Source organism: Heteronotia binoei, chromosome 21 (assembly GCF_032191835.1).
Source record: "Heteronotia binoei isolate CCM8104 ecotype False Entrance Well chromosome 21, APGP_CSIRO_Hbin_v1, whole genome shotgun sequence".
Taxonomy (NCBI): Eukaryota; Metazoa; Chordata; class Lepidosauria; order Squamata; family Gekkonidae; genus Heteronotia; species Heteronotia binoei.
Window position 1 is genome coordinate 62,235,584 of NC_083243.1, and position 72,089 is coordinate 62,307,672.

The 72,089-nt window shown below is 41.3% G+C and overlaps 1 protein-coding gene across 2 annotated transcripts; it reads right to left on the reverse strand.

The window, feature by feature from the left end:
• Window positions 1-1,449: 1,449 nt before the first annotated feature.
• G2E3 (G2/M-phase specific E3 ubiquitin protein ligase) lies at window positions 1,450-41,790 on the reverse strand. 2 transcript variants are annotated; one of them, XM_060262043.1, is made up of 18 exons: window positions 41,633-41,790; window positions 38,595-38,756; window positions 37,074-37,169; window positions 36,038-36,090; window positions 35,018-35,115; window positions 33,997-34,098; window positions 33,199-33,323; window positions 31,191-31,353; window positions 27,471-27,577; window positions 26,674-26,790; window positions 24,171-24,295; window positions 23,943-24,075; window positions 12,829-12,957; window positions 11,898-12,208; window positions 4,276-4,457; window positions 3,815-3,987; window positions 2,925-3,124; window positions 1,450-1,976 (listed from the first exon to the last, which is right to left on the reverse strand). In XM_060262043.1, exons 4-18 carry the CDS (start codon window positions 36,069-36,071, stop codon window positions 1,726-1,728), a joined length of 2,250 nt encoding a protein of 749 aa, XP_060118026.1. In that variant the 5' UTR covers window positions 36,072-36,090; window positions 37,074-37,169; window positions 38,595-38,756; window positions 41,633-41,790; the 3' UTR covers window positions 1,450-1,725. The 2 variants fall into 2 exon arrangements, with proteins under 2 accessions (XP_060118026.1, XP_060118027.1); XM_060262044.1 differs by lacking the exons at window positions 37,074-37,169; window positions 38,595-38,756; window positions 41,633-41,790 and adding an exon at window positions 36,401-36,605.
• Window positions 41,791-72,089: the final 30,299 nt, after the last annotated feature.

A 72,089-nucleotide genomic window follows, 5' to 3' on the forward strand; every position in this document is an offset into this window, starting at 1 on the left:
TAGATGGCACTAACTGATGTTTGTGAACACTTTGCAAGGGCAGCAACTAACCAGTGCTTGCACCACAGTGGTCAGATCTTTTCTGTCCAGGAGAGGCCACAGCTGGCTAACCAGCTGAAGTTGGTAACAGGCACTTCTGGCCACAGCTGTAACCTGTTTATCTAGGAGTAGGCCCAGGTGCAAGAACACTCCAGACTACAGACCTGTTCCTTTAACAGGAGTGCAACCACATCCAGAATGGGAGATACCTTAAATCCCAGGCCAGTCCTTCCACTCACCAGTAGCACTTCCATCTTTTCAGGATTCATAGCAGCCACATATGTAGGCAGGTGCTGCAATTTTGCCCCCTTCTCTCACTTCAATGCAGCATCCTGACCAATATGGCTATTAGTTCACTTGGGTGCTGCAAACCTAGGTTTGGAAGATATTGCTGGAAAGAGGGAACATGAACATGACAAAGAACTCCATGCACTACCACATGCTACTGATCGATTGCTGGATGCAACACATTATCTAATACCTGAGACGTAGCAAACCAAGTACTAGATTACAGCAGACTATGGTTTAATACTGCTTATGGCGTATCTATAAACGTAGATAAATTATTCTAGATAAATTTTTTTTTTTAAATGTGAAGTGCATAAAGTTTCAAATAAGTCTGAGTATATAATGAATCTTTAAACTGGATACTTTTGTACATATAGACAAGTGCAAACTTAATGCTGTTCTGTGCCCTCTCTTTAGGTTTACTGGAAGTAGGATATTATTCCCATTATGGATAAAACAGAATGCATTTAGTATAGATTATGTACTATTTGAACTGGAACCTGGAAACTTCTGAATTGTATCTTTTTGGAACTTAAATTCTTTATATAACAATATATTTTTCTAACTTCTTTTAACACATTACCATTAGTATTCCAAAAGGAAAGGCTTTAGAATGACTGTAGAACGGAAACATAGTTGGTATATCTCACCATAACTACATAAGATATTGTAAAATTCTGTTGTTCATTAAAAAAAACCCCCTTCCCTAAAGTGTTTAGCTTCCACATAAAATGAAGTATTAGAAATACTCATGCGGCTTTTCATTTGGAAAAATGAAAGCACACCACATCATCAATTCAATGTCACAAAAAACTGGCTTTCTGGATATTAAAGTTTACAAACAAACTAGAGAAGGATTCCTGGATATATTTGTCAGCAGTTTTGGTTTCCAACTGTTTGTGATATAAATGGAAAATACTTGTCCCAGCAGATGCCCAGAGAACAGGACAGGGTAGAGCATCTACTTGGCATGCAAAAGGTCCCAGGTTCAATCCCTGGCATATCGAGGATCAGGTAGTAGGTGTTACTGAAGATCTCTGCTTCAGACCAGTTAGTTTCTGTCAGAGTAGACAATACTGACTTTGGTAGACTAATGGCCTGACTCAGTATAAGGCAGCTTCATGTGTTCAGATAATTATATTACGAAGTCATCACTTGTTGGTTTATGTTAAAAAGTAGCAGACTAAGAACAAAATTTCCAAGGTTTTTTTAGAAAATACAAATCAAGCAAGCAGTGTTTTAAAATTTTGTTTGCTTACCACTTTGAAACCAAGTTCAAAATGCAAAGAATGAAATCAATCCATTTCCACGGTCAAGTTGTAAACTTGTAAGTATGAATAAATGCAAGTAATCCAAAAGCAGCCAGCAGTTGTCTTGCATTCTTCCATCGTTCAATTTTCAGCATCTACTGCGGAGACTTACTGTTTCTAATCTTACAGTACTTCTGATGGTGAAATCCAGGATTCTTTTGAACTTCTCATAAGACTTTGTTACTGGAAGCTCTAAACAGTTAAGATCTCTGTTTCCAACAGGGTATTTTATGTCCACGAACTTAACTGTGGGCTCAGGTTCAAACCCAATGGCTGGAATACAGCAGGTGCCAGTTGCAAACACCAGTATGTCTTCCAGAGTTACTGCTGATTCACCATCTAGACCAAAATGTCAGAAAGTGTTTAACAGCTGCATATAGTGTATACAAAGATTTTACCTTATACTTTAAATAAAATTCAAACACATGTATATGTGGCCAAGACCACATGAATGAGGGAATTACCCTCCCTTTAAATTCCCTTATTTATTTGTTATTTTATTTTATCATATTTATATCCCGCCCTCTCCTGGCAGGCTCAGGGTGGTTAACAACAATTTAAACCACATAAAACATTAAAAACAAGTTACACAATAAAAGCAATCGTACAATTTATAATCAATAAGTCCAAGATGTGCGTTTCTGATTTCTTTGATGTTCTTAATTAAGTTATAATGATTGTGTGGGAGTAATAGCTACCTTCCTTCAGCTGTTAAAAGCAAGTTTGAATAATTCAGTTTTACAGCCCCTGCGGAACTGTGGCAAGTCCCACAGGGCCCTAATGTTTTCAGGGAGGGCATTCCACAGAGCAGGGGCTATTACTGAAAATGCTCTGGTGATGGACAGTTGAGCCTCTTTTGGTTTGGGGATCTTAAGGAAGTTTTGAGACTCTGAATGGAGTGCTCTCTGGGGCACATATGGGGAGAGGCGGTCCCGAAGGTAGGCAGGTCCCAGGCCATATAGGGCTTTAAAGGTTATAACCAGCACCTTGAAGCGAATTCAGAATACCAAAGGAAACCAGTGCAATGTTTCCAGCACAAGCTGAATGTGCACCGTACAGGCAGGTCCATTAACAACCTGGCTGTTGCATTTTGCACCAGTTGGGGTCTCTGGATTTAAGTCAAGGGCAGCCCCATGTAAAGGGGGTTACAGTAGTCAATTCTCAAAGTGATCGTCGCATGGATCACTGTTGCCAAGTCATCGTGCTCTAGGTATGGGGCCAAATGCCTTATCCATCTAAGATGGAAAAATGTGGATTTGGCAGTGGCTGCCACCTTCTGCTGCTTACCTTCTGTCTCTTGTAAATAACCCATCCAGAATTCAAGACTTCTGGCTTGGTATGCACCTGGTAAATAGTGGATTGTAAAGAGGTCACCAAGAAGTTTTGCAGACAGTTTATCAGGTTTGTGACACAGTATGCTACATAATGCATCAGGATTCATCTGCATTTTTTCCCAAACACCAAGAGTTCTCAAACCTTGTTTAAAACTAAAGGGAGGAGGGAGAGAGAGAAACATAAACAGAAAACGTGAACAAGCAGTACTATGAATGTTTAAAAAAGTAAAACATATCTTCTTCAGACTGTCAGGTTAATATTTTCTGCATATTAAATTTTCTAGTAAAGCTAGAATTCACTTTCCCCCTGTATTTTGCTTGCACTACTATTTTCTTCAGACACATTCCCATTTTTATATACTAAATGATTGAGGAAGAACATTCCCTCTGGGGCAGAAACCAATTTGTGTTTTGAGTCAATCTTCTTAGAGTAACAATTTTCCAGGAATTACTTTTAGAACAGAACCGCTCCTTTAGGCTACCTTTTCTGTACTGTTAACACTATCTCAGCCAAGGTTATATGTAAGGGCTTATTTGACATCTTATTTATTCAAAGCAGTTTCAGCTATCCCTTCAACTTTTTGGGATTAATTATAATATATTGTTTCACTAATGGGTTGTAACTGAATATTTTATATTTTGCTTTTATTAAAAAAATTAAAAAGGGAAAGCAAACCACATGACAATGAATTCATAAAACATGGGATACACTATAAAACATTTGAAACTGCACACGCAGAAAATTAAAGTCACAAAAAGTGGTGATATTGTTCTAGACTACAAACTGAAAAAGATGTATTTATTATTTAGCTAAAACAACCTGGATTCTACATGTAAACAAACCTTTCAAAAGGAGCAAGTGTTCTCTTGATGACATGGTAATCCAGTATCTCATTCACCAACATATCCTTATCACACAGAGCTGTTATATGCTTCACAAATCCAATAGAGCTGAGATATACATTACAATCTCTTATTGCCGACTCTAAATCATTCACATTCCTTGCAGATTTTATCTAATAGTAGGAAATAACATATTAACTAGTTAATTTACTGAATGAATCAGTGCATCCATTTCAAACTGATGGATGTATACTTCTACTAATTTTTATCTTTTAACTCAAGTTGTATACTTGGTCATCTTTGGCTCACCTACGTCTATACACAATGTTATTCTGTCAGTACATTCTTGAGTAGAAAACCAACAGCTTCAACACCCAGCTTTTCTTCAAAACAAAGATGCTAATCCAAAGGCTACCAGTTAATTCTTCTCTATAGAAGTATACAAATGAGTAACAGCTTACTTTCATTATTGTCTGCAAAACACCCATGTCAGCAACATCTTCCACTGTTGGTTTCACATTCTCCGTGCCATAAACAAGGCAATTAAACAAGGTCTTGGAAAAGAAACCAGGAGGTGGGCCTCCATGAACCAGAGAAACAGCAATCATTCTTCCAGCTTCATAGTACAAGTCATCTTTAAGAGCTGAAAGTACAAATATAAAAAGAATTATTGTACTGACTGCCTACAAAAGTGATCCAAACATACAGGAAGTCCTCCTGGAGCAGACCAAACCACCAAGCCTAGCATAGGACATGAGGACAACAGTTTTCCTGAAGCCCTCCCCCAGCACAAGGGATATTCAGAGGAATGTTACTTCTTAACAGAAGTTTCATTTTCCTATCATGATCAGTGATAGACTGAAGACAGGGTCTCCAACAGGCACCATGTGAGCTCTCATAAGCTCATGAGCTACCAGTAGCTTGGCCACTGCTACAAGTACCTCATCCATCCCCTAGAAGACCCAGGAAAAAATCATGAGAAGATCAGTTCTAAGCCTTTGAAAGAAATATGCTATTTTGCTCTGTATTGCTAAACTGATAGAAGGATTTCTGTTGCCATTTCTAATCCACGTTACGTTCCTAGAGGAGAACAAAACATGGTAACATGGCTATGGGGGGATATTTTCATTACTCAGAAGTAACTCTTGTTAAAGAAAAAGTTGATAATCCTTGTCTTAAAGCCACATGAATTATTGTCACATCTTGTAGCAATGAATTACGAAAGACGCTAGCCTCTTCAGGTTCCATTTTATACTGCCGTGTTTCATGCACTTCCCTTTTCCTGGCAAACCTGTTCCTAAAACCAGAAAATTCCCTGGAGTGGCTTCTGAAATAACCAACTACACATAGTCAAGAGATGAAGCCAATCAATATCCAGTAGGTATAAGAACTTGGATAATTGTATAGGGTTCTCAGGATCTCAGCCATCATTTACCAATGAACATTTTCATTAAACATCTTCACCCCACCCCAGAAACATTTATTTGTTTCTGACCACCAACTTGAAGTAGTGTGAAGAACTTGCTTCAGTTCTGTATTTCCTTAATAAATGGTTACATTGCTTTAAAATGGAGATTACTGCTTCACAAGCAGTGATATATATATATTCTACAAGGGTTCCACAAGTAGTAATATATGTCCCAGAAGGGCCTTAAACACAACTCAACAAAAACCTCCCCCTTTCACCTGGTGCTTTCAAGCAATTACTAATGACTAGAAGGACAAACTTATTTTCTCTGCTGTCCATAAATTAGACAAAGCAGGTACAAATTACAAAGATCAGACCAATTCAATATCTTAACTGGAATGTATATACCCTCTCTGACATACAGAGCCACTCCACCTCTGACCCTTCCTTCCCTATCCTTCCAATATAATTTATATCCAGGAATCACTGTATTCCACTTTTTATCCTCATCCCACCAGCTTTCTGAAATGCCCAGAGTGTCTATGTTCTTGTACATATTGGAGTGGTATTCAGAGCCAACAGTAAAAGGCAATACGTTAACACGATTAACAAATGTTTTCGCTTGGTAGCCAGACCAGAATATATGGCACCTTAAAAATCAAACTTGTGACATGGAACTGGTATATTTTACTGCACCAGTAACAATTCCTTTGCACAGAATTAACAGATGCTGTTCTGGGTAAATACCGTTAAAGACAGACTTGTTAAGCACATAGAAGAACAAGTTTTGCTCAAGAAGAATCAGCATGGTTTCTATAAAAACAAAGCCCTTTCTCACCAACCTCTTAGAATTCTTTGCATGACAAGCATGTTAAACAGTATGACACATCTTAGAAATAGTATACTTGGACAAAAAAAAATGTTTGACAAGGTGCCTCACCAAGAAAGTTGATTTGATTCTGAACTTCTGAGTAAACTTAATAGTCATGGGATAAGAGGGATGGGATAATCATCATGGGATATGAGGATTTGTCTTTCATAAACTGGTAACTGGTGAAGAGGAGGAAATAGGGAGAAGGAATAAATGGACAGTTGTCACACAGCACAGAGAAGTAAGTGGTAGGTTTTCCTAGGGATCTATATTGGGAATATATGTAATCAACAAAATAACACAGAAGGACCATAAATGAATTATGACCTAAACTTTGTGTCTGAGCAGAAGGGTGAATGATATGATAAGGGATTATGAAAGAACCAAAAAGTACCTAGAAAGGCTGAAGAGGAAGTAGTGGTTACCATCTTAGCTGACACCCCTTGTGGTGGACCAGTCCTGTGTCTGCTAGCTGGCCCTGGCCCTGCCTTTCCTGGTATGCTGACCTGAAAGGGCCACTCCTTCTCTCCCTGATATAAATTAATTAATTAAATAAATAATACTTGCCCTAACTGGATGTCATGCAGGGCAGGCACTACTTTACTTGGACTGTTGCAAGCCTGACCATACCTTCTTCAGACGGTTTCCATACTCACTCGCTGAGGGTTTCCTGCCCAAAATCTCTAATATAAATTGCAGTTCCCGCCCAGGAGCTGGTTTACCCTCCTGCAGCCTTCTGGGAGACTAGCCTGAAAGACTTCCTCTCTAGGCCTCCTCAGAATTGCTGGTTCCAGACAGGAGGAGAGGAGGAAGGAGGAAGAGACTAGGGCCCAAAGTCTGTCTCCAGTTAAATACAGGCCTAAAATGGCATTTCTCCATAACCCTTTACTGCTCTCGAGGCATTTTGCCTCTTCCCTTCCTGCCTGCGAAGTAGCCAGCAGTCTGAACCAGGATTTATTATTGCCATCTGATTTTAAAACGTTTTTAAGTATTGTTTTATTGGTATGTTTTCTTATGGATTTGTACATCTCCCAGAGCCCTGCAGTAACAGGGATTAGGTGATTCATAAATATAATAAATAAACACATAGGTGTTTTCTTCAGACTTCTCTAGAGAGAACTCCAAAATTAAGGAACATCAGTTAGTGTGCGCAAGCCACAGACTAAGAAGACAAAACTGCAGAAGGGAGAAGGCAGAGTCAGTATCCCAGATGATATGAGATGGAGTCAACAAGGATGGCCAGATAAATCTATTATGAGTCTGCAATGAGTGACAAAGTTGGAAGCTTGCCGGTTGACTAGTCTCATACGGACACTGCTAAGATGCCAATTCCTGGAAGAAGGAAAGGATGAAGGACTATTTAAGAAAGAAACCATGACTGAATCAAATTGAAGAGAAAAATCATTCAGCAACCTCACACCAGCATGATATAATAAATACTGTGCACACTCTTGCTGACTTCTGTGTTTGCAACTATTTATACTGGATTGCCAACCAACATTGACTCATGGGTATGAGAATGTAATTAAAAAACCCTTCTGCTATTTGTTAAAATTTTATTTCCAGTTCCAATAAAATTGCATTAAATAGTGGGTGAACATAAATCACACATCTTTTGTTCCATTCTCACCTCCTAGAAGGTCCCTAGCTTGTTCTATAGTGTTATTTAATTTATTCATGAATGATCTGCAACAGGGTAAACAGTGAAACAAAGTTTGTCAATTACACCAAGTTGTGAAAACACAAGAAAACTGTGGGAAGCTCAGACTGGACTGGGTGAATAGTCAATAAAAAGACAAATGAAATTCAGTGGAATAAATACATTGATAGCATCAACGTTGGCAGAGACAGGCCACGAAAAAGACCGAAAGGCCTTTTTACTGCCACTCCCAAGTAAGTTAAATTCATGTTAGAGCTTGAGAATAAAAATGCAAATATAATAATGCATTTATTAAAGTAGCTGTATCCTATCTTTCCTTGAGGTTCAAGGCAGCAATTCAGAACTAATAGATACCCCCCCTTCCCAAAATATGCTTGAAGATCCCATTTAAGACTGGGGTGAATAAAATTGCCTTGCAGCACCTTTTTAACACTGGCATTATTCTCACCTCCAGAGGGAGTCCATTTCAAAGAGTGAGAGCTATAATGGAAAAAGAACTGGCTGTGGTTGATGCCAGACAGGCTATCTTGTGTGGAAGAACAGCCAGTAGGTAGCAGCCTGAAGACCCTAATGGGGCACAGGGATATATGGGAGGACACAATCCTTTAGATATGCAGGTCTTAGGCAGTGAAAAATTTAAAATTCATAACCAGCATGTGACAACCACCAAGCTTCCACTATGTGTTTAAAAGTTTTTCTCTATCTGGGCAGAGAACAGGCTGGGAAGGAGAAGTCCATCAATGGCTTTCCAGGTTAACCTTCTTACAAATGCCAATGGAGCTAACAGGAGAGACATCAGGATGGCCCAGTTCAGCTCCCCCTCCCGCCCCCCTCAACAGGGAATAGAGGTTTGGTATGCTAGAGAGTCTCCAGGAAAGAGATTCCTGGAGATTGCAAGGAAGTGCTTCTCTGTCCTGGGCTGGGGGAAGGTAGAAGATAAAACTCCAGAGAGTAAGGAGGAAGATCTCTTTCTTTGGGATGCTCAGATGATGAGAGAACACAAGACCCTTAACTCTTGAGGCAGCAATACTGACCATGTGCTTGTCTGGGAGAAAGCTTCAAGGCAAGGGAAATTATGTAGAGAACTAGAACAGCTAAGCTAAACAGCCTGTCCTATTCTATGATCAGATAGGGCATGTTCAAGTTGGCTTTTAATATCTTACCGGGAGGCGACCACTATTCCACCATCCCACAGCATTAATACCTGAACCCATCCCAGCATTAATATAGAGCCCCAAGCATATCTAACAACATTATATATAATGCTAAATAAGAAAAATGACGCCATCTTGGATCCTAGGGACTGTAACTGAAACTGTAATTGTATGAAATGATTTTATTGTGATTCTATTTTTATTCTATGTTGTTTTAACTGCTGTTAGCTGCCCCAAGCCCCTCAGGGGAGGGCAGGATATAAATACAATAAATAAATAAAAATGTATAGAAAGGGACAGAGAATTTGTGTTTTTTAGCAATTTCTTTTGTTTTCCTTGCTCAGATCTGGTGCTGTGCTAAAAATATGCTTGTAAACATTTAATTTTTAATGATGCTGGCAGTGATACCACATAGACCTCAGTTGTTTCGAGCATACTATTTGAAAAGGAGTTCTGGAGGGTTGGCAAGTAGCTATTCCTCTAAGTGCATCCAAGGCATTAAACTGTTCCCGTGGTAGCCAGACACTGAGCAGCAGGAGACACAGAGGCAAGACCTCAGGAGAGCTGGGAGTCCTGCCCCCATCCAAGCAGGAAATTCCTTAAAAAGGAACATCTGCCCTATAGGGGCATCTAGAGTTTTTTAGTTTGAAAAAAAAAGTTGACCAAATTGACATGATAAAGTTCTACAAAATTATGCATGGTGTAGAAAAAGTGGACAGACATTTCCACTTCATCCATAATACTTCAACTGTGTGCTACCTTATGAAACTGATCAGCAGCAGATTCCAAAGAAACAAATGGAAGCTGTATTACACTCACTGCCATGAGACATGACTGTCTTAGATGAATTTAAGGGGTTGGGGCAGATTTAATGGACAATAGGTCTATCATTGGCTATTAGATATCTCAGCTGGATGTGGCCTCCAGATCAGGGGCCCAGCATCTTCTGGTGATCCCCAACCCCAGGGATGTCCAACTTGCCTCAACTAGGGCCAGGGTCTTTTTGGATCTGGCCCCTGCCTGGTAGAAAGAGTCTCTATTAGTGATCAGGGCACTGTGGGATCTATTACAGTTCCTCAGGGCCTGTAAAATGGAGCTCTTCTTCCAGATCTTTAGTTGAGGCAGCAGGCATCTCCTTGTTATTAGGCCCCCCTCTAGGCCCCTGATGATCAACTATAATTGTATCTGTTGAGGCATAAACTACTGTTGCTGAATTTTTGGATGTTTTCATTGTGGGAATTTTAATATGCTGTGCTTTTATTGTTGAAGATAAATTATGGAACCCACCCTGAGCCTGCTTGCAAGAAGGGTGGGATACAAATTCAATAAAACAAAATAAAGACATCCCATTTCTCAGCCTGATTTCCCAAGGATGCTGATGCTGTACAGATTAATTAGAATAACCTTATGTGCAAAAAGTCCTGAACTCACTGGAAGAAGAGTGGAATACAAATTGTAGAAGCAAAACTTTTCCTACTTACAGTAAAGCTTTATTAGGCACTTAATTAGCCAGAATGCTCAGTTAACTGGCACTGCCCAGAAGGCAAACACCTCCCCCTCAGCCACCATACCTGAGTCCTCAGGCATGCACCAGCCAGTTTGATGCCTCTAGCTGTTCTTAGGCTTTGTATAGCTAACATTGCCAGCTGACATCCTCGAGCGCCTCCTTCCCTCAAGGTGCTGGGAGCCAGGTTTGATAACAGAGATCCTGGGCAGCTGGCCTGCTTATGTCCTGGCTGGTGGAGGGAGAGCTTTGCAAGGCATGAAGGATTCTGCCATAGAATTTCCAGTGAGGTGGGGTTTTGTTGCTGCAGATTCTTCTGGATAGGGCACAGATCACTTACATTGAGCTGTACCTTGGATGGTGGTTATTGCCATATGGAACAGTCAAAGGGTGGACAGATATATTAAGAAAGCTGAACCTTCTCAGCTTAAAGAGCCTGCCTTAGAACAAGACCAGCTCCAGCATGTATAATGATTTATGAGCAATGTTATTAATTGAATTGTTGTGATTTTGATCTTATAGATGCTGTAGTGATTAGTGTTTTGAATATTTACTAAATTTTCTATGAAATTATTATTATTGCTGCTGTTTTTTGAATTTTTGTTTAAGTATTTACCATTTATTGTATTCCGTGATTTTCCACAGTCATTTATTTACCTGTTTGCTATTAACTTTTACTGTGGTCCTCTTGTTTTTCTAGTCACAGCTTGCTTTGCCAGGCTTTCTCAGTTGCACAGGAGCTACAGAGCAAAACCTCTATTTTCTTCATTGGCTAAGGCTCCTCCCTTGGGAAAGGGAGAGCTTGCTTTGCCAGGCTCTCCCAATTGCACATAAGAACTACTGAACCAAGCCTCTCTTCCTTCTATTGGCTGAGGCTCCTCCCCCTCCTGGTGCCCTGGGGAAGGAAGGAAAGAGCCAAAGCTTCCTTTGCCCAGTTCCCTGAATTGCACAGGAGAGATAAAAAAAAGCACCTTTAAGACCAATGGGTGTTAATGTCTTAAGCATGTTTTATTTTAAGTTTTTTAAACTCTTTGTGTTTGTCTGTGTCTTTTATAAAGTTTATATCTCCATTACCTGGCATTACATTTTATGACACACATGGCCTGTCCCAACAAGCTCATATTTATGTTGGATCCGGCCCTCATAACGAAAGAGTTTGACACCTCTGCACTAGAGGGGTTACTGGCCCTCTTGGCGGGTAATTCCAAAACCGACTAGTTGATAGCACTGCAGAATCATAGATGCCTCAGAGGAGCAATATGGATCAGGAATCATGGCTCAGAAGGGCCATTTCATCACATATAATTAAAATATTACAGATTACAAACAATTCAATAATATCCCAGTCTAAAATATGTCTGTGGCTCAGACCCCATGAAATACCCTGGCAAACAAATAAGCCTTGCAGTGTCTCCTGAAAATATCCAACATCTTATTACAGTATTATTTTTGTTTCAAATATATATTTCAAATGTTATAGATTTACCTTGAGCATCAAAAGATAAGTTCTTTGAAGAACCGCCTTCAAAGAGTGATGAGTTCTGAAGGTGAAGCATCAATGACTGAAAAAAATCTTCCTTAGATGAAAGACAGATATTTGTCTCTACTTTCCACCTGCTGTTTATATAATTTACTTCAATAGTATTGGCAGGATTGAAGCTTCGCTTTCGAAAACCCTTTAAGGCACTATCCCAGATATTTTGCTTACTGATATTTAATGTGATTGGTTTGGTATTTATCTGTGATCTCAATTCCCTTAGAAGATTGCAGGCTTCTCTTTTTTGTGTTCCAAGTTGCCTAAAACAATGTAAAATAAGTTCTTTGATTAGTGCAGTAACTATTTTGAACACATGAAGCAAGCATTCTGAATCCAAATACTCAATGCTGTATACCCTTTGTGCTTGAAGAAATCTGTGCTTAGAAAGTAGTCAACAGCTCAGTAAAATTTTACATCTCTTGTGAAGTCACAGTTGCTGTTAAAATATTAAATCTCTCAGTATGTATAGTAACTTGACAATCACATAGTTACCCCCCATCCCATACACAAGCTGATGGAAACTTTTTATCTATGGTCTGTCAAAAGTATTTAGTATCATGAGATATAAGAAGTCAGGAAAATATGCATCACCATAAAACGACGACTAGGGATCTAAATAAAGGAATTAAGATGTGAGTCCAATGTCACTCCCATCCCCTCTTGCAGAATGGAAAACTGCTTTAGAACTAAGGTGAACACATTCAAGAGTAGTGTGTGATAAAATACGGAGCCAGATGTTCACAGCAAAAAAAACAAACACAAAACCCCACTCAACTAATGTAAATCAAGCAGCTTTTTGAATCCCTACCATCCCCCCGCCATTAAACCCAATCATTCATTTAAAAAATAGTTTTTCACTGAATACTTGATATTTATTTACAGTTTTCCTAGTGACAGATTCCTCACTGAAGGACTGATCAAAGAAGTTGGGGACATCAGTCTGTTAGAAGAGGGAAGATCCAGCGGAGAACAATGAGTCAAACCACTGTGGCACATCCTCTTTGGAGACCTGAATGGAAAAACAAGTTAGATGTTTCTACATATGAACTGCATAAATTCAAATTGCTCCTTCTCCTAGAGCAAGGAGCACTTCTCCAATTGAAACCAATAAATCCCCAGGTTAACAGAGAGCAGAGATATCAATCGCATTTGTTACAAGGGCCAGATCTGACATAAATGTTGCTTTACTGGGCCAAGCCATGTGTGCCATAAAATGTAATAACAGATACTGGAGATATTTTACCATTGATGCACACCCCTCCTCAGCACCTAACACCACTTTGGCCAAAATGCCCAAGAAGTTTTGCATGGTACAGAGAGCTATGTCCTGACCATCAAGGTGCAACCACCAGACTCTCATGGCTCTTTGAAGACCGCTACATTTCAGAAGCTTTTGATGAGCTGGAGCATGAAGTGCTGCATTCTGTTGCTGCAAGTGCAGCAGCCAAAAACAGGTAGTCAAGTGATATCAACTAGGGAAACCCAACAAGCCCTGCCTTAATGAAACTGCTACAGTCAGTGGGCTTCTTTGGAGAGGGGAGGGGGGTGAGGCAGTCACACAATCCCACACCTCCCTGTGTCAAAGTCTCAAATTCAGCAATAAGCTTGAACTGCAAGGGGAACTGCAAACTCCCAGCACAAGCAATTTTCAAGCACTGCCACTCTCCAAAGATGCAAGTTCCACTTTTAATTGCCTTTTGCAGACTTTTATTACCTGCCAGCTCTATGACATTATTTAACCACTCAAATATTTCTCCTCATGTGCAAGTACACAGATGAACATCCAGCGCCTGCCTCTGGTTTGAGCAAACCCAGCAGACTTTTCTGAATGCCTGCTCCTGTCTCTGACCTTTGCATCAAACCCCTTCTGTTCAGACTGTTAAAGAGGGCAGCAATTTGTGTGCAGGAAACCCAGGGAGCGTGTGTGTTATGGCTTCACTGCTTATTTAATTCTCCCCACACTGCCAAGGGAGGGAGGCAGGAGGGGGAGTCGCATGCATTTGGGTTAGCAGGCTCCAACTCATCTGATTTAGTGGGCCTGCTCCGCCCCTGACCCTCAGTATTCTGCACATGTAGCACCCCTTACATAAGTACTGGGCTTTTCTCTCTACTCCAGGATGCTCCATACAGCACCTCCAGCCCAGCCAGTCACTCTGTTCACACGCTTACATAAGTGGGCACATTTGGCTTGCCGGCCAGCAACTTTCCACAGATGCCTGTGCCCACAGGAGCCTTCACTGGGCTGCCTGCAAGTGGAAAGCTGCTTAGCTGAGCTTGGGGAGGTAGAGTCAGAGATCCTTCCTGCTGCACATGAACAGCCAGCCACCTTTCAAGCAGCCTGGGTGGCAGACACAGGAGCTCAAGGTGCTCTGACCAGAGGAGACAGCAGCAGGCCATGTGTCCCAGCCTGGCACTTCAGCTTAGGGCAGCAGGTAGGTCCCAAGTGGACTGGCTGTACAAAGTTCTGGGCCAAACCAGCCTTCCTCATCCCTTATGGCTGCCAGCTCACTAGGCTGGGCAATTCCTTGAGATCTGGAGGAAGACTCTGGGGAGGGCTTGCATTTGGGAAAGGGAAGGATCTCAACATGGGGGTATAATAACTTTATTTAGGCCCTTCTGGTCCATATTTGGACTATTTTCCTCCCAGTTGCTCATGGGCGAGTTCGGGCCTACAGGCTGTATGTTTGGCTTGTCTGAGATAGCATATACTCATGAATACCTAAGGATCTCAAATGTGAAACTGTTGATCTACTAATTGCTAAAACTTGCCTTTATATCAGAGCACTACAAAGCAGCAAATAGTACACTAATTTTTAAAGATTGGTCCAAGATATTAAAAGCCAGTTAGCCTAACACCTGTTCCAGATAAATCAGTAGAAACTGTTCCAGAGAGAATTATTAAGCAAATAGAAGAACAAAACCTACAAAGGGAGAATCTACATGACTACTGCAAAGAGAAATCCTGCCTCACCAAATTTTTGAAGTTAAGCTTGTAGATAAATGTGATTTCAGACATTATCTGCTCTGACTCTAAAAGGCTCTGGACAAACCTGGTCATCCTTTAAGGATTAAAAAGTGGTGAAACAGTAAAGAATATGAATGAAGGGACAGTTCTAGTAGTGAAGGGAAGGGAGCAGAGGGGTTCCACAAGATTAGTACTGGAATGATGCTATTTAAATGACCTGGAATTGAGGGTGAGCAATGCAGTGGTCATGTTGGCAGATGATATAAAATTATTCAGGAAGGTAAAAACAAAGGCTGATTGTGAAGATCTCCAGGATAATCTGTTGAAATTGAGTAAGTGGAATACATGACAAAAGAAGTTGAATGTGTAAAGTGATGCAACACCCCCCCCCCCCCCCCATGTTTAAATCTATGATGATGGGGCCTGAACTGGTTGAGACAAATATTTTTGGATTGTAATGAATAGGTCAATGAAAACATCAAGCCAGTGTGTGAAAAAGGCAAAATTCATGCTGGGGATTATTATAAAAGGAACTGAAAAAAGAAAAAACTTTAATGCCTCGATATAGGTAAATGTTGTGGTATTCTTCAACTGGAATAGAGCATACAGCTCTGGTTGCTCTTTCTCAAAAAGGATAGCGTAGAGTTGGAAAAACCATGTAAGAATGCAACCAAGATGGCTGCATGTTCCTGTAAGTACAGGGTGAAGAGTCTGAGAATTTTCAGTTTAGAAAAGAGATGACTAAAGGTGAACACAATACAGGTTTATAAATTTATACATGGGGATAGAAAGAATGAAGAGATAAAAAGTCTCTTCACTCTCCCAAAATACTAGAACTTGGAGTCATGCATGAAGTTGATGGGCAATAGGTTCAGGACAAACAAAAGAAAATACTGCTTTACTCTGCAACTAATTAAACTGCAGAATTTACTGCCAGAGGATGTAGTGGTGGCCAGTAGTAAAATGGCTTTAAGGGGGATTAGAAAGATTCATGCAGGACGAGTCCATTAGTGGCGGTACTATTGCTCAGAGGCAAAAACATGGGAAGGCCTTGGCTTCTATGCCCTGTTTTTGGCTCTCCAGGGTAGTTGGTTGCTGTGTTAAATTGGATAATGGCCTAGATATAGCACTGATCTTATCAAGCAGGGCTCTTTTTATATCTCCAACAGTGCCATCAGATATTTCCATACAAACATCATATACTATGAATAAAAGATTTTTAAAAGAGTGTGTGTGTGTTCATGAATGGGCCTCAACTGATATTAGCAGTGACTTGGATGTGCATTCTTTTGCAAATCTACCTGGTTGATCCTGGTTATTGGCCATTTCTCACCTTTACTCATTCATTTCCTGTGATCCCAGTAACATATACTATTTTTGTTTTGTTCCTGTGGTTTATAATATGTAGAACAGAAGAGGTATCACCTGGCCTTTAAAATTCATCATATCACTATTGCATTAAGTTTCTAAGAGGTTGCTTCTGAAACAACTCTTTTTTAAAAAATAAGTTATTCATCTCCACTCCTTCGTTGAAGACAAAAAGGAAACTTTATGTGATTTATTAAAATTTTGATTAATTCTACCAATAATTGTCAAACACCCTAATCCAAGGGTGTTTGTGTTGTGGGGCTGCAGAACACAAAATTACAAAACCCTGGCATTGTGATCCGTCACACACCAGTCTGGTAACATGTCACCAGCTCCTTACTCTCCCAACAGTCAGAAGCCAAAAGGCAAGCTTCTAACCTTCCAGGGACTAAGCAAGGAAGTCAACCCTGCAAGGTTGGACACTTATGAGTTACAAACACTTACAATTAACCTGGTAGGCAAGCACTTGGCCTAGGAACTGGAATTAGGACTGAAGCCACTTGAACACAAAAGACCACAAATATAATTAAAATAGATTTATTTAAAGTGTGTAAGATTATTTCAAAAGAGAATAAGCAATGAGGAATCAAAAACAATAAAGCTAATTATAACAGACTAACTACACAGCATGACATTGATTCAAAACAAAAATACAAGTTGCACGATGTTACCATTCCAAATTGCTGAGCAAGCAAAGTCCAACTTTCTCCAGTTTGTATGGGCAGAGTTTCTGATGCATATCAAGCAGGTTTCAAAAACCACATCCAAAATCAAGGAGCAAGAAGCTACTCATGCCTTGCCAGTTGCTAACTGAAAAGGCTAATGCTTAAGATCAAAGGACCCAACATGGTTTGGACCTGTATTCCAATCAGATTATGTCAGTGTTAGTATGATTTGTTAGTAAACATATGACCTAAGGATGAAAGGAGGGGCTATCTGCAGGCTAGTCCGACCATTTTCCACAGGTAAAATGATGTCTAATTGAACATAATGCAGCTAATTGGTTACAATGACGTCCTGGTTTTGGAAGGGAGAAATAGAAGCTTTCGTCCGTGCCCCTGGCTGGCATCTAGTCATGAGGTCAGCTTTGCTGAATCGTCCCAGCAAGTTATTTTCTCACTTAAACTTTTCAACTCAATTTGTGGCCTAGAGTTAGAACCAAGCCTGAACCAATTTTTGAAAAAATAAGAAACTAGGCAAGGGTCTCAGTCCCTCGACAATAATGCCTCAAAACATATTTTGGCTGTGTTCAGTAAACATAATCTGGGGGGGAAATTAACAGCACAATCCAGAGGGGGGGGGCGGAAAGTCTTTTGGAAGCAGACGAGCCGCTAAGTGGGCACAGGAAGGGTTTGCGCCGACATATGACCAGCACTACCACACTGGAGGGGAGTTATGTGGGCGGGGGGTCGCCCGAGCACCACTCTGCACGAGGACAGCGGCGCCTGAGGGCTGCGTCTGAGCGTGGGCGGAAGTAAGGTGGAGCGCTGTGTTCAGGTAGAGGAGGGAGTGGAGTTGGGGGTGTGGCCAGGCTTAGGCAGCTTCCTGAGCAGTTTGGCCCATGACACCCCTCCCCCCGAGAGCTGCAACATTACGCCTGCAAAAATAGCAGCGTGTCCCATAGGCACTCATTGAAACCAAAAACAAAGGTAGTCTCCACCGCTGCAGAAGCTCGCAAACCCCTTAAGGGCTGGCGTGATTGCCTCGTCAATCCCCTTGTACCTCAGGCTGACAAGTCCTCTCCCTAGCACCCAATCGCGGCCTCCCCCCTCCTAGAAATCCTTCCGCTCTGGCCTCACACAACTCAGTTGTTAGGGAGAAGAGCGCATCGTGGGAAGTTCTGCTAGCGAGCTCCTGACCATACAGACTTAGAGTGAGGGACAGGCAGCCATGCTGGTGATGGGTTTTCACTGCGCGGTTGCTCTGACAGTATCTTTGACTTGCGAGTAAGAGAGAGAGGTCTCTCCCCTGGGGCTAACTGCTCTTGTTTCCAGGTCTCCACAGGTTCTGGGCTCCCGAAGGCTCTGCATGCTAGGACTGTCACCCATGGCTAAGTTGCACAGTCCCCCCCCCCAGTCTCCCCCTCCCCTCGCTCTCGACCGCTTGGTGTGTGAGCGTTTCTGGCACTTGAACCAGGCAATGGGCTCCAGCAGGGGGTATTTGCTGACCCCACTCCCCTGTGCTGCCGCCTGCTCCCTTCCCTTGGTCTGCCCTCTGTTGCGTTCCCAACCCCTGGCAGGGCATGGTGTGTGTGTGTGGCAGCTGCCCCGTTGCGGAGAGGTGGGTCAGAGACTGCTCCTTTAAGAGAGCGCCCGGCTGGCTTCCGGGCTACGTCGCCTTGATCTCAGCAGGGTCCGCGGGTTCTCCCGCTTGCGGCCCCCTGAATCAGGCAGGCGGAGGAGTGCCACGGATGTGACACCCCCAAAAAGGCCCTGAAGGGGTCTCTTTTGGTATGGGGCTTTTATAGCAAGACGGGCGCAATGGCAATTGTTCCTGTTCTCTCTGTATGCCCCGCAGTTCTCCCTGTCATGATCGCCATTACAGCAGCAAGAAGTGAACGCCCCGATCGCTTGCTTCTTTTCTCTTCAATAAGCTTTTGATCTATCACTTCTCTATCTCAAGCATGACAATTCTACATTGCAAGTAAGCGGGCTTTCAATTGCCAATGGTTAATGGGTCGTTTTGCATTTCAATAAATGGGCAGTTCAAAGGAAAAGAAAGAGGTCGATACCTCTAATTCCCCTGTGAATGAGGCCTCAAAAAGCTAAAGAACATCTCTAAGTACTGGAAACAATTTGACTTAACCTGAATATGGATACCTAAATCGACCCGGATTATAATTGTATATTTGTTAAAGAGATTATTATTCGGCTGCAATACGGTCTGAACAAAATGAGATACTTGTTAGAGGGATTTCTCCTTGTCGTATGATTGAAATTCATACGCTAACATTCAAAACTTCAGTTGGAGGAGATTGGGAAGGATGGACTATTTGGGACTCTGAGCTACTTTTCAATCTGGATTAATGGACTGAGTTTGCTGACAGAGAAAAATGGCTTTGCTAAGTGAAATTTTTCACAAAAAAGATATTTTAATCAGTTTGAATTCTCTGAGGCAAGATCTTGGTTTATTGACAGAGTTGGTTAAGAAACAAATGGGAGCTTTTGCGCTGAAAGCTAGCGAAATCTCAAATCTACATGAGCAGAGTGCTAAAGAGAACCCAGTGATGTCTGTGGAACTGAAATGGGAGAGCAACTCATTGGGAAAAGAACAAAAGAAAATCAAAATGGAACCCTATGACGTAATTAAAAAAGAAGACCGGAGATGGAGACTGACTGAAGTTATGTCGAGAGGAACAAAGGCTGTGGAATTTTTCCCACTTTCTTTGAGCGGGATGACTGCATTAAGAAGGTGTATTTTAACCAGAAAATCATGATGTGGAAATCTTTCAGAAAGAAGAGCCTCTTGAACCAGATCCCTCTCTTTGGATAGTTGGATATGGACTTTGTAAGAAAATCTGATATGTGATATTAGAAGGCTAAGTGAGATTCTTTTTTCTTTTTTGGGGGGCTATAATAAGTTGTCTTGTCTAAAACAATATGGATATAAAAGCTAAAGGACTAAAAAGTCTTTGAAAATAATTTTATGTAAAAATAGTTAATCTAGATCAATTTTTAAGAAGGCAGACAGCATAATTATTTGATAAATTGGTGAACTTGTCTTTAACAGATGATATTAGCTTTTAATGTTTGTTATCGATATGGGTAATCCTACAAATTAATCTATAACTGTTAAGAAGGTAGACATCATAATCATTTTGTAAATTAGTAGATCTCCTTTTAATATGTTTGAAGAAATTGTCTATAATAAGATAGATAAATTATTGTGCTCTATTTCTAGCTCGTTAAGGATAAAGATATTGGTCTCAGACTGTATTAAGGAGAGAGAAAAAGTGAATATTAGTTGTAAATCAGGAGATAGATTTCTTTTTAGCAAGTAGGGTTTCTTGAAATGTCTTTATCTTTGTGGGTAGTTGGGTATGGAACTCTCAATAAAAACAGGCATGTGATTTTTATTTTTGGGTTATAAGAAGTTGTTTTTTCTAGACCAATAGGGTTATAAGAGTTGGATTAATTGTTAAAAAGGCAGACAGCACAGTTATGTAAATTGGCAGATTTGTTTTTAGTATGCCTCCCAGAAGAAACTGTTTATATTGAGATAGACAAAATACTATGTTGTATTTTTCTTTTAGCTTCTTAAGGATAAAGATATGAATTTTTTGTGTTTATGTTAATGAGGATATGTTAAACTAAGAAACTCGTCTGTGTTTTCAACATGGTTAAGCCAAATCAGCCAGTTTTATGTTGAGATTGCTCTGACTTGTTTATACTTATTTGGGTTGAAGAATTGTTTAGACTTGTATTGCAAATAATAGTTTAGTAAAAATGTTTTATAATGAAAGATAGATGGTAAAATATATGGAGAACTCTATACTTGCAGGCAGAATGAATTGGATATTTTATTTGGAGGTAGAATTGTAACTGATATATTTGTACTTTTCTTTTTTCCCCCTGCTTTTCCCATTCTGTAAATGCCCTTCCCCCCTTTTATGTATCTATGCTTATGCTTCTTTTTGTAGTTAAAAACAATAAAATTATAAAAACTCAAGAGAGTGCCCAGCTGAAATGCAGCCTGCGCTTCCAGCCGCCCCTGCAGGTGCTTTTGATCTCTGTCTTCGTTTTACAAGTGGGACTCCTCCGCCCCCCCCACTCCCTCAGCTGTTTCTGCCCGCTGCTCTGGATGGAGCCCCGCCCATGGCGAGACTGCCCAGTGCGTGCCAGGGAGACTGTTGCACTGTTCCGGAAAAATAAAGTCTGAGCTGTGCCTTCTGTTCTCTCTCCTGCTTGGCATCTGCTGCATGTTCCCTGGGCAACCCCCCCTCCCCGTCAGTACCTCTCCGAGGGAATGCCTGGGAGGGTGGTCAGACTTGGGGGTTTTTTTGGGGGGGGGAGGGAGAATGGTCTATGAGCCGCCACGCTACCCCCTCGTGGCTGGACAGGGGAGGGGGAGTGTCACCCCTCAGCCTGCCTGCGCTGACAGCCCACCCGACCCCACAGGGCTGTTGTGTGCAAGGCACTAATGGGAGGTTGATGAAGTGGACTTAGAGTTCTGCGGCTGATGCACTCGCACTCTGAGTTCTGCGGCCCCCGGGGGAGGTGTTCCGTGCACATGGCAGGGGGCTTCAGGGCAACACAGGAGGTCTCTGGGTGGGGGGTGTATCTGGGGCTGGGCTGCTCACTCCCAGACACACATTCCAGCCGCTGTCTATGACAGTGAACTCTTGCACTTGGTACTTCCTTCTTGTCTGCCATTGGCAGAATCTCTGACAGCGAGAGGGTGTGAAGGCATTGACGGCTTCTCCGTGGTCCTGTGCGGGCCTGTCTCGCCCCCACCCCCACCTCGCCACCAAGCCAGGCTTCTCGTGTGTGCACATGCCCAGCCTCACTCCTGTTCCCTCCGCATGTTGATCTGCCTTCGATGGTCTGCCCATCATTGGCTCCATTCTTTGTTTGGGGGCGGGTTGGGGATGGCTATCAGCCTCTCTGGGGCCGCCTCTCCCCATCCCTCACTGTCATGCGCCAGGACTGGCCAATGGAGGGGGTGGGCTAGCCCTCCTTGCTGGCTGCCTCCGCCTCCCTTGTGTGCCTACGTCAGCGGCGTTGCCATGGCAACCATCTCCCTCATGGCAAGCTACGTCTCTCCCCTCCCCACGCTCCAGCGTGCTGAAGTCGTCAGGAAGTCTACTAGCGGCGCGGCAGCTACACCACGGCCAGCCGCCACTTGTCTGGATTGGGCTGCCTGGAAAATACAGTGTACATTAGATTATGAAATACCAAATGATTTAAAAACCTTTGGAGCATTTAACCCATATGCTCATAAAAATACAGTTATTAATCCCTTTACTCCTGCTAAAATGGTTTTAGCAAAAGGCTGGGGAAAAACTAAGCATTTGAATATACTCTTGGCTATAAGGTGTGAAAGACAGCAGTGTTATTAAAATTTATGGAATTATTCAAGTGAGAGATGGGTTAGCTATGAAGGCCTATTTTTCAAAATGTGGGAGATCTTTATGGTTTTGAAGAAGCAGCTATTGACTTTTATAACTGCATAACAGTGCTGTAATTATGTGTTAAATTCTTACTGATCTTTTAAAAGGTAAAGGTAGTCCCCTGTGCAAGCACCAGTCGTTTCAGACTCTGGGGTGACATCGCATCATGACATTTTCACGGCAGACTTTTTACGAGGTGATCTGCCATTGCCTTCCCAGTCATCTACACTTTACCCCCAGCAAGCTGGGTACTCATTTTACCAATCTCGAAAGGATGGAAGGCTGAGTCAACCCTGAGCTGGCTACCTGAACCCAGCTTCTGCCGGGATCAAACTCAGGTCAAGAGCAGAGTTTGAACTGTAGTACTGCAGCTTTACAACTAATTTACCACTAATTTTTTTCTAGGATGATGATTGTAATAATAAGTTATAGTATTATAATCATAACAGCAAAACAATTGCCATGTGACATTCATTGCTAAATAATGAGGGTTTCTGGGCTAGATATTCCTTTGGGTAGGGGAGGGAGAGCAGTTTACCTGCCCTACCCAAAGGAATGCAGAGACCAAACTCTACCTATGTCTGGCAGAACACTCCCCCCTCCCTTTACCAATAGAGCCATCCTACACAACAGGCAGAGAAGTAGGCCAACTGCCAGGGAGCTCTCCAGCAGAACTGGCTCCCAACAACACAGGGCAGACTGAAGGGGAAGGAGGCACCAAATATTCTAGTGCCGCCCAGAGGCATCATATTGGCCTGCCAGTGTCCCATGGCCTCAAAAATGCAGCAGTATAATTACTCAGGGGGATGAATTTATCCTCTGGGACAACATTCTGGACAATCAAGTACCAGAAACAAATGCCTAAAAATCTGAACTTAATGGTAACTGAAATTAATATTAACATATTACATGCAAATACATTTTGCTTTCTAATGCTAATAAACTACTAAGCCACTCAGCAAAGTCTAGTTCTTTTTTTTTTTTTTTACAGTGTATTTCTTACTGCTTGTGATGTTCCCAAGTTAGGAAACAGCTTGGTGGGCATGTGGAGGTGCTTTATAGGATAATGTGCACAAAGTTCACCTTGCAATCATTAGATTTATATTTATTAAAATATTTCTTTCATCTCTCCTTTATTCAAGGTGGCAAATTAAAAAAAAAATCCAACCTCCACAATAGCCGCAAACGCAAGAACACACACTAACACAATTAAAAATCCAGGCACAATCCATGTACAATTTTGAACGTCAATCCAACTAATAGCGAACAAAATACCTTGATGCCTGAGAAACCTGTTGGGAAAAAACACTGCCTTCAATTTCTTTTGGAAAGAAAGATGCATGCAAGCTTTACAAATCTCCCCAACAAGTCCATTCCAAAGAACTGAAATGACAGGTGAAATCTAGTTGAGGAGATTCAAATTACAGACATGACAGGCTATATAGTTACTGGATGATCCAAGAACAAGTTTCAAATGATTTTATTTCTAGGAACGCAACTATTATTTGCCTATATGTTCCCTAGCAGTTGCAAGACAAAGAAAACTACATGCCTGACTAGGAAGCCAAGATGGGATCCAGGTGACTGTCTTGGGTATTTTGGTGATGGTTCTTCAAGCAAACTATCCCCTATGTCTGTCTTTTCTGACATAGCCAAGGAACGTTTTCGCCATTTCTGGCAGCTACCTATATAATGATATGAAAGCATCATGTTACTTTTCCAGCAATCTTTCTAAATATTTCAATTAATCCAAGTACATGGGAAAATAAATATTTCATACCATTTGATGTAGCAAGGATGCTTCTACATTCTATGCATTCCCAGTTTTGCTCCCATGTTAATGAAGAACATGCCAAATGGGTTCCACTGGAACCACAACACTGACAGCGTTTTATTTCCCATTTACTGAAAGAAAGTAAATTAAAATTAAGACAGTTAACCATAGCAAAACAACTTCAGTATATCTCATTAACTTTACAAAGTTGCTGAGACATTAACATATTGCAGTTTATACTCCCCTTTTTAGCCAGTTTGGTGTAGTGGTTAAGTGTGCGGACTCTTATCTGGGAGAACCGGGTTTGATTCCCCACTCCTCCACTTGCACCTGCTAGCATGGCCTTGGGTCAGCCATAGCCCTGGCAGAGGTTGTCCTTGAAAGGGCAGCTGCTGTGAGAGCCCTCTCCAGCCCCACCCACCTCACAGGGTGTCTGTTGTGGGGGAGGAAGGTAAAGGAGATTGTGAGCCGCTCTGAGATTCTACGGAGTGGAGGGCGGGATATAAATCCAATATCGTCATCTTCTTCTTCTTTTTGCAAGTGTGAGGGCTTTTTCCAGACGTGCTTGGAAGAAAACTCTCACACACAAAAATGTAAACTGAAGTCAACCAATGGAAGTTTGCGTTGACTTGTATAGTTCAGACTAGCCCAGTCTTGTCAGATCTTGGAAGCTAAAAGGAGTTAGGCCTGGCTAGTACCTGGATGGAAGGTCACTGAGGAAATCTAGGGTTGCTAATCAGAGGCAGGCAATGTCAAATCACCTCTGAAAACTTTTGGGGTCTTCCTGCCAGGAGGGACAGACTCCTGACATCTCAACTTGAGGCTCCTCCTCTGGCCTGGTTAATACAGGGACCAAATTGCTTCTTTGCAACTCCCACCTTGAGGGTTGGCAACAGGTGCCTTCACCACTTCACTCTCAATCTGGGGCCCCCTCTGGCAAATGAATAGCATGTCCAAACAGTAGGAGAACTATGTGGCTCAGAGAACATTGCCAGAATCAAAAGGTAATATTTATTGAAAAGGAAAAGTCTGTATTTACATTCTTAGCCCAGCCAAATCAGCAAAATGGAAACAAAATAATAATAAACATATTCTTCCTTTCCTGGAACTCCACAAGGGCAGTGATAACAAACATATTCCTCCTTTCCCTCCTGTAACACATACTCTAGCTCATGGGTGGCCAAACTGCAGCTTGGGAGCCACCTGTGGCTCTTTTACACATACTGTGTGGTTCTTGAAGCCCCCACCGCACCACTGGCCAGCTTGGAGAAGGCATTTGTCTCTTTAGCCAGAGATGGTGGCTTGGAGGAGAATGCATTTAAAGTTGCCTTCTTTCCACCTCTCCCTCCCCACCCATCTATTTGCCTGCCTGCTCTAGCATCTGATGTTTATTCTACGTGGCTCTTATGTTAAGCAAGTTTGGGCACCCTTCCCTAGCTCGTTGTTGTGAGTAGGCAGAGCAGGCATAATAAGTCTTAGAAAGTTGCAAGTTTGGTCTGCAGCTCTTCATATCACCAGAGAGAACTGCTGCTTCCCCACAGGCTGCCTGGTCTCTCAAAATGGCCACCATGTGGCACAGTCCAGTCACACGTCTGCTGTCCTAGGGTTCAGCACTCTTCACCCCTTTCTCCCTTGGTGGAGAGTATCTCTAAACTCTCCTTCCCATCCAGGAACTGGTCACCTTTTCCCTAGAGCACTCAGAGAAGAAAAGCCCCAAACACACCTGGAATTTCCTGTTTTCATCCTGCCTCTTCCCTCCCCTGTGGTTAAGAAGGGGAGGGAGAGAGAGTTCACTGCCCTTGTAAGCTGACTCCCTCCCACAGGGGAAAAATAAGCCCCCTTTAAATAGTGAGTTCCATACAAGGAAGGCATTTTGTCACAGTAGGGATAGAAGATTAGTAATGTGGTTGCTCTCCCCCTCCCGAGTTTAGACATGAAGCTTTCATGATCAGTATCTTAAAAGTAAAATCCACACTGGAAAATTAAATTTAGTTCACCAAATTTATACTATTCTTTCAGCAATAAATGTCTAATAGTTTATCCTCATATTCGCCCGATTTTCAGCCAAAAATGAACATCCAGAGCTGCTACAGCACTTAAAATACCTTTTAAAGTGCTGTACAAAATGATGCATAGGTGTTGGGGTGGGGAGCCCTCAGAAAGATTTGGGCTCAGGATGCTTAACTGTTCCCCCCTCTTCTAATGGCTAGAGCAATGGCAGTTAATAGCTGAATGGAGGAATGGGCTCAGCAGAAATTTAATAGAGACATCATGAAAGGATGTTTACAAAGTCTTGCCTTCCTTCCTCACTTTGTTAAAACAAACAAACAAACAAAAAAAAACAGTAAAAAGAAACAGTGGTCCACCATGCTACTGAAATTCTGACATGGTATACAACTGAGTTATCTGTTCATCACGGTTGAACTATGAACTACATACAGTACTAGGTACATTCCAAAAACTACAAGTACACTAAGCACGTTCAAAAACTATATATATATTAAAATACCTATCAGGCTCATTGTAGTCTCTTCCATTTTTACACAAGCATCTTCTGATATCACAGTGCTGGTAACACTGAAGAAGGTCCTGGTATGCATTCTCTTCCAGTTCCCAGGAGGCATCTCTAGAACCACAAAAACTTTTTTTAAAAAAACAAAGAACATTTTAGGTCTCTAGTCTGCCCATCTGAGCAAACAGTACCATAAGAAGAGAAAGATCAGCTCTTGACAGCTTGCAATTCAGACCTCCCAGCTAACAACTTAAATGGGCAGATGCATTCATACCTGTGGCTAACACAAACTTTACAAATGTTTATTTGCTCCACTCCAGGGGAGAATTTCTTCCCTTCCTCCTATTGACCACAGTTTCACATTACATCTGTGCAAACCAGAAATGGTTATTGCTCTCCTTGCTTACCTGCTCGTTCTTAGTGTTTAATTATCTATAAAGAGAAAATGATAGCCTAAAGTCTGAGTAGATTTAATCAGATCTATATTCCTTAGTTTTAGAATGCATTTACATCTTATTTTCATTTTGATGGATGGAATCAACCCTAGTTCATCATACTGGGCTCTACATTTTCATCCCTCATCAACTGAACTTCCATAAATATTTATGCAAAACTTACAATACATATTTGATAGAACTTAGCAACCTATTTCATCTTGCCTTAATATTATAGAAAATGTTCATAACGAAAAGCCGGGGTGGGGGGTGGGTGGGGAGGAGAACCTAACAGTTTATTAGCTTTAGATAATAATACTCTAGACATTTCAGAATGTTACTATTTTAGGAAGTACTTACTTTTCTGGAATATGAACACCCATTCTCAACATTTCATTTTGAAAATTGTCCTTATTGTTGCATACTGGGCACCGAAAGAAAAATACTCCTGCACTCAGAGCTTGACGCTGGATTAAAACAAACAATGGTGATTAATGCAGCAGTTGTCTACTAAAGAGAGAGTTCTGGCCAAGAAGCTGATTCTCCATGCTGTCAGATGCAGTTTGGCCACATCTTGCTGCAATACCTTTCCTCCCTCCCGAGATAGTAAATTACTGTTTCTCGGGAGCAACAGATACTGACCCCTAGTAGAGCAAAAGGTACTGTCCACCCTTATTTTATGAAGCACTATTAACAGTATGGGCGGAGATGAAAACACATAAAACAATAAATGCATCACGCTTTGAACCTCTCCCTGCTTTCCCATTTGTGTAATATACTGGGCATTTGTAACTCATCAGCAATGCAAGTTTATTTACTGTTGAGCAAATAGTTTTGCCAGGAGCTTGTCACTCATGGACCACTTGTGGGTCTCCTTAATGCATCCGCTCACAAACTGGTTTCCTAGGACATGTACTTCTGAAATATAGACATTGAACTGCATGCATTGTTCTCACAGATTGCATGCTAGGGTACACAGGGCAGGTGAACATGTTCTTCCCTGTTTGTTTATGTAATATACCATCGAGATACTGTCCATTGCTATGGGAGTTGACTTGCCCCTGATGATTGAAGAAAAAGCCTGAATTGGCTTGAGAAGTTTCAATGCATCAATGTGCTCTGTGACCTTTCTGTAAGCCCAAGCCTGGCTCACTGAATGTCCCTGGCAATGAGCTCCCCACCCCAAAGTGACAGATCTATTTTCAAAGTGACCTGAGGTGATGTCTTGATGAATTGTCTCGAGCCACCAAACAAGGGAGCATCACTCTTACTTTGGTGCACACAGAACAGTTGACAGCTTCTGAATTTGTGGGCTGAACACCTTGTGAAACCACATTTGCAACATTCTCATCATCAGTCACACACAAGGTGTTACCACTGTGGTGGATGCTACAACTCCTAATAATCTCTGAACTGTAATTGCCTTTTGTTCAAGCTGAGCAAGAATCTCATACCTTCTTCTCTTTTCTGTGGAGGGATTGCATCTGATTGAATTTAACACTGCTCCTAGAATACAGACTGGTCAAGGTCTGAGAATGCAGATCCTGCTCTATCATATCTTTTAATAAGTGCTCCTCAACCTGAGAGTGACTCACTGCAGCATCATAGGAACAGAACTGGGCTGTAACCTGTGTAACTTCTCTTGTGAAAAATTCTTGGTTCTGAGCATGGCAACTGTAACAGAGATTAGCTTCAAGATCTATAACACCTTCCATATATATCCCTGTAAGAACTGGCTGTGTCAAAGTCATAACTGCAGATCTGAGACTATGGGACCAGCTCCCTCACTGGAGAGTATTCTGATACCAATAAGAGACACAACCTTGCTGCCCTGCCTTGGGGAGGGACGGTGGCTCAGTGGTAGAGCATCTGCTTGGGAAGCAGAAGGTCCCAGGTTTAATCCCTGGCATCTCCAAAAAAGGGTCCAGGCAAATAGGTGTGAAAAACCTCAGCATGAGACCCTGGAGAGACGCTGCCAGTCTGAGAAGACAATACTGACTTTGATGGACCAGGGGTCTGATTCAGTATAAGGCAGCTTCATATGTTCATATTTCAGTATGGATTACTTCTTTGGCTTCACCTTACAGAGCCCAGCCAAGTCCCACTTGCAGGCAACCTGGGGAAGTGTCCATGGGCGCAAGTGTCTGTGGAAAGCCACTGGTCAGTTCATAAGTACATGAATGGAGCAACTGGTTTTGATTGTCAGGAAACAGCTCAATGTTGTTTGAGTGTTTGGTAAAAGTGCATGCTAAGAAATTAAGAACACAAAAGTATGCAGAAGTTCTTTTGTGCTTTAGGGTCCCCCTGCCGGCAAACTTTCATATGCAAGATTAATTGCATTTTGTACCTTGATGTTCTAACAGACAGAACTGATTTTCCAAGAGCGTATGTAACTGAACTTGTTCAAACCTACGCCTGTCCCTTTCTTTACCTCTTGCTGGTGAAATATAATTTGTGTTTGTCTCAAACTTGGGACATTTTTTAACTTCTTAAATTTGGAATATTTATTTATTTATTTATTTATATTTTTACTTATATCCCGCCCTTCCCACCGAAGTGGCTCAGGGCGGCTTACAACATAATAAACTTACATAAATTCAGCTTAAAAAATATTTACATAAGAAGATTAAAACAATAAATTAATAAGACATAAAAAACATAAAAACCAGCGGTCTATTAAATGGATTTTAGTTCCATCTAAAAATTTCTCAGTGTCAGTTAGTTGTTGTAGGCCTGTCGGAAGAGGGCTGTCTTACAGGCCCTGCGGAACTGCCCTAGGTCCCGCAGGGCCCTCACCTCTTCCGGCAGCTGGTTCCACCAGTAAGGCGCCGTTACCGAGAAGGCCCGATCCCTGGTGGATTTCAGACGGGCCTCCTTTGGCCCGGGGATTACTAACAGGTTTTGTGAACCCGATCGTAGTACTCTCTGGGGAACGTGTGGGGAGAGACGGTCCCTAAGGTAGGGACCTTGTCACTACTGCAGAGAATGGCTAAAGGCAGCTAATAAGACAAAAATACAAATTAAAACACTACTCAAAATACTTCACTAACCCAACAATAAAATGGCCATTTCAATCTGTAATATAGCCAAGAAGCCCACCAAAACCTGAATATTGTAAGACAACATAAGAACCTATCAGTCATAAAATCAGGTGGGATACAAGGAAAGATCATATAGAGGTAAAAGTAGTCCCCTGTGAAAGCACCAGTCGTTTCTGACTCTGGGGTGACATTTGCATCAAAACGTTTTCATGGCAGACTTTTTATGGGGTGGTTTGCAATTGCCTTCCCAGTCATCTACTTTCCCCCCAGCAAGCTAGGTACTCATTTTACCAACCTCGAAAGGATGGAAGGCTGAGTCAACCTTGAGCTGGCTACCTGAACCCAGCTTCCACCGGGATCAAACTCAGGTCAAGAGCAGAGCTTGGACTGCAGTGCTGCAGCTTACCACTTTGTGCCACAGGGCTCTTTCAAAGATCATATAAGCACCCACAAACAAAAAGTCAGCTAAAAGCCTAGATAAATAGCCAGCATGATGGGCTTTATGTTGCCAAGGCATGTTGACACTGCAAGAAAATGCCCTCTCTTATCACCTGCCTCATATCAATGAGCAGGGCACAGAGAAGGGAATCTTAAACAGTGAGCTGGACAGTATGGATACCCTTTTCCTGAGATGTTCCTGATGCTTTACAGGCCTGCACCAGCACTCAGAAACCAACAGACATCTTCCAGCAAAGACTGATGCAGTCCCTCCAGTTTTTAACAACCTGATTGCTGCATTTTGGACTAACTGAAGTTTGCGAAGAGTCTTTAAGGACAGCCTCATGTACAGCACATTACAACAATTTAAACTGAATATGCACAGATCATTGATGAAATCACAAAGCCATCTATAGCATTGTTAATGGCAGTGTGTCATGAAATTTCAGTTTATTTCAGTGACAAATATTACAGAATCTGCTGCCAAGTTTTTATTCTACTCCATTATTTTACATGTTTCCATTTAGTATAAAAAGGGAACACTGCTACTATTGCATTTCAAGCCAAATATATAAAGCCTACAAGAAACAAAGTTACTTACTTGCAAACAGTCTCTGTGAAACCAGGCATTTTTACAGCATGGAGTTGTCAAAATGGTGTATGATGGTGAATGTTCAACCATCTCCAAACATATCGTACATTGCGAAGATCCTTTAGAGTCCGAGGGAGGTTTTTGAACAGGTCGATGTTTCCAACAATATGACCTTAAACACAGAGCCAGAGATCCATCTAGTCACATAATCTTCATAACTATCACCATGGTATTATGTAATTCATGTTTTTAAAAGAGCAACACTTCCTCTAATTAGATTAATATTTGATGTAGACAAGATATATTCAAGAAGATTTCAAAATCTACTGATTATTGCATCTCAGGGTTTGCTAGTTTTAAAAAGCTATTGTTCCCTCAATATGTAGAATCTGGTTAAAATTGTAAGGTAAATATGTACCAACATGAGTTGTTATGAGAGTATACAAAAATTGTCCCAGTAGATATTGTTAATAGTTCTATTCTGATTAGATTTTCAACAAAACAAAACCCCCCGATTTTTAATAAAGCATAAATGTTTAAAAAGACAAAAAACATACATTTTAGCATAAGTTTTCACATGCCAGAGTTAATTTTGTTAAATGTTTGAAGCAGCCTCCCTAGAAAGGTGGTATATGTAGAGCAAATAGAGAATACAAAAGACAAAAAGTACAATATTTTTGTTTGAAGGGGTCAGAAGGGCAAGAAATGCAACAGATAATGGTCAGTGTATCACATGACCACGCTGAACACAAACATCCACCCAAATCTTGCTGAAATGGACTAATTGTTGCCCTTCTGAAATGTACAGCTTTCCTAAACTTTGATAACAAAATATGGACAGAATATAAACTTTAAAGATGGTACCTCACAGTCAGAAAACCTTGATGTGTTAGATCCACAGCTTTTCAGTGAATTTATAATTTAACTAGGAATAAAGCCCATTGTTGGAAGAAATGCAATGGGGTCTAGAAAGAGGCTGTGGTGAGTGTCCCCAACCCGTGCTGTCTTCCCACCACCCCCAACCTCCCCAACTGAAGGCATTCACTCCCTCCCACCCTTGCTGTCTTCCCACCCACCCCAACCATTGGCATTCACTCCCCCCAGCCCCCACCATTGCTGCCTTCTTACCCCCACTCCCAGCATTCACTTACCCGGCCCACTCTCTGTCTTCTCCCCCCAATCCTTTATTTAAGTGAGAAGGTGAGGACAGTCTCAGTTATGGCTGCTGTCACATCCCCGGCCCACCACCAACACCAAAGATGGGAGGTCTTTCCTGGGAGCAAATGCTTCTATTGCCGTGCTGCAGTGGGAGGCCTCAGCCAGTGGCAACCACAGTAGGAGTTGAGGAAGAGGGAAACTGTGGCACCGATTTCCATTGGCTGCCTTTCCTTTCCATTTGGGTCAGTACTGTGTCTACTCAGCCTGGCAGAGGTCTTTCTCCCCTCACCTGTGCTGTCTGGCCCTTTCTCACCGGAGATGCTGCTACTGGTGGGGATGGCAGTGCGGCCCTTCCGCATACCAAGCAGAAGCTCTACCAGTGAGCTGCAGCTCCTTCTTCCCCCCATCTCCCACTCAGGGCTGCCAACAGCAGGAGCCTTCCTGTTGCCCCACCACATCCCCAAGCACCCGTTGCTGGGTGGGCCTCCCCTCTGTTGCAGGGGAAAGGCACAATGAGCGCCCACCCACTTGCTGCTGGTCAGGTAAAGGTAGTCCCCTGTGCAAGCACCAGTCGTTTCCGACTCTGAGGTAACACTGCATCACAGCAGACTTTTTACAGGGTGGTTTGTCATTGCCTTCCCCAGTCATCAACACTTTCTCCCCAGCAAGCTGGGTACTCATTTTACCGACCTTGGAAGGCCTGAGCTGGCTACCTGAACCCAGCTTCCGCTGGGATTGAACTCAGGTCGTGAGCAGAGCTTAGGACTGCAGTACTGCAGCTTTACCATTCTTAAGAGCCATGGGACTCTTAAGATTCAACCAATACAGAAGGTAAAAAGAAAACAAAACATAAACTTACGGAAAATTTTCCCTGAATTGGAAAATGCATTTTCTCTCTATTCCACAAGGGAAGTGGTAGCTTCGTTTACATCTGGATGACACACAACCAATTGAAGCACCTTTTTTCTTGCAGATATTACACTTCTAAAAAGACAAATGTTAACCCAGATTGTATTAATTCAGTTTAAATTACAAAACATCTTTACCCGTTTCTTTGTTTTAAAGGAATTATAATTTATTTATAAAGACTAAATTATTTTAAGTTCAGCACTCTTTCCAAAACTTAGGAAATGATAAACATAAAAAAAGAAATTATTATTGAAGACAGTATAAAAGATTCACAAGGCTGGATTGCTAAATAATTATAATTCAATACCACCTGGTTTGTTTGTGTCTTTAAGAATAAACAAAATTTACTAGAAACATCCACATTTCTAGCTTGCTGCATTTTAATGAGGGCAGCCAGTAACAGTGGTGCATTTGTTTCATCTACCAGATAACCTTTTCTTGAAGCATTAGTGAAAACACTAGCTGGCTCAGACAGATTGTGCAACTGCAAATGTTCCACAAATTTCAAGTACATGTGGAGTCCCACAAATTCTAGGGGGTCCACAAGGCATGCACACAATTGATGCCAAATTACCTTTGGTGTGTGCAAGGGCAGTTACTAGGTTCCTACCAGCCCAAGAAACAATTTTTCACAGATCACTAGATACCAGACAGTTCTTAAGGGATTCTCATTTTCCCCAGCTGCATATTTGTTCAATTTTAGGTTTGTCAATGTTAGGTTTCAAATATCTGCAAGTTATATTTTTACCAGTCTTGCAGCTCGGTTTATTTCCTTTTGGATGTCTTCAATTAAAAATCCATAGAAACCTTCATCTTCTTCGCCCTTCTGCCAAATCCCACTTGACATCAACTGTGACAAAACGGAACAAATTACTGACATTCGCACTGACTGTACAGTTCAAACATTATTATACAGAAACATATTATTGGCAGCTAGATGGAGCATGCATATTACTCGCATTCTATCCCCCTGGATGCCAATCAGTTACTAGCCTCAATGTAAAGTATTAGCTATCACATATAAAGCCATTTATAGCTGTGGACTTTCATATCTATAAGACAGTCTCTCCCTTCTGTGCTCCGCCATGACAGCTTCACTAATCTGAACAGAGCCTTTGGCACTCAGGAAAGTCCCTGCTCCCTCTCTCCTGGCTTTCTGCAAAATATGCAAAACTGAATTGTTCAAGAGGGATTTTTTAATGATTGACAAAGTTACTTGGATAAATTATTAAGGACTGTTCTATATTACTGTGTTTAGTTTGGTGTAAGTAAGATCCTGCTATGCAATTTTGCATCATTTGCTGTGTCATGTTAATATTTGTGCTGTGCTTAATTGTTTAGTGTAATTGTTTAGTGAATGTCCCATCTTGATGATTGTATGGCCTCACTCTGCATAACCTGCCTTGAGTTCCAGTGAGAACAGTGAATTATATATAATATAAATAAAATATTAATCATTGCAAAGGCTGCCCTGCAGTATAACCCAGCTGTCTCCTGTTGGTAGGCTTTTGGTTCATGTCACACATGACTCTCATACCAAGAACAATGTGTGCATTATTTTAAAGTATTTGAGATTGGACAACAAGCATTATGAAAGGGAGCCAACAAAATTCATAACTGCTGGAACAATCCTGGAGAAAAATACTACTGTACTGGCTTGTAATCTAAATGTTTCTATTGACAAAGAGCTTTCCAATTATTAGCATTTCTGATCATAAATAGGATTTCTGATAATCAAAAATTTTGCAGGTTCAACAGGAACTACTTACTAGACAGTAATAATGAACAGAGAGATCAAATTCCTCATATGTCCTCTTTTCCCCATATTTTTCAGGACAGTCTTCAGTCCGTTGACAGAAGTCACAGGCTAAACCAGAAAGAAACACACGTTTAAGGTTATTTTAAAGTATTTCATTTATCTTATTTGATTTATAACCCACCCTTCCCATAGGCTCAGGGCAGGTTACATCATAGAAGAAGACAATCAACAGTCAAAACAAAATTAAAATATAAAAAGTACTATGAAATATCTTTTTTAAAAAAGATGTTCATTAGCTACAAATAAGCTATACCCTTCAAATACAGTGCAACCCAAACTACACATAAAATTTTCAATGTGGATTTAATGTACTATTGACATAATGCAGCTGCAGCTTTCAGAAAATGTTGCTATTATTGCAGATAGCTGCTGGCATACCCAAGGACAGTTCAGATTACTGTTCAGTTTCTCCACATGACTGTGTACGCTGAGAACAGGCTATACTCATTCACACAGAAAACAAACTTTCCTATACTAACATACTTTAAAAATGCAAAGGTGAGAGGCTGTGGCTTCTTCCCATTGCACCGAAGATGATACTGGACACATCACTATGCGTGGAGATGGTAAAGCAAAGTTGACCCTAAACACTTGCCATTTAAGAATTATAATTCTGGGTTACTCTCAATTCATTACAGCAAGGATCCCCAATGTGGAGGCCATGTTATCACCCAATGACACCTTCCTGGTGCCTGCCAAATAGTTAGAAAGTGGATGGGACCAGATTAAGCTTTTGCCCAGAAAGGTTTCTGATTGGCAGTGCAGATCCCCTCCCAGTCCGGTCTTTGTGCGGGGGGGGGGGGGGGAAAGCACGAACTCTCTGCCCAGGCAGATCCTGGGGCCAGCTTCTTCTGTGGGGTGGCTTGACAACAATTTTAGCACATTTCCTTCTAAGAAATCTCAGAATTTCATATTTTCATAGTTCATAGCACATTATGGCATTTCACATACATGTTTAAAGACTACTTACGCAGGTTCTCAATGCAGCCAATTTTCTCACTCATCCTAGTTTTTTCCTTCAAACTATTGGGGGGGGGGGAGAAAGGAAATTAATTGTACCACTCTAATCATTTTAGTTAAATATATTACTTAATAGTCTCTTACAGACCCTAAGAGGGCAGAGAGCAAATTACTATACTACCTGCTTATTATACATATTACTACATTAACTGCTCATTATAATGACTATATTAGCTGTTCATATGTATGTTCTTCACAAGTCAAATCCAGCTTAAAAAAAACATGAAGTCCACTGAAAATTGCCATTATCATTATAATTAATAACAATGAAATCCCACCCACCCCGAATTCTTAGTTTATAAAAAGTAAATACATTATATTTTTGATGGTATAAAATTATCCAGAAGAAGCTCTTAATATCTTTGTTGTTAGCAATTTGGTCTCTGAGATTTGAAGGAAACTCTAGTCTTCTTTTTTCATCCAGACAAATGAGGAGAACAAGAGGAGGGGAAAAAAGAGAAAGAAGGAAGGAGGGGAAGGGGAAGGGAATGAGAGGGAAGTTGTTGCTGCTGCTGTAGTGTGTCAACTGGCAAGCAGCTGGGTGAGAGATCACACACTTTGGGGCAATGAGTTCACAAACGCTGTTGCTCTGAGGAAAATAGGTCATAAAGGCTGTTGCTTTGAGACAATATAGCTGTTATCATAACAATCCAGAAAGGCATCAGAGATGCATGCACTTGCTGATACAAAATGTTCCTTCATTTTAAGGATGCCAGTTCTAGGGAGGATTAGAAGCATTTATCCTGATTGTAAGGTAATTTGTACTTAGTTTGAAAATCCATGAAAGATAACAACCAGTATTGGTAATTTAACTGTGAGAGGAGGAATGCCACTGTCAATCCAAACTTGCCACAGAAAGACAATCTATTCTCAGTGTAAAACTAGACCGAAGATTTAGAGAGTTTGTAAAGGTATGGACATCAGTGACATACATTAACTTTTTATGCATAAATAGCCAGAGATGACACTTCTTTGAAAATACTCACAGATCTCACAGTAGTTTTGCTTATATGAGCATGCAAGCAAGAACTCCAGCACAATCCATCTAATTTGAGGTCATTCATCAGTCTTCATCTAAGTGGCTAAGAGATTAGAAAAGCAGAATAATAGGTCTGGGAAGCAAAATCCATTGTGCTTTGCATGTAGTTGCATCTTACAAATAAATTCTCTCATACCATCTCACCAATGGTATCTAGTATGAAACTGATTTAGGGAAAATAATTCAGCAAACCTTTTAAATCATACACTCTGATAAATACAGCTGACTATAATTCTATTTTCTTCTTGTGGCTACTCTCCAGTTTCACATAGAACCATTATTCAAATAATTTGGTGAGATGGTATTCTTGCATTTTTATCACTTAGAAAATCAAATCATATTAATTACTTCAGGGAAAGCACCATGATAGACCACAGTATAGCATTCAGCTGTCTCATTTGTTGCAAAAATTCAGTGAGCTCCAGCACTATGCTGTTTTGGAAATCCATTTAACCTTTGTTCCACAGGTATGTCCCTGATGTTTGAGAGATCTCAACCATACTGGGGAACTGGCCATATTTTATTACAATGTTTTATATTGCATCACAGCTAGGCATTCCAGTTTTCTTTAAAATAAAAAATTAAAAAACCCCTCTGTGCTCATACGTATGTTTTCCTGTTGTAATTAGCTAATGCTATTTAAGAACATAAGAGAAGCCATGTTGGATCAGGCCAACGGCCCATCAAGTCCAACACTCTGTGTCACACAGTGGCAAAAAATGTTATATACACACATACACTGTGGCTAATAGCCACTGATGGACCTGTGCTCCATATTTTTATCTAAACCCCTCTTGAAGGTGGCTATACTTGTGGCCGCCACCACCTCCTGTGGCAGTGAATTCCACATGTTAATCACCCTTTGGGTGAAGAAGTACTTCCTTTTATCCGTTTTAACCTGTCTGCTCAGCAATTTCATCGAATGCCCACGAGTTCTTGTATTGTGAGAAAGGGAGAAAAGTACTTCTTTCTCTACTTTCTCCATTCCATGCATTATCTTGTAAATTCCATGCATTATCTTGTAAGTGGTATTTAGTGGTAACAAGATCAAATGAAGGATTTTGAGAGGTTATGAGCCCCAACTCTAGTGTCAGACAGAGACCTACAGTTTATATTTCTCTTCTCACAGCATCACACTCCACACTTAGCATTTAGCATCATGATCTAATGCAAGTCATTATTCTTTACAGTGTTAAAATACCAATAGACTTTTTACTAAAGATGATGCTTGCCTGAAATTATTTAGTGACAGAGACAATGTTTAAGCCAGAGACTTTTTAGTTCACAGCCACCCTCTTAGCCACTACATCAAGCTCTCTCTCAGGAGAGGAAAATATGCTGTTAATAAGTGCACCTGTTCTGTTGCTTCAGTATCAAGAGGCCTTTAGAACTGTGATAATGTAAGAAATACAGTAATACTACTCTCTTCATGCCCTGATTTCAAGAAGTTAGCTTAAATAGCATTTACCTCTTTTGGTGCTTCTACTGACAAGATATTCTTTTCCCAATAATGCCAGTAGCATTTAAGATCCATAAATATTAAGTACTTTAACAATATCATCTGTATGGGTAGTTTTTCGTACATGAATACTCAAGGGCTATGGCATTTTATTATGTCTGGAAACAGCACCTACAGATAGTAGAGAAAAATAGGTGGTTAATACTGTATTTTGTTTCTATATTAACCCTTTTTCCAACAGGAAAAGAAGCCTTTGAATGTTCTTACCTGCAACTTTTCTGTCTTTTGTTCAATGCTGTACAGCCTCAAGCATTTTTATTTCTAAATCAGGCTTCCTAAATCCACTAACTAGATAAGCAAGATAATGTATATACACATAATGTCCAAGTAACTTTATTAGGATTTTACTTTGCTGCAAAAAACAGTAATTTAGTTCAAATATCAAGTGAGCCAGCAAGTATAGAGGTTAGTGTTTGACTAAGAGGATTTGGGTTTGATTCCTTTCTCAAGGGAGATCATTTGTTGAGTGAGCTAGGAGTGACCACTCTCAGCTTAACACTTTCAAAGGCTTCTTGTGAGGGAAAAATATACATAACTGTGAGTTCAATGAAGGAAGAGTGGGATTTGAGAAAATAATAAGTTAAAAATTAACGATACAAGCAAAATAAATTTAAAAAAATAGTATTGCTAGGTTTGTGGAGGAATTTAGTCCCTCTGCTCTTGACAAAATAATCATAATGAGAATTTTAAATAATTAGAATCAGAACAGGACATCTTTGAAACTGCATGTTGACTAAGCTTTATTTTACAAAGTTAAAATTCACACACACACAAACCAGCTATTTTGTGTTTTCAATATAATCTTTTAAATGAAATGTTTTTATCATTCAAATAAACAGTATGACATCCTTCTTAAGTCGGTGGCTTATTATAAAGCCAGCTGGTTTTCTGTTTTTACTGTACTGGCTTTCTTGTAGGTTTTGAGATCCTGTTGGAGAGAAAGATGGGACACAAATATTTCAAAACAAATAAGCAAAGTAAAACCTGAAGTTCACAGTAGCTACTGAAAATAGCAATTAATGGAAAGCTTAATTTTTAAAGTGAGATATATCTTGAATAGAACAAAAGTGAGAGTTCAGTGGCACCTTCAGGACCAATTTTTTAAAAATTCAAGCTAAGAGCTTTCATGTGCCTGCACACTTCCTCAGATACACAGAAATAGAAGATAACTGTTCAAACTTATAGACAGAGGCTATAAATTTGGTTGGTCTTAAAGGTACCACTGGACTCTAGCTTTGTCCTATTGCTTTAGATCAACACAGCTGCTCACCTGAATATATCTTGAATAATTAAAAAATTCTACCATACTTGACGAAGTCAGATTTGAACAAAATGTACCAAATACACGAAACAACAGAAAGAGAGAGAATTTCTGTTTCCCATTCTAGTAACACGTAACAAAGACAGACAGCCTGAGCTTCAGAGGCTTTCACAGATGCTATTTCAGTTCATGTTATGTTGCCTCAATTTAAATATGAAAAGGTTTTAAATTTACATTGTGGTTTGTGATAGTCTCATACTACCAATTGAAAGGAAACCACTGGGCTATTTGTTTAGTAAATCTTCAATGGAAATGCTCACTGAGGTGAATGGCAGCTCCTAGTGACAACAATCAGTCCAAGTGCACTGTGCTTTGCAAGTCGTCAAATTCCTGATCACAGAAAGCAGCTTAAAAGTCTTGCAGCCAAATCCTAAGCATATTTACTCAAAAGTAAACCCCAATGAGTTCCATGGGTGATTTCCTGGTAAGCATGTTCAGGATTCAGAGCATTGGCACAAACACGTTTCACCTCGGGGATTTGGGACCAAAAGCAATAATTTAGATCCTTTCTAGAAAGAGGGCCACAGCTTACCACGAAAATTATGAGGTGGGTTGGAGTAACTGGAAAGCCTCGCCCAGGGAACAGCGAGGGCTATGAAATACATAGACTGCCTCAGCTCATTGTCTGTATCAGAGAATGGATGTTCAAGTAAGAGAACACTTGCAAAAGAGCCTCACAAAGAATAGCAACTTGTTCGACAGCAAAGAAAATGCATATACACCGACTCCAAGAAAGTGGCTACTGTCTGTCTGCCCCTTGACTAAAACAACAAAAGACTCAAAACAACTGAGAAGTTATTTCACATCACATGGCCAAGGGGAAAACCTGACCCTTCTCTAAGCAGGGTCCTTTTTTTCTCCCTTAGGGCTCCTGGAAGTTTTAAGAGCTGTAATACAGCAATTCAGCTGGAGAAGCTTTGTTCATCTCACGCACAGCAAAGAAGGGAAATCTACATCAGCATAATTTGTTTGTTTGCAGGTCATGTATCTACTCAAGATAGGTGGGAAAAGTCGCCTTTTCCTAGCACAACGCAAGGAAAAGTGGGAATCTATTTTCCTCGGACGTTTCAAGCAGGAACACACACACACAGACATTGCGTTGAGGGAGGGGGCGACACATAATAAAAGAAGTCTCCAAAAGCAGGGGCGGTCGCAGCGTCTCCCCCTTCAACCCATCCATCCTACGCTTACTTACTCGGAAGTAAAACCCAGATGAAGTTTACCCCCAAGAAACCGAGACCAAGTTCGCACTAGACCTTTAATCCTGGTTTAACTCTGTCCCCAAACTGACATTCTACACTAGAATCAGAGAAACTAACTCTATGATTCTATGATTTTAGTGTAGAATGTCAGCTTGGGGACAGCACTAAACCAGGATTAAAAGTCTAGTGTGAAATGTGAGCGAGACAAGCGTTTGCAGAGCTCTCGCCGAAGTCCCAATGGAGAGAGAGAGGCATTCTGAAGGGATCGCTCCAACCCGAGAATGCTGCACGGGCTCTGCCTAGAGACGCTATTGTGAGAGGGGAAAGCTGGGAAGGGGATGATGGGAAGGGACGGGGACCAAGTGGCGCCTCTTTCTGCCTTCTCGCCACCGCCCCCCTCAGCAACAGCTTGAACCACACGCTCTACCATTCGCAGGTTCTTCTCGGTTCAACCGCGCACTCACCTGCTCGAACACCAGCCAACCAGCCGAACCTCTATGGCCCGGCTCTACCAAATCCAACCCCAAATAACCGCCGGAGCATTCAAACTTCAACATCCGCTCACGTCACAAAAGATGTCGCGAACTAAGCCCCGCCTTCCACGGGTCTGTATTGCTCCCCATCGACTAATGTTACAGATCAGCTACATATGCCTGGAGAGACACTGGCCCGGAGTCGGATCCATTGCTCGAATGCAGCTCTTGAACTGCGGGACGGGGCAGTGACTAGCCGCGCTTGGCTAGTTCTGTCTTAGCAACGCGGCAATCTACGTGGCTGAAATTGCTGGCGCGGAGCTAAAAGCGCCAAGCCGCGATGTGGGCCTCAGGGTCAAATCCGCGCTTGTTAGCACGTCAGTTCGGATTTGGAACCCTGCCGCTGCAGGGGAGGTGGGATAAAGAACCGTTTTCCCCTTCCATTCTGTCACTTTGTCATTCTGTACAAAAAAAGTTCTGCTTCCCGAAGATGCTTTCGTTTGCTAAAGCTGGCTGTCCTATTTAAACATAACATATAATCTGTCTTTAGGATTTCATTAATAGCGACATAAACGAATTTCCGCATTTTTAAAAGAAGAAAACATTAAAAAGTCTTGGAGGCATTTCCATTTTGTATAAAGAATGCAATTGGAACGTTGGCTTGAACGCTTTCACCACAAAACTTTATAGGGAGATTGTTACTTTCCATAGCAGAATATTGCTAATGGTTCATTTTATCAAACTGATGAGAGCAATTAGTGTCTTTGCAGAATTAGTACTCCTAGTGAGATAATAAAAAAGGGGAGGAGATGTGTTGAATAGAAAAAGAGCATCGAAGAATAGTACATGGAAATTCAATGTAAAAAAGATGACTGGAATGAATATCTGCATAGCAAGATGGGTTAATGATAAATACTAAGATGCAGATAAAAATAAGCTACCTAAACAAGTGTTAACTTTAAAAATAGTATAAGGAATAGAATAAGTTGTGTCTATTCCTACAGTTATGACACTTCCCATTTTGGTGTTTCAGGTTCTGTGGTATATTTTTGGAACAACATAATAAACTTAGGAATTCTGTGTTTTGGGCTATTGAGAGAGTACCTTCTAGGCCTTATTACTTAGATCCAAACAAATCGTCATTCCAAAGGATTTTTGGGTTTTACAAAAAATTTGAATGATCATACAGATATGTCTCAATTTAAATTTGAATTTCTTGGTTTTGTTATTGGTTCTCTGTCACTTTAACTGGTAGTAATTTAAAAACTATATAAAGAGCATGACGTAACCTTGGGTCCAGGACTTTTGTTGTAGAAAAAGCCCAGCAGGAACTCAATTGCATATTAGGCCACACCTTCTGGCACCAAGCCAGCTGGAACTGCATTCCTGTGCATTCCTGCTCAAAAAAAGCCCTCCTTGGGCCCCCCCTTTTAATTTTTTTTTGCTGAAAATGGCTATAAATAACTAGTAATTGTAATTATATGTCTTAAGGCAGTTTTCATATATGTTTTTTTTTTTAACGTTAAGTCACAGCTGATTTATAGTGACTCTGGGGGGGTGGTTTAAGGGAAGATGCTTAGAACATAAGGGAAGCCATGTTGGATCAGGCCAATGGCCCATCCAGTCCAACACTCTGTGTCACACAGTGGCCAAAAAAAAAATTATATATATATATATATACACACACACACACACTGTGGCTAATAGCCACTGATGGACCTCTGCTCCATATTTTTATCTAAACCCCTCATGAAGGTGGCCATGCTTGTGGCCACCACCACCTCCTGTGGCAGTGAATTCCACATGTTAATAACCCTTTGGGTGAAGAAGTACTTCCTTTTATCCGTTTTAACCTGTCTGCTCAGCAATTTCATTGAATGCCCACGAGTTCTTGTAAAAAAGGGAGAAAAGTACCTCTTTCTCTACTTTCTCCATCCCATGCATTATCTTGTAAACCTCTATCATGTCACCCTGCAGTTGACGTTTCTCCAAGCTAAAGAGTCCCAAGCGTTTCAACCTTTCTTCATAGGGAAAGTGTTCCAGCCCTTTAATCATTCTAGTTGCCCTTTTCTGGACTTTCTCCAATGCTATAATATCCTTTTGCTGTTCAGAGGTGGTTTGCTGTTGCCTGCCTCTGTGTCATGACTCTCAATTTCCTTTGTGGTCTCCCATCCAAATACTAACCAGGGCTGACTATGCTTAGCTTCCAAGATCTCATGAGATTATGCTAGCCTCAGCTATCCAGGTCAGGGCATACATGTAATTGTGGTTCTGGATTTGTTTTTCAGATTCTATGTTGTTGGTATAATCTTACACACAGAACTGTTGACTTTTTGTCTTTGAAGTTTATCCTCTCACCATACCCATCTTTTTTGTTATAGTGGTTTTGTAAAAGATATTTTGTTAGCCTCTGTGCTTTAAGTTCCATGTGGCATATTGTCATCAGCTAAAATATGCCTATCAGCTAAAAACACTGCTGTAGTTATCCAAGGTATCTTGCGAGTACTGTTTTTATTTTTGAATTAAGAGTAATTGCCATGGTGACTGAAGGTGTCTGAATAAGCAGATGAGAGTCTGCAAACAACTTGGTAGTTTTCTGAAGATTAGTTTCAAAATGGATTATAGCTACCTAATCTGTCCTCACTGCATTACACACTGAATGTATTATTGTGTCACTGGCTGAATGGTTTACTGTTTTGATGTGGTTTTTGTGTGGTTTACTGTTTTGATGTGCTTTTTATCATTGTATAATTTGCTGAAGATGTCATTTGTTGCCTGTGTATGGTATTTTATCCTTATTCTGTGTGTAGTGTTGATTTCCATGAATCATTGTGTTCAACAGAAAACATTTATGTGTTTTTTGTGTGCACCTCCAGTACATGAAATACATAGGGAAGAGTCCCGTGGTGCAGAGTGTTAAAGCTGCAGTACTGCAGTCCTAAACTCTGCTTACGACCTGAGTTCGATCCCCGGTGGAAGCTGGGTTTTCAGGAAGCCGGCTTGAGTTTGATTCAGTCTTCCATCCTTCTGAGGTCGGTAAAATGAGTACCCAGTTTGCTGGGGGTGGGGGGACGTGTAGATGAATTACTGAATTAATTGATAATTAATCCCTAGGATAAATAACGCAAAGTCAGTTTTCCCTACTAGTTTGTGTGGCCATTAAATTTTCCAGTTCCTCATTTCCAGCAGAGCAGAGCACTTCTTAGGTATATGTTTGATGTTTACCACAGAACTTAACTTTAAAACATCTCTTCTGTTGTATTCTTATATCCTTGGGTGAGTGTTTTGATCCTGAAATAACCTCTAGCTGTGCTTGGGTGTCTTTTAAATTCAAACAGGCCACCTTCTTAGCAGGATTTTTTTTCACAAAAGAGCAATTTCAGGTTTCTTGTTACAGGGTTGCTCAGATAATAAGTAGCTACGTGAGCAGCAGTGCCTGTGAATGATATTTTCCCTGCTGTGTGACCATGCGATTTCACCAAGGAGAGCTCACATGTTGCCTGTACGTTTGCATTACTTTGTTCTAATGTGGGTCACAAGCATAATGTATTTATATGAATGCAACATCATCCTGCTACATTCCTTGGTCTTTGAAACAGGGACCAGGCTCAGTTGTTCTTCATTTTCTTTCCTTGGTTCACACTTTTAATGGTGCATCTTTTCTGATGCATCTGGATGTGAGTGTTCAGGTTTATTAGGAGCCCAATTAAATGTGAGTCCACTTAAGATGGAAGACACTGTGATGCCGCTGCATCTAATAAAAAAATATTTTCTTTCACCAAATGCTTTGAGACTAATAATCTAAGTGGCATTCACTGTAAAATTGATCTACAAACCTGAAAATTTATATGAGGGGATGCCTAATTTTAGATGCACAAATTAGGGAACAGGAGACAAAACATAAAAGTCTTCACCACCTGGCGAAAGACAGTGACAGAGTGGGATAGGCAAACTATGACACCACAACTGAGAAGGCCCTCTCCCAACTTGCCACATGTTTGTCCTCATAAAAAAGGAATACCTACAGCAGGGTGTCAGAAGATGGCTATAATGATTGGGTAGGTTTGTATGGAAGTAGGCATTTCTTAACGTATGCTAGTCTCAAACAATACAGGGCTTCAAAGGTCAACACTAGCACTTTGATTGGGACACAGAAACAAATTGAAAGTAGATGAACCAATTAACCAACTGAAATGTCTGAACCCTTTTCAAGGGCAACCCTATGTAGAGCACACTGCAGTAATCTGAACTACAGGTTACCAGGGCACGTATCACACTGGCCAGCTATTTTCTGTTCAGGGGAGGCTGTAGCTGATTAAATCTGCCTTTATCAGATTAGGCTGATAAAGGCATCCCTGGACACAGACACTATCTGCTTATCCAGTAGTAACCCCAGTCCTAGGAGCACCATCAAGCTATGGACCTGCACCTTCACTAACAATGCAACTCCATCCAGAATAGGTGATTCTTCTAAACCCAGGTCAGTCCTCTGCCAACCAGTAGCATTTTCACCTTGTCAGGATTAAACTTCAGTTTATTAAATTTCATTTTCATTTTTACTCCGCTTTTCTTCCCTTATCCATTTTATCCTCACAGTATCCCTGTATGATAGACTGCATGACTGACAGTGTATGACTGTCCTGAGGTCATCCAGCGAGCTTCCATGGCAGAATGGGGATTGAAATCATTGTCTCCCTGATCTTAATCTGACATACAGACCACTGTACCATGCTAAGTCTCATTAGAGTATGTTGCATTTCCTTTCTTTAATCATACCTGCAACACACAAAGTGGGGTTTTTGTTCCTTTTCTCTAGCCAGATCCTCCTTGGAAGCAGCTGTGTATTCTTGCTTGATCCCCAGCCCCACTATTCTCAATTAATGTAAGTTTTCCTATTTGGCAGAGGTGCTACTAGTCAACTCCAGTGCATGATTAAATCATGACTTGTATAGCTCAGGCTGTCCTGGCACCTTGAAGGAGGTTGGGCATAAACATTAGAGGGACTTCTTGGAATAGACAAGGAGTTGGATACTGCCTGAAACTTGCATGCATGGAAGGACTTCTGTGTATGGAACCATAACTTCCCAGCCTCCCCACTCATGTTGCCCTGAAAGCACCATGAGTGCTGCATTTCATATCCTGGCCTTCCAAATTGATATTTTATATGGAATCTCTTATTGGAATGCCACTGCTAGTCTCTGCCCTGCAGCATTTGATAGTGTAGTGAAATGCTGCAGGATAGAGACTGGCAGTGGCATTCCAATAAGAGATTCCATGTAAAAAATCAATTTGGAAGGCCAGGATATGAAATACAACACTACTGAACCAATTAATATAAATATTTTTTCTACACGCAGTGAGAGTGCCATTTCACAGTTTCCTTACCTTCGTGGTCCCGTTCTGCACTGACGAGATCTAAAGGTATGAATGTACGTACGCACACACCCCTTCCGAAACAGAAGCCATTGGAAGCTTCCGAAACTGCCTGAGATCTAATAGCACACTGTGGCTGTTGGAGTGGGGCTTCCACCCACCAACCAGCCGGCTGATGGTTGGGAGGAGCCTGCAAAACCAGGGGATCCCTGGGAACTATCAAGCCTACCAGAAAGCTTTTGATAAAGTTCCTCATCAAAGGCTCCTAAGTAAACACAGTAGAAGTAAAATAAGAAGACATGTCCACTTGTGGATTAAAAACTTAATTAACAGGAAACAGAGTGAGTATAAATGGGCAGTTTTCAAAGTGGAAGGTGGTAAGCAGTGGAGTGCCTCAGGGCTCAGTACTAGGCCCAGTTCTTTTTAACTTGTTCATTAATGATTTGGAGTTACAGGGACAAAACACCTTCCCTATGAAGAAAGGTTAAAATTAGGGCTCTTTAGTCTGGAGAAACAACTGAGGGGGTGACATGATAGAGGTTTACAAAATTATGCATGGGGTAGAAAAGGTAGAGAAAGAAGTACTTTTTGTCCTTTCTAACAATACAAGAACTCATGGGCATTTAATGAAATTAATAAGTAGTAGGTTTAGAACAGATAAAAGGAAGTACTTCATCCAAAGAATAATTAACACATGGAATTTGCTGCCACAGAAAGTGGTGGTGGCTACAAGCATAGACAGCTCCAGGAAGGAATTGGATAAACATCATCATCATTTATTAATGAATTGGCCAATCCCTGCTACTGCAGAGCTCTGGGCAATGTATCTATCTTCTGTTCAGTGATAATAATAAAAGACTTCCCATGGTGGCAAAATCGAGCACCCTCATTGGTTGGGACTAGGCGGGACTGTGGGGCATCAAACATTGGCCTGTCAGACTATCAGTCAGCAGTACTGGCATGCCAATAGTTCAGCCTGCTCCTCTCTCCTGCCTGAGTGGTTGTTGCTAGCCAGCAAAGCTGATTCTCTCAGTGAAATGCAACCAACCCTACTCCTGACCATTACTGGCTTTCCCTATTCTCCCATTGGCTGAGGCACCTGTCACACTGATTCATAGAGCAGAGAAAGAAACCCTAACCTTGATTGGCTGAGGGAGGGAGGAGGAGGGAAATAGCCAGACAACCGCTTTCCTTGATTTGCTGAGAACTCCTCCCTATCCTCCTCTGGAAGGGGAAAAAATGTTATCAGAAAAAGAGTCTTAGTCTATCTCAAAACTTTTGGGTTATAATATTAAGAAGGCACCAGACATCTTTTTGTTGGGATTACAAATGGAAAAATTTCTGAAACAAGATAGAACGATAATTTGGTACATGCCTTCAGCTGCAAGGACATTATATGCGCAGATGTGGAAGCAGGATAAACTACCAGAAAAGTGGGACTGGACTTTAAAAGTTATGCATTGAAATGGACAAGCTTACAAGAATCTTAAAAGAAAATGATCTAGAGAAGTTTAAAAATGAATGGGGAAAATTTCAAATATATGTTGAAAAACAATGGAAGGTTAAAGGATACTTGGCGATTTTTGACAATGGAGAAAGTATACATGGACTATAGTCAAGAAGCGGGAATATACTTTCTTTTTAACTTTCTTTTGATAAGGACTAAAGGATTATAATGAAGATGAATTATAATTATTATTATATATGGTTTTTTCTTTCCTTTTTATCTTCTTGTAAGATTTTTTATGAAGATTCTTTATTTGAAAAAATTACCTTTTAGTTTTAGCAAATTACTTAAAATACACCGTTGGAGGTCAAGAAAAGGGGGGAAGGGAGGAGAAAAATGTAATGTTTTTGGATGAATTTTTAATAATAGATGATGAGCAAAATATTACAGGATAATAAAATTTGTTATAAACACTAGAAAAAGAGTCTTGATCTGAAAGGTGTCACTACAGGCCTCTAAGGGAGCACTCATTGGGACCAGTCCTGACTATGACTGCCAGTTCAAGGTTGGTGGAGTTTGAGGAGGGCATAGGAGTCGAGGCTTCAGAATGAGGTTTGCCAGACGCATAACATAAGAGAAGTCATGGTGGATCAGGCTAATGGCCCATCCAGTCCAATACTCTGTGTCACACAGTGGCCCAAAAAATTATATATATAATATATATACACACTGTGGCTAATAGCCACTGATGGACCTCTGCTCCATATTTTTATCTAACCCCCTTTGAAGCTGTCTATGCTTGTAGCTGCCACCACCTGTGGCAGTGAATTCCACATGTTAATTACCTTTTGGGTGAAGAAGTACTTTCTTTTATCCGTTTTAACCTGACTGCTCAGCAATTTCATTGAATGCCCACGAGTTCTTGTATTGTGAGAAAGGGAGAAAAGTACTTCTTTCTCTACTTTCTCCATCCCATGCATTATCTTGTAAACCTCTACCATGTCACCCTGCAGTTGACGTTTCTCCAAGCTAAAGAGCCCCAAGCGTTTTAACCTTTCTTCATAGGGAAAGTGTTCCAAACCTTTAATCATTCTAGTTGCCCTTTACTAGACTTTCTCCAATGCTATAATATCCTTTTTGAGGTGTGGTGACCAGAATTGCACACAGTATTCCAAATGAGACTGCACCATCAATTTATACAGGGGCATTATGATACTGGCTGATTAGTTTTCAATTCCCTTCCTAATGGCGTTGGCCTTTTTAATTGCAATCGCACACTGTCTTGACATTTTCAGTGAGTTATCTACCATGACCCCACGATCTCTCTCATGGTCAGTCTCTGCCAGTTTACACCCATCAACTTGTATTTGTAGCAGGGATTCTTGGCCCCAATGTGCATTACACATGTTCTTGCTGTAGATGCTAACTAGGTGATTTTGGACCAGTCACAGACTTCCATCCTAACCCAATTCACAGGGTTGTGAGAGGAGAATGATGTAAGCTGCTTTGGTCCCCCCCCCCACTATGGAGAAACACTGTCCTTTTCCTATGTAGAGTGTGCAGGGAATGAAAGGTGATGGTCAACCGCAATCAGAGGGTCAGATAAACAGAAAGAGATACAGTTGCCAACTCCAGGTTAGGACATTCCTGGAGATTTAAAGGGTGGAGGCTGGAGAGGGTGGGGTTTGAGGCGGGGGGGACCTCAGATAGGTACAATGCCATTTCCTTCTGAGGAACCACTGTTGCCAATCTCCAGGTGAGGGCTGGAGATCACTCAGAATTACAACTGCTTTCCAGATTGCAGATATCAGCTCCCCTTGAGATTGGGGGGCGGGGGGGAATGAATGCCTTCACTTCAGTGGGTGGGAATATTAGCAAGGCTGGGGGGGGGGCACTCACCCAGAGCCTCTTTCTAGAGCCCGTTGTATTTTTCTCCACAACGGGCCTTATTCTTGGTAATCATAAAAACAACAAGATAAAAGAAATTTAAAACATTAACAGAACTTTATAACAATCAGATGGCAAATAAATAAAATATGGAGCAGAGGTATAGCAGTGGCTATTAATCACAAGGTAAAGATGGAACACTATGTCTTGGGCAGTGATGTTCTGTATTCTTAGTGCTTGGGAGGCAACAGTGGAAGGGTTTTTGGAGTTCACATTTTGCTGGTGGAGCTCCTGATGGCACCTTGTTTTTGGCCACTGTGTGACACAGAGTGTTGGACTAGATAGGCCATTGGCCAGATGCAAACATGGCTTCTATTATGTTATTATGTTAATTTTATTTGATTACTTTGTTTATATCCTGCCTTTTTCCATAGTAGAGCCCCAATTCTGTCCACATCATTATCTCCTTTTATCTTCACAATAACCCTGTGAGGTAGGTTAGGCTGGGAATGTGTAACTGGCCAAAGGTCACCAAGTGTGTTTCCACAGCAGAATGGGGATTCAGGGTCTCTAATCTAATCACTATATTGCACTGGTTTTTGTGGGGTGGCTGCTGCTGAACGGTAGCAATCAGTCAGACCTGGGTGAGTCATGGAAGTCAGGCAGTATCAAGCTGCCTGGTAGTTGCTGCCAGGCCTGGCGCTAACGAGTCTGCTGTGTCTTGCATTTCAGTCCCGAAATTACAACACAGCGGACGCTACAGAGGTGACCAGTGGAAGTCCACTGGTCCCCGGATGTAGCTCCACAAATACGCTCCGCCAATCAAGATCTGTGGCGGGAAGTTTAACTGGCCAGGATTGGACCTGGCCAGACTGAGGGTTGTTCCGGGGTATGTATATAATTGGGACCCGGCCCGCGTTGCATGGCCTTGTGATGTACTCGCTAATAAAGCATGTTGCCTTCAACACGTCTCGTCACTCAGTACATTACAGAGTCCTTCATCAAAGGTCCAGACAGCCCTGGAAAGGGCCTTGCTCCCCCCCCCCCCCCATTTTACTGACAGAAATCAAGCAGAAACTAAACCTAGGACCCTGGCCAAACTGTTGTGATTGTGTAGTAAGCCCCACTGAGGGCATCTGTTTATTAAAGCTACAGGCATTCTTTTTGTTTTGTTTTTTAACTGCCCGCCCCGTTTTTTAAGAGTTCAGATTTTTCTGTAGATTTTTTCAGGTTTGTTGAAAGATCCATGTTGTCCATTCACTGCTTCAGTCTCTGGATTTAAGTATCCTGAGCCCTGTGGCGCAGAGTGTTAAAGCTGCAGGACTGCAGTCCTAAGCTCTGCTCACGATCTGAGTTTGATCCCCAGTGGTAGCTGGGTTTTCAGGTAGCCGGCTTGAGGTTGACTCAGCCTTCCATCCTTCCGAGGTCGGTAAATGAGTACCCAGCTTGCTGGGGGGAAAGTGGAGATGATTGGGGAAGGCAATGGCAAACCACCTCGTAAAAAGTCTGCTATGAAAACGTTGTGAAAGCAACGTCACCCCAGAGTCGGAAATGACTGGTGCTTGCACAGGGGGCCTTTCCTTTCCAGATGTGGCTACAGTCTGGTATTAAAATTTACAATGATACTTTTATACAAATTGGGGCATAGTAGGCCCACAGATTTATCTATGTAGTGATGTCCATGCCAGTGTGTGTGATCTGTAATCTTGTGATGTAACCGTGTGTGGTGAGAGTATAGACCTCTCTACGCAATAATACAATTAAATGGCTGGATCCAATCAGGTTTTCCACTACTGAAACATGGATGTGGAGTGCATCTTGAGTCTCACAAAAGCAAGCGGGATGGGACTGTAGTAAGGAAGAGATAAGATTGAATGAAAAAGATGATAGTCTGTTCTCAGAGCCACTTCACCCATTACCATCTCCCTATGTTAATATTATGTGACAAACACATGCACAACTATTTTATGACATATACATGTACTGGGAATCTCTGACTTTGTAAATTCAATTTCTTGAGACAGACACGTGTTCGTTATAGTTGACTGTGAGGATGTGGGATGTGTACAATTTTCTATTCAAGAGATATCAGTGTAGAAAATAATCTATGAAGCTCCTCTCACCAGAACTATAATTTTATACTTCATACAAGGTCTGCAAATAAGTCACCACTAGATGGAGGCAGAGAATTTCTTAGTTCATAGAAGAGATTTGCAAATAATGTTATGAATTGCAAAATAACTTAACAGATATACGTCGTTGGGTAGATGTGATAATTTAAGCATTGTTGAGGGGGGTATCCAAGTTGGAATTTAAGCATAAGAGTGTGAGGAACATTCTCCCACTACAAAACTGCTTTTGAACCAGGCTTTTCTCAGAATCTGGTCTCTGCCCTTGCTATGCAGTTTCTTGGCTAATGCTGAACTGTTGTTCTTGTTATGTCATGATCTACCTTCTGTTCCCTCCTGTGATGCAATAATAGCTTCATTCTCTTCTAGCAAGTGAGCCTTTAGCTATCTTCTTTGCTATGTGATAACTGTCAAGTGGTTAGATCCCCTTTAAATACCATAACAACACTTAGCTTTTTTATACATTTTTTTAAAAAGTTCCAAGTCCAGCTATGCCATCTCCAGGTGATAAGCTGGGTACTTGCCCTAATGGGAACAGAAGGGGGAATTGATTTGCTTCCATTATGTGGCCAGCTGAGAGACAGTAATACAAAATGGGAAGGGGGGGATAGAAATCCAGGCTTTACCCTTCTGCCTAACAGGATGCTAAGCATCTGCCTTGTGGACTGCGGGAATGGATGAAGCCTAAAGCTCTGCTCCCTGAGCAGTAAACACATGAGACAGTTATAAGGATCAGGTCCCTCAGTGTGAGAGAAAACAACTGAGGAACTGGACAGGGTCAGCTTGGGAGGGTGACCACTATAATTTTTTCTCCAGTTACCTTCCCTCAGTCCCTCAGGCACACATACAGAAATCCTGTCAGACCTCTAAGAAAATAGGTACCAGATGGTTTTACATTAAAAAACCAAAGAAAAAATGGATTACAAAAGGCAAGGGAGAGGTTTAAAATAATATTGATTAAATCTGGTCAATAACAACGAATCAGTTGGCAGACACATGGTTGGCAAAATAATCAATTACTATTTAGTAGAGGTTTATCAGGGTGAGATAACATAAAAATATATATATCACTGGCAGATGATTTTTAAACTACCAAATAGGCAGGCTTCAGAATTCTACAGAACTCTATGACAGGCAGGCAGTGTCCCCTGGGCACTAGGAATGCTTTGCAGTTCAGATGATACAGCCCTATGCTCCGGCTCCTCAAATAATAAAAATAACAAACTGTCAGTCACTCTTTTTCACTCATACTGAGAACTCCTGATTGGTGCCAGATTAATTCTCCCTCACAGACATCCACACTAGCTTCCAGGACTCACACCTCTGAGAGCTAATACCAGTCCCTCACTCCCGTGTGTCTCAGCCTCAGCTAGCTTTCTGGTCTGTATCTTGGGAAACCTTGCTGACCACCAGAGTCCAGTCCTCCCTTCTGAGTGTTTGTGTGATCTCAGTTTGTACAAGGAGTCTGCCTAGATGTGCTGGCAGATCTCCCACAGAGAGTTTCCCTCACAGAAGGTGCCTGATTTTGCCCCCTTCTGACTTCAAACTCTCTCAAACAAGCTCAGCTCAGCTCTTTCTCCACAAGGAACTCAGCCCCACTGGTTGTTCTCTGTTCCTTGTCCAGTTGCTTCCACAACTGACTAGCCTAAGTCCCAGTCTTCACTCTCCAGACTCTCCTGAAGACTCCCAAAACTCCAACTGAAAACCCTGAGGCGTTCCCTGCCGTCTCTTCATTTTGCTACATTTCAGTTACCATGGCTGCATCCCAGCCAATCGTTACAAGCCTGTTCCCAGCTTCTCAGGCTAGTTCCTGAGTCAGGCACAACAACTGTTTAAAGATATGAGATCTCCTAGTGAAATTTCAAGTAAAAGCTGTGTCACTGATCCCCCACTCCCTGTACAAGTTTTAGAATAATAGAATCATAGAGTTGTAAGGGATCTCCAGGGTCATTAGTCTAACTGTCTGCACAATGCAGGAAATTCTTCTCCAACTGCAGTTAGTCCAGATAAGAAAAAAGATGCAATCTCTCAATGTGGCTGGTGGATAGGCATATTTTAAAACAAAATTGGAGTGTGTAAGCAAAGGAAACAAAACTCTGGGCTTCCACCTCCTTTCTGAGGGCTGGTGAGGTATAGTGGTTAGAATGTAGGATTAGGAACTGGGCTGACTGGGTTTGAATCCCTCATAGCCATAGAAATCTGCCAGGTGACCTTGGGGTCATCACAATCTCAACCTACCCTACCCTCATAAGATGGTTGTGGTGAGAATTATGTGGAGGAGGGGTGAATAATGTGAAAAGTCACTCAGGCTCCCCAATTAGGGAGAAGAGTAGGGTATTTAAAAATACTGTGTTTATGAAAGCATTTTTCTCTTGGCCAGGCTCAATGTTCCCTCTAAGCTGCAGAGTCTTGTCAGCAAAAATTCTACTTCGTGAGCTAGTGGATTTAAAGTTGTGAGCTACTGCATAAATTAGTGTGCTCTGGGATCAGCCTTCCTGAGCTAAGACAAAAATGTGTGAGCTGGAGGCTAAAAATCTGTGAGCTGAGATCTCCTAGTGAAATTTCAAGTAAAAGCTGTGGCACTGATCCCCCACTCCCCATACACACTAACTCAGCTTAGAAGGAATATGGAACATAAGTACATCTGGTCTTTCTAGAGGATCCTTACAACTGTGCACTGCCCTCTGTTCAGGGCTATTTTTCTGCGGGAACGTGGTGGAATGGCATTCCAGAACCTGTTTGTGGAACCAAAATTCTCAAAAAATGTTTAATAGTTCATGAGGGGCACCTGTGTGGTTTCCCCTTCATTTCTCTCTTGAGAGTTCTGGAGCCTCTTTTTCCAGAAAAAAAAGCCCTGCCTCTGTTCATACGCAAATCTATTGGGTGCTAGTTTTCAATTATTATCTCATTCACCTGACTGAAAACCTTGTAAGCCTTGTTTGTTTCTTTATTATGGGATGTCGTATATCATAAGTGAAGCATGAACAAAATAAACAAGAAGCTTATTGGGCTGTGGATCATCTGCCAGTTGAACTCAGCTGAGCTTACAACTTTATTTTCAGACCAGTGGCAACCTCTGATAGGCAGCCACATTGTGCATGTGCTGGTTTGCTTCACCTAATTAATTTCTAAATTGCTCCACATGGAACTGAAATGTTCTCTTTATTGTATGCATATCTGTGATCAAGAACTTTCGTGGCTCTCTGTGCAAAGCACCTTTCTCCTTTGTGAAACCAAAAGTATGTAGGGTTTTCTACACCTCCTCTTGTCAGTCTAGATGATTCACTAGGCAGAGTAGGCTGTGTGCCCTATATCAATACAATTACATAATCAGTACCTGTAAGTTAAATCATTCTTCACACCCACTAGTGAAAATATGACAATAAAGCTATTCTCATTATGATTTTGCTCCATTGAAAATAATTATATATAGCTAGAAGCTATAGTTTCAAGCATTATCTTCACCCCATACCTAAAACTTTTTGTTCTCCATAGGCATTATGCTGAAAAAAGAATGAGCCCATTTCTGAAGAGGCAAAGTATATAATTTTTTCATGGCAATATAATAAAGCAGAAAAAAGGAGGCAAGAAATGATTTGATTAGTTAATTGAAGGTCCTGTAAATGTCAGCAGTGAGTTTCTACAAACTGGATCTTTGACTCAGGGCCACTTCTACAATGCAAATAGTAGTTTATCACTAAATATATAAAACAGTTTCTTCAAGTAAAGGGCCAGGTTCAAATAAATGTATTTCACAAGAAGGTCCTTCAGTCCAGTCTAAACATTTTACTTGCCATGTTATTTTGCAATCTGATGACAGGCATGATTAGTTTTGATTTATGGAGGTAGATGTAGACAATTGTACATGTTGCATGATATATAGTGATGTCACATCCTACCCTGGTGGCTTTAAGGAATCATATCCTCATGAGCTCTTGGTAATATCATAAAAAAGTAGCTGAAGCTAATTCTAAAGCATTTGCTTTTACTGAGTGTAGCAATCTAAAGATTTAAAGATCTGCCTTCTACTCCATTTATTAGATTTCCCCTATACACACATTTAAGTCAGTCTTTAAAAAGTGGGTTTATCTAAATAACACAAAGGAGCACAGGTTCTGACAAAACAAATCTAAGTTGACATTAAAGTGAGAAAAAAAGAGTTTGAGGAACAGATTGCTAAAAACATAAACATTTATTCAAATATATCAGGCACAGAAAACCAGAGAGGGAAGCAGTCAGACCTTTAGATGACAAATGAATAAAATGATTGCTTAAGGATGACAGAGAAACTAAATGAATCCTTACATTTGTTTTCACTGTAGGAAATGTTGGGGACAGACTCAAATCAAATCTTTTGTTTCTCAGAAGGATTTTGATTCTGTTTTTACTTCTCAACTTGGGAGGACTCATCTGCTGACTCACAGTATTAAGCAAAGGTAGGCCAGGGTGGTATAGTGGTTAGAATACCTGACTAGGATCTCGGAAACCCAGAGTAAATGTTATGAAATCTCTCTGGAAGAAGATAAAGATTTAAGGTTATTAGGTAGACTAAAAACTAATGGTTTTATGTCCAGATGACATACACCAGAGGTTATTTAAAGGCTCTTACATATAAAATTGTTGATCTGTTGGTTGCTAAATTTGGACTCTGCACCAGGCATCTTGGAAGTAACTAGGGTTGCCAGGTCTGATTCAGGAAATATCTGGGGACTTTGGGGGTGGAGCCAAGAGCAAGGCTGTGACAAACACAATTGAATTCTGAAAGGAGTTCTAGCCATCACATTTAAAGGGACCACATTCCTTTTAAATGCCTTCCCTTAATTGGAAATAGTTGAGGATGGGGGCACTTTCTTTTGGGGCTCATAGAATCAGACCCTCTGGTCCAATCTTTTTGAAATGGGGGGGGGGGGGGTAGGAGATACATGAGATGCTATGCTGAAAACTTGGTGACTCTACCTCAAAAAACAGTCCCCCCCCGAATACCCACAGATCAGTTCTCCATTATACCCTATGGGGATCAGTCTCCATAGGGTATAATGCAGTGCCCAGTGGACATCCCCCCCCACACCTGCTTTCTGATAACCCTGAAGCAGGGGGAGGGCCTCTAAACCAGGGCATCCCCTGTCCCCAACTGGGGATTGGCAACCCTAAAAGTAACAAATATCACACTGATTGTTAAAAAGGGGTCCAGAGGGGAATCAGGAAATTACAGGCCAGCTAACCGAATGACTGTCCAGGCAAATGAATAGAAACTTTTATTAAAGACAGAATCATTAAGCTCATTAAGGAATAAAGCCTGTTGAGAGAAAGTCATACCTCAGCAAGCTTTTAGACTTTTTTGAAAAGGTTAACAAACTTGTGGATAAGAGTGATTCAGTAGGGGTTTTATACTTGGGCTTCCAAAGGGCTTTTGTCAAGGTGCCTCCTAAATAAATTTAGCAGTCATGGGATAAGAGGACAGACCCTGTTATGGATTAAAAGTCGGTTAAATGACAGGAAGCAGAGAGTAACTATATAACCAGAATATACCCTTTTGTAGCTGATTGACTGCTGTGCGGGGGGGCAGACTTGGAAGCAAAGATGGCCCTGGAAAAGATCATACCCTCTAGCCTTCTCCTCCTTTGTCTGCCAACAGTTGATACTTAGTGGAGCAAATAAGAAGGTCAGTAATGACTACGAGTCTCTGAAACCTCCTAGATCTGTTTATCTTTCAAACATGTCTCTGCTTCCTTACACATGTTACTTTATTTTCATGTTCATTTGGATTCTTTCCTTGTTTGTTGTGCTTTCTTGGGTGCGTTTGTTTCTGTTACTTGAGCTATTTTTGTACATTGCATTTATGCCTGCCCCATGCTTGTTCTTTGACTGCAACTATGCTTTTATTCTGCTTTTGTACATCTTGTGTACAAGAAAAAACATCTATGCAGAAAATGCACACTGTTCAAAGGGGGTGGGTGGGTATGTTGCTGTACAGATCTCCTTGTATTAAAATTATTGGACAGTTTCCCAGCAGAGATTGTCAGTCTTGAGTATTTACATATATCAACATCAATATTCTTTTCTTTAAGATCTGCATATATAACAAATCTTGATTTTTAATTCTTATTGACAGAAAACTTATTTTGTGACTGGAAAAAAATTCTACAAGACAATTTCTATTTACACATTTCTACAGAGAAATCTTGTTATTTCTATTTAGTTGAGTTTGTTTTGCATTTCCCCATAAGTGGCAAACAGTTTATATTTATTGTATGAAGAAAGTGAAAATTATTTTATAATTTGTTCATATTCAAGGAGTCTTAGTATTTTTAGAAAGAAAAATAATGTGGTAGTTTCACCAATAGGCATTTTACAGCTGCTGTTTACTAACATTTCTAACAATACTTTGATTGTGAATACCCACACAATTCTTTTATAATAAAGTCCTTGAACTCAAAAAGAAAAGTTGGTTTTAAAATATATATGATTTGAGTGGGGCAGCAGTAAAACTGAAGGATGGAGCTGGGCAGAGAGCTGCCTGTGAAGGTCTACTTGAAATGTGAAATACTACTTGATGCACTAGATCACTGAAGGTATATCCATGCAAAAACTTCTTCCACATCTGAATAGTTGTGGTTGATTGAAACTTAGGGCTGCCAGGGTCCTCCTCCCAGTAAAAGGCTATCATGCTTTTAAACAATTGCATGACAGAAGAATATTCCTTCTCCCCATTGTTGCATCTGCATCTAATGAATTCAGAAGAAAAATAATTCCCCTCAATACTGTCTGGACCATTCTAGTGACATATGAATTGAAATCACTGTGCCTTTTAGTCCTCATGTGGCTAACCAATTTAGGATCCCATGCCAGGATACCATAGTCAGTGGTACTGAATGTTGTTGAGAGGTCTAGGAGAGAAGGTGGAATATGCTGGTGCCCAACTCTTACCCATATCAATCTGAGGCCAAGAGAAGGCACTTCAGCAGAATTTGACCCTGGTGCATGACAGCCATGGTCCAGGACTCAGCAGTATGTAATTAAACAACCACCACCACAAGATAATGAACTATTCTTTTACATTTGATACTTCATTGGTATTGATCAATGAAATTGATTTAAGCATACCTAAAGCAAGTTAGCATTGCAGTCTTCCCCTTCCAGCACAAGAAATATCTCTTTTGAAACAAAGTACCCTGCTTCATTTGCTGAAGTCATTCTACAATACAGTTTTGGTTAAAGAGGGATGTCCTGCTCACCAATCTTTTCCGAAACACAGCCTCTATCACAAGTCAAAGGCATTCTAAACATCTATAACTGCTGACTAAATGTTTATCAGGTAATATATTGATCAGTTAAACATTTTTGGTGTTTCTCTGGGAACTAACAGCTACTCATGGTGTCACCAACAAGAATATCCCCAGAACACTTGTGAACTGAACTGCGATTTCTAAAAAGAAATGGGATTTGAGAGAGAGAGATGGAAATGGAAATAGAGAGGGAAGGCTCAGTCAGAAATAGGATTGTCATCCTCCAGGTGGGGCCTGGAGATCTTATATGAACATATGAAGCTGCCTTGTACTAAATCAGACCCTTGGTCCATCAAAGTCAGTATTGTCTACTCAGACTGGCAGCAGCTCTCCAGGGTCTCAAGCTGAGGTTTTTCACCCCTATTTGCCTGGACCCTTTTTAGTTGGAGATGCTGGGGATTGAACCTGGGACCTTCTGCTTACCAAGCAGATGCTCTACCACTGAGCCACTGTCCCTCCCCAACAGAGCACCAGACCACAAAGATCAGTTCTCCTGGAGAAAATAACTGCTTTTGAGGTTGGTTCTATGACATTATATCTTACTGAAGACTCTCCCCTCCACCTCAATCTCCAGGAATTTCCCAATCTGGAGTTGGCAACCCTATACCAAGGAGAGGCTAACAGCTGGAAACTGGCTTACTATAGGAAAGGAAGTCTAAATAGAGGATAATGCCAACCCATATATAACTCTAGGATGGAGGCAAAGTCGATATTTAGTTCAGACAATCCGTTAAAACAACGGTTTAAAGTTGATCATTGAAAAAATAGATGACAAAAAGCATAAGCAAAATGTAATAATACCAGGCCTCAGATTCAGTGGGAGCTCACAGGAACGCAGCTCCTGCACCTTTCTGAGAGTTCTACCTCCTCCTGAGAGTTCTACCTCCTTATCCATTGAATAGTATGCGCAGCTGCATAACAATCCCTAGATGAGCTCTGCCACCTATTTTTCTAAAAAATGATCCCTGAATAGTACCATAAAAGTATATTCCAAATTCAGATTTTTTTAAAGCTAAAAGGACTCAGATTGTGATGAAGAATCACCAAAGGAATGAAAATTTACAGGTTCGTGTTCACTTCCTTAGCTAGGGTTACCACCTGCCTGGAGGGGAAAACATGCCTTTCCCTTTAATAGAGACTTAATAGGATGTGGTTTTGTTTACATCTGTGCTGCAACTAATTTCCACATATTAAGCCTCTTTTTAATGAACAGGACATTTTCTTTCAGGCTTTTTGACAACTCTGTGAGGGAACCCCCCCTTACAGAACATCATAATCACCAGCTTGGTTGCCAAAGTACCTGGAGAAGTAACTCACACACGTCTGGCCAGAGAGTGTGAGCAAACCTATCCAGGAGCGAAAGGGACTTATGTAGTACAAGCAGCCATAATGCTACAAAGGCACGCAAGACCGGTACATGAGTGCCCACCAGGAGAACGGATGACTTCCCGTCATTCTGTATGATGTCCATCCCGGCCATGGAACGGAGGAAACTGCACCGCCAGGAGCTATCCAGGTGAACGGTTTTGAAGCACTGACCATGGAATCCACCGTGGAGGGCTAACACCACACGCAGCCATCTTCCTACCAGGCCTAACTCCATTCCAGCGAAGTGGACGGCTCACGTACTCGCCAGATGTCACCTGTGCCTGCAAGCAATCTACCCACCCCAGGAGTGGCTAATCGTCCAACCGCCACTGCCTTTGTCTAACAGAACTCAAGACAAAGACTGGTGCCAAGGAGAAGACAGAAGAAGAGGAAGACCATCTTCAGCCTGAGCCAAGTTCCTTTGTGTAAACCGGGTGTTACCTAGGCAATGATTTGACTCTCTATTGTCACCTTTTTAGATAAGTTTAATAATCTTAAGTATCTCCCCACCCAGATAATCTCTCCTATTCTTCTCCCCAACTGTCATTTTGGAGCCTCACCCTGGTCCATTTCAACCTGAAAGTTCACTCAAGTATCCAGGATCCAAGCAAGTCCATTGGTCAGGAATGGGTGCCCAATTAGGCGCCACCAATGAACTTTATATTGGTTGTCGCAGTAGTCCAGCCCTTATAGTCACTGCGAAACCTCCCCTTTTTGGGAGGTCATGCATCAGCTGACCACCTTCCTCCTCCCTCGTACCTCCCGTCCCCTAAGGGCTTAAGAGAGTCCTTATAATCTGTGGACTAGCTACCCACAGGTGTGCTTCTATCAGTATCCCAATTCCGCTGCATAGATCCATCCCCGATTCCTGATCAGTTTCAGGTCCCTTCTCCCACTTCCTCTCTTGTCGCCATTGGAGCCTTCCTTGAAGACTACGATCGGTAAATATCACCCTGTTTGTCTACCCATGTGTTCCCCTATCTCTCTATTTTTCTTAGGACTGTATGTATGATTTTATGAGTATTTTATCTTGTATGGAAGCCTATATTTTTCTTAATAAATTTTAATTGTTTAACTTAATTAGAGTCCCTAATATTTTTAAGCTTACTTTCTGGATGTGGAATCCTGTATACACAGGTAAAAGATCCTGATTAAGCCAGGTGCCCACCTGACAATTCCCCATCCTCGTTTTCAGGGCATTTTGGCTTACAACTCTGTCCTTAGCTGAGCTGAAATCTCAGACCTGCCTTGGCTGTAACTGGCTTTGGGAAACTCAAAGGTCTTTCCAATTTCACTCTGTTTCTTTTTCCTTGTTCTACAGTGAACCAGAAGCATAAGAACATCAAATTAAGTTCCATTTGAACTGTGCAACTGATTGATTAATTTTGCAAGAAAAAGAACTCAAGGGCACTAAAGAACAGGTTGTTCAGTGTGCAGTGCAAGTGATATTTATGAACATATAGTAGGTGTGCATAAAGAGTATGTGTAAAATGATATTTTATTGAAGAATGTGATGTAGGTTGTCATGGAGATTAAAAGCTTTGAAGTGCTTTTCATTGGTGCTGGGCACAAGGATATTAGTTCTGGCACCCTGAATCATTCATTGTTGTAAAAATAATTGCATTTTTATCTGCACTGCAAGGGCTATTGAAGTAGGATAAATAAATGTAGACACGTGAACACATCCAACTTTGAGGTAAACACTGTGCCCTTGTGACATGTCTTGAATCAAAATTATGTGGCTACCGCTTCCACCAACCATTCAAATGCTTGTTTTCCCTTGCATGGCCGTTCAGGCCATTTACAAGATGTCATTACAAACTGTATAGAATTGGCCCTAGCTTCAAAAGGTGAAAGCAACCAAGAGGTATTGACAGCCTGTACATTGCTAGTAAATATAAATGGAGTAGGGTTTTTTGGAAGCAAAGGAAACAGCATTGGAAAGCTTGTGTTTTTGTCTATAGAGCCTGATATACAGTATTTGTGTAACAACTCCAACCACTCTTACAGCTCTGTATAAAAAGCAGAGCAATTTCTTGAATGATTAGGGGGGGAATTATATTGACAAGTTTACCTCTGTGAAAAGCTCTGTACTGTCTGTACAGGAACACTGATGTGTGGCAGAATTGCTTTGGGTAACCTCTTAACCAATAAATCAATGGTGAGCACTGCAACCTAAGCGGCATGCGGTCGCAACACAAAATAGACATCAAGTGAGTTTTCAAAACTGACTAGAAGTGATGGTGATTAGCTAGAATTATAGATATTTATATTTAAACTGACACCACAGAATACTTTTGAATCTTGACAGATATGTGGAATATTTAAATGCAGTAATTGTGGTTACAGGGCCTCCTGGGGTTAACCTTCTAGAGAGGTAGTGATATATTGCAATGGAGGGAAGAAAAGATTTTAAAATATGGCAAAGACTAAAAGTTAGATTAAGTCTTGCATATAAAAGTATATGGTGTTATAAATATTCCATAATAATGTAACTAATTGAAAACACATACATTTAAAGAAAAAATTATCTGTTACTTATTTCACAGTGCAGTGCTAAGTATGTGTACCCAGAAGTACATCCTACTGAGTTTCTGTAGGGTTTAATCCTGAACAGATTTGTGCCTCCATAGATTTGCCTTACTTAGATGGCCTAGGTTAGCCAGATCTTATTAGATTGTGGCTGCTAAGCAGAATCAGCCCTGATTAGTACTTGGATGGATCACCAAGGAAATACAGGGCTGCTACAGTACACAGAGGTAGGCAATGCCAAACCACCTCTGTTTGTCTCTTGCCTTGAAAACCTTACAGGATTGCCATAAACAAGCTATGATTTGTCTGCACTTTCCACCAGATTTGTGCAGAATTAGGCATGCTCAAGCCTCTGCCATTTCAGCTCACGCTGATTGTGCTTGGAGAGCTGTTTGAATGTGTCTGAACAAATTTGGAGGGTCCAAATGAATGTAAATGTTTCTGTTTTGTGTGATTAGGCTTACTCCATTACAGTACTTTTTTGCTCCCCTTGACCACTCATCTTTCCCCTGTTTACTGATGTCAGCAAAAGTATAACACTATTTTTTTTCAGTTGGTGCCTAAGGGTAGAAATCTGTGATGGTATAGTTGTGCCTCATAAGAAAAATATCATCTTGACAAGCAGTTCAGAGGTTGAGAACCAGAACTGCATTGCAGCAAACTGACACTGTAGTTGGCAGACCCTGTAGCTTAAGTAGCTGTTATGCAGGTATGAATTTCAGCAATGACCACTGAGGTGATCTGATCAGGCGGGAGTCCTGCAAGGCAAGTTTGCCTGGCAAATTCATGTCATAGTAGCAGCATCCCTACATAGGCCTGCACTCATATCAAGACAATCCTTTCCAGAAGTACTTCAGTCTAATCCTAGTCATTTCAAAAGTTTAGACTGGAGTAACTGCTTAGGATTGCATTGCATTTCTATCAAATAACAGAGAAACATATTTCCGATATTCAGACTGAAGTCTTGTTCTACAGTTAGGATAAAAGGGGGCATATCTGTGTTGGGAAGTCCCTTTTTAAGGTTTCTGAAAAATACATAGTACCACTACCAGAGAATATGTGAGCGACTTGCATGTTCTGCCTTCATGGTTTCAGTTCTTTGGTGGAGGAGGAAATTATGCATCCTTCTCCTGGATGGATTTGTGTGATTCTGGGGTGGAAACAACAGGACTTTTTTGTAGAAAAAGTGCAGCAGGAACTCATTTGCATACTAGGCCACATTCCCTGTCACCATTGATTCACACATGGATTTTTTTTGCAGAAAAAGTCCAGCAGGAATTCATTTGCATATTAAGCCACACCCCCTGACGTCAAGCCTGCTGGAACTGTATTCCTGTGCATTCCTGCTTTAAAGAAGCCCTGGGAAACAGTATAAGAATTCAACCATTGTTGACACATACTGACTTTGCTGTTTGAGTAAGATCTAGAATAGTGAAAGTCTGTGTCATTCTGCTCAGCTAAGTTTAAAACTTTTCTCCACTCTTTGAAACCTTCCTTGGGTGAACACATCTCTTCTGGTAAAAGAGGTACTTCTGCTGGAGAATGGCTCCTTATTCTGGTGGAAGGCTTCAAACTTTCGTAAACAGGAACAGAACAATATTAATCTCAGTTGCTGTTAATTGATTATATTTGATTCATAATCCATACTTTCCCAAAATAGACTCTGAGTGTGTAACAACAATCAATAATTTTGCAGAATGTGTGAAGCAGCTGTCATCACAGAATCACAAAGTTGGAAGGGGCCATACAGGCCATCTAGTCCAACTCCCTGCTCAATGCAGGATCAGCCTAGAGCAGGGGTGGAAACCTTTTTTCTGCCAAGGGCCATATGGATATTTATTACATCATTCACAGGTCATACAAAATTATCAACTTAAAAAACAGTGCTCCACTGAGGAAGAATGATTCAGGCCAGCAAAATTAATGCAAATAATTGTTTTTCTGTTTGAAGTCATGTGGGGAAAGCCTAATCTGGCACACACACACACCCGACCCACCACTCTAGGCAAATGCATAGGTCCAGGGCTTTTTTGTAGAAAAAGCCCAGCAGGAACCCAGTAGCATATTAGGTCACACACTCATTAGCATATTAGGCCACACCATCTGGGATAATCAAGTGCAAATTGAATTAGTGGAAGTTGGCTCCCACCCCCCCTCCCTTCATGTGGAAAACTGCAGCTGCTCCCAGCAGACCTTTAAAGGCATCCGCATAGCCCAGCAGCAGTCCTTCACAATGCCCAGCACACAGGCTCCACAGAGAGAGAGAGAGAGAGATAAAGGAAGGGAGAAAGGGAAAGAAAGAAATGGAGGGAAGAAAGGGAAATGAAATGGAGGGAAGAAAGGATAATAAAGGTAAACAAAGGGGGGAAGAAATGGGAATAAAGGGGATAAGAAAGGGAAATAAAGAAATGTGGGGAAGAAATGAAAAGAAAGGGAAAGAAAGAAATGGGAATAAAGGCGAATAGAGGGAAACAAAGAAATGGGGGAAGAAATGAAAAGAAAGTGAGTAAAGAATTGAGAGGGAAACTTACCTGAACTGTGACAGTAACTTTTCCAGGCCCTGCAGCAATTCTGGCTGGCCAGCCAGGCCACAGGGAGGCTGCCGCACAGTACACCTGGGCCCTATGATCCCTACTGGGCCCTGGGGAGGCTGCTGCACAGTGTGGCTGAGCCCCACAATCATCGCTGGCCAGCCAGGCTCCAGGAAGACTGCCACATGGTTCAGTTTGGCCCAGCAATCCCTGAGGGCCACACTGAGTGACCTCGAGGGCTGTATATGGCCCTTGGGACGGAGGTTCCCCACCCCTGGCCTAGAGCATCCCTGACAAGTGTTTGTCCAGCTGCTGTTTAAAGACTGCCTATGACAGGAGGCTCACCACTTCTCCAGGCAGCTGATTCTACTGCTGAACAACTCTTACTTTAAAAAAAAGGGTTTTCCTGATACTCAGCCGCAATCTTTCCTAATATCCAGCTGAAATCTTTGCTAGTGTATTAGGGATATGATTTAGTAGGCATTACAGAAACTTGGTGAGATGATTCCCAGTAGTGGATGGATATGAGTTATTTAAGAATAACCAAAAGGTTTGAAGAGGAAGCAGAGTGAGGAGAGGGTGTGAGGAGAGGGTTTGTTTGTTTGTCAGGAAATACTGGAGGAGGAGGGCAACAGCCTAGTGGAAATTATCTGGGTATTTACTGGATCCAAACTTGTGTCTACTGAATTTTGCTTTGCAAAATATACTAAATCATCATTGCGGAAGACTGGACAGGATCCAGGTGACTTCCTTGCTTACTCTTAACCAATTCTCCTCTTTTCTGCACCCCCCATTGTTTTGTCTATGCTGGTCTCATGACACCCACCATGGCCTTTTGGCTGGTCAAAGGGGACTCTTTCTTCTTTTTTACATCAGCTGAAAAGCTGACTGGATCCAAACTTGTGTCTACTGGATACTTGCTCATTTGACCAGGGTGGTTGTTGGGTTGGTTGTCACTACTTTAAAAATAAGATCTGCATAGAATTGTGTTGTTTAAAAAGGTGACTATATGAATATGCTGTTTTGTCATGTCTGAAACTACATATGAACTTTCTTTCCTTAGCAAAATTTGCAGTTTTGATTGCCTGTTTCATGCCTTTTGATGACTCAGTTTCCACTGCAGTGATTGCAAATCTCATTCCTTGGCATTATCGTTAATACACTGTAATGGCTGTTTGGGTTGTTATGGTTTATTTTGGATTGAGGATTTTATCCTCTTGTTCTTGTTCCTTTATGTCAGGTTTAGCTAAGTGTCAATCATAAAGTTTATTGTAAGTTGAATGCAAAGCTAATTCACATGACAAGGGCTTTGTCAGAACTGAGAATAACGGTCGCAGTCCAGATTAATATAGTTTATTTATTATTCAAATTTATATTTCACCTTCCCCCAAAACCTTCTGGGGTTTGGGCAAAAACTATATGGTAGAATTAGCTTGTACCATAAAGTTTTTGCCCTTAAACCAGAGCATCACCCCAATGTACCTGACGTATCTTTATCACTTCCATATCACATTGAAGTCACATTGCTGAAATGTTGGGTGTTCCTCTCTCATGGGGGGGAATCCCCCCACTGGCCAGCTGAACAGCAGTGGAGAGCTGAGTTCTGACTTTGGGGTCCCCCACTAGGGGTTCTGGCATCCCTATCTGGTATACATGATTTACACTTTAAATTGGGGTTGCTTCACAGCTCATGTTGTAGCACCTTAAAAACTAATAGCTATGTTGTGACAACATTTTTCATGGACTGGAGTTCACAAAGGAAAACATATTGTGAGGTGAATGGTTTCAAGAAAATTCTGACCTTTAAAGTTCTTTACAGTCTCATTATTAAAAGACTGCCTTTCATCATATAAGCCACAACAAATTTTGTTCTCTTTTTCCTCCTGAAAGGAAGTAAGATATGTGACTGCTAGAGCAAGAATGTTTTCTATAATGGCCTTGTCCTTATGAAATGGGTTTCAAGCTGAAGTAAAGGCCATGTTTCTCTCATCCAATTCAGCTGGCAGTCTAAAGCTGTATTATTTAGATGAGTCTTTTTCTGACTGGTTCTAATGGTGTTTAATTGTGTTATAGTTTTTAATATGTCATATTTATAATCAGTTTTCTTTCCTCATTTAATTGAAAACTAAACAGTGAGGAAAAGTAGTATAAAATACATTAAGTAAAAAATTAAAATGTTGCATGAGTCAAGTTCAACACCCTCTATCAGCACTACTATTACAATGCAATTGTCCTTCTCTCACCTGATCTCATGCTTAACCCTCACCCTCCATAAAACATAGGAATACCAGTCACTAGTTATCTTATTTATTTGTTATTTATTAAAATATTTATACCACACCTTTCCTCTTGGCTCAACGTGGCATCATGTTTAGTCTGGTCTTATAAAACCCACTAGTCCTCCCCTTCCCCCAGTTTTTATTTCAAAAGACCTCCAGACTGAATGGCCTATGGTGTCCTGATATTTCTGCCTCATAGAAGACTTGATCCTCTTAGGCTTTTAAAATGGGAGACAATGACTGCTTTGTGAGGTGCCAGTATTAAAATGATCTCAGTTTTTGTTGGGTGCGGTGACTCACAGTTTTACAGGAATCATAGGTGGAGAAAGCACACAGCCATAACTTCACCTTTTTTTGCCTTTTTAAGCTTGTCACAGCCTTTACATTTTGTACAGTAAGTGTAGCTCTATTTGAATGCCTGATGCCTTGTTTTAGCATTGTTGAAATGATGTATGTAGGCGTTAAAAGCATTTGGGAAAATGGAAATGTTTGGATAAGACTTTTGGTTTTTGGATGTGTCATAGTTTGAAGTCATTAGAGTCTTGATTCTTTCAAATTGCCTATTTTCTTTTCTCAGTTATAAAATACTGGCTGTAGTTTATTGGCTTCCTGCTTCCCTGGATTCCCTTGGGAAAACCCATTGACACTGACAGCAAACATGATGTGCTCAAATGATGCTTTAAAACAAATTCTAAAGATTAGGCATGTAATTTCATTTTGCCAGTGCATAGTTCATGTATAGTCAGATGCAGTCTATGAGCCCAATTCAAAATTAGAGGAAAAAATTACATGAATATATTACATAATATATGTGCCTGGTATGGTTCTGTACATTGAATTTCAGGATAACTTTGAGTGGAACTGGATGTTTTAGGAAACACAGGACTGCAATCCAAAATGCCCTCTCTGTGTTGCGTTTTCCTTCCTCCAGAATATTTAGTGCAACTGTGAATCAGCATCTTTATGGCCAATGTTTATTGGCACCAGTCAATGATCTGGTTCAGAGTTGAGAAAATGCTCAGTGTAATATTGTAGAAACCTGGGGTAAGTTGTACTATATGTTATGGAGTGCGTGGGGACCCTGACACAAGGCTGACTCAGCACCATATCTGCAATATGTGGATATTTACAGGGCTGTTGTAAGGGTTATAGTGACAATATGTGTGAAGTGGTTTAAATAATGAAAGGAATATGAGGTGGCAGGGTGGCAGGTCCATTTGCAGTGCCACCAATTTCCAATCTCCGGGTGTTGCCACTGGGCGGTTCCTAAGAAGGCTCTGGGAGAATTCAGGCTGATTCCTATCCTATCCTATCCTATCCTATCCTATCCTATCCTATCCTATCCTATCCTATCCTATCCTATCCTATCCTATCCTATCCTATCCTATCCGGGCTTCAGTAAATGATGCCGTTGCACCTGAATTCTGCTCAGTGCGGTATGCCTCAGTTGACCACACAGTCAACAGGATTAGCTCCTGTGGCCTTGTCGCTTTGTTAGCAAAGTGTGATATTCAATATTCAATCTGCCTTTCGACTGCTCCCCATTCACCCTGGGGAATTTTGCCTGCTGGGCTTCAAATTTGATGGGAAGTGGTATATGGAGATGGCCATGCCTATGGGTTGTTCATTTGCTTATGCTGCATTTGAAACTTTCAGCAGCTTTTAGAATGGATGACCAAGGACCATACTGAGTGCTCTCACATTACCCACTATCTTGATGTCTGTTTGTGGGCCCAGTGGGCACACTGGCTTTCACTGATTGCCTGGCTTTATTTCAGGCCCTTTCAGCCAAGTTGGGGGTTCCATTAGCTCGGGACAACACAGAAGGCCCAATTACTCACTTAACATATTTGGGTATCTCACTGGACTCAGTGCAGGGCATCTCTAGCCTCTCTTTGAAAAAAAGGGGTGGCCCTAAGGTGCCTACTGTCAGGGGTCATAAGCAAGAAAAATTGCACCTGCAAGGAAATCCAGTCGGTGATTTTGCATGCAAGTTGGTCTCATCAGTTTGGGTTTCAGAGTATTCTTCAACAATAGGTGGTGAGCTCAGCAGTGGCCTTTGCACTAGGCAAAGTCAGAGATCCTCAGAGACTTTACCTTTTTGGAACTCCAATTGTGACCACCATCTGCATGTGTGGGAATGTGTTCAAAGATAAACAGGTCCTGCTTTGGTGTGGTGAGGATCATTAGTAGGCAGACATCATGCTCTGAGTTAGGCATGCACCTGGTATGCAGGTTTGTAGTTACCTGCTGGGTTGCTAACATATCTTTCTCAGCATGATGCGTTGCAGGCACCAGTAACAGCATTGTGGATGCCTTGTCTCACTTTTAGGAGGAATGGTACCAAACTCTGGCACCCAGTGTGAATCAGCATCTGGATGTCTCCTGGATGAGTCTTTGGAAGCTTGGCAATGATTATTTGTTCAGGGAGTTTTGAGGTCTCTTGCTCCCTCTACTCAGCAGGTTTATGAGCATGCAGTTTCTGCTTTCCTATCTTTTATGGGGTTGGTCAGTGTTGCTAACCCTTTGCCAGTCCCTGAGAATCTGGCAACCATGATGGAATGTGGCTTGCCCCAAGACCATTTGGTAGCCATATAATTTTATAGAAAAATCCTGGATTTTCATTCATCACCTGGTGAGTCAGCGAGGGTTGGAGGAGGCTGGCACCTTGTGAATCCAATGAGCGCAGACCCATTACTGTATCCATGCTAAGCAAATTCATGCAGCAGCTCCTCTGGATATGGTTTTCACACTTTGAAGCCACCCTCTTTAGCACAGCCTTTGCATTAGTATTTTTTGGGGCACTTAAATTTAGTGAGCCATTAGCTGGATCCCACAGTGATACTAGTGGTCATGCCATGGTCCATGGGGATATTTCACCTGGAAGGTCACAGTTGCATATCTGACTGCATAGGTCCAACACCTATCTTACTTCATTCTGCTCCCAGGGGGTCATCCCTGCCTGGGGAATATCTTTCTATTCAGCCTAATATCTCTGGAGCTTGGCTGGTGCATGCCAACAACTCTTGCCTGTCATGTTTTCAGTTTATCAGTGTTTTGCATGCATTCATCATGAGGCAGAGCCTCCGCCATGGAAGTTTGGAGTGCACTCATTCTGGATCAGGGGGGACCCCAGCATCTGAGATTAGATAATGGCCATAAGTTATTGGTGCTCATCCACGTATAAGTTGTATTGCTTCCAGGTTTACTCTCCTGACTAGTTTGGGGTTTTTTTAGGTTCCTTAGTCTCACAAAGGACAGTTTTGATTGTTGGGCACAGCATCATTTATTGAGCAAGCAAATATGCAGCTTTGTTTGCATGGGATGCCAACCTGGGTCTCGGTGAACATCTTCAGGTCAGTTGATGGGGGCATAGAGGAATGCATTGGTTGGCTCTTGTCTCCACCATAACAGCTGCAGTTTTTTTTTTTTTGCCAGAGCCCACCTCAAGCCATCATCACCCAGTTAGGGAGAGAATGACCTTCTAATGCAAAAAGACATGATGTTGTCCATAACTATCAATATGGACCTCTGGACTCTGCTTGCAAAACTTACAGGGGCAAAGTTGATATGGTCTAGTTTGCTGAAACTTCATGAATGGAGAGAGGTGCTGGTG

Bases quoted from the DNA above. Each gene is read 5' to 3' on its own strand.
- G2E3 (XM_060262043.1), bottom strand. From the start codon at position 36,071: ATGAGTGAGAAAATTGGCTGCATTGAGAACCTGC. The intron at 33,324-33,996 runs GTAAAAATATAA...TTGTCTTTTTAG, and splicing joins TAAACCGAGCTGCAAGACTG to AAGTGTAATATCTGCAAGAA. The intron at 1,977-2,924 runs GTAAGCAGCAGA...ATTTTGGTCTAG, and splicing joins TTATTTACAAGAGACAGAAG to ATGGTGAATCAGCAGTAACT.